The sequence below is a fragment of the Arachis hypogaea genome, chromosome 11, assembly GCF_003086295.3.
Source record: "Arachis hypogaea cultivar Tifrunner chromosome 11, arahy.Tifrunner.gnm2.J5K5, whole genome shotgun sequence".
NCBI lineage: Eukaryota > Viridiplantae > Streptophyta > Magnoliopsida > Fabales > Fabaceae > Arachis > Arachis hypogaea.
In genome coordinates, this window is record NC_092046.1 from 44,499,235 (window position 1) to 44,571,323 (window position 72,089).

Here is a 72,089-nt window from a genome sequence, read left to right on the forward strand (position 1 = left end):
AATTCCGTGCGTACGCGTGGGTGTAAAACTGCAGTTGTGCGTACGCATGAATTTTTGTGTGTACGCATAGCTGTAAAACACTCCAAACTTCATTTCTTCATGAATTCTTCACTTTTACATACTTTTTCCTCACCCCTTCAATCCATACTTGCTTTCTAAACCTGAAATCACTTCATCAAATACATTAAGGCATCAAATGGAATTAAAGTGAAATAAAATTAGCAAATTTAGGACATAAAAAACATGTTTTTACTCTTAAGCACAATTTAGGAAGAATTCACAAAACCATGCTATTTCATTAAATAAATGCAAGAGAAGTTAATAAAATCTACCCAATTAAAGCAAATAAATACCATAAAATATGAATTTATCAAGGATACCTAAGATCATTAAGTACTCAAGGAGAAACACTTGAAATTGGTATTACATTGAGTTCTTAGAGAAGGAGTCTCTAAGTGGTGATCATGAGGTGTTTATCAAGTGCTCTATCTTGTAGTGGTTTATCAAGCACCCTATGAGCTTGGTGATATATTAAAAATCTCTACATCTTGGTGGACAAAACTAGACATAAGTGCTTGGAAACTTGTTCAAACTCTTAAAAAAGTTCTAGTACAAAATCACTCGCATTAAGCTTTCATTTATTTTATACAAGTGGTATAGAAAAAATATTAAGTACATGGTTTAAACGCGTGATATTCGCTTATAAGCTCATAAAAAATAGAAGTACGGCGCTTTGTTCACAAGTACATTTTCGCAATTTAAGTTTCCATCTATATTACGCAAAATTTTTAATTTGCCATTAATACTCTATTTATCCCTTTATTGAGTATATTTATCTTGGGCTCTAGGAAGCACGGATATGACACGCGATACGGACGTGATACGGCACGGATATGCTGACACGTTTTTTTTAAAAAGAGTTTGGATACGACACGTTTAGGATACATTGTGAATTAAAATTTAAATAATATATTAAATAATAAAATATTATATTATAAATATAAGAGTAAATATAGTTGTATAAAAAGTCTTAAAATTCTATAATTATTAAAAATAATAAAAATCTTTAATCTACTCTTGTGGTCTCACTAACATAAAATTTATCAATTTCTTTTCCTCCAAGTCTATCATCCGCAAACACCACAGCTTCCATGTCTGGTTTATCTAAAGATAAATATGAAACTTCACTAAGATCTGAACTATTGTCATCAACTCTGACATCGCACATGCTAATATCTCTTTTTTTGTAGTCTTCTCTCCTTCTGGATAAAAGTCGAAGATTAGTATGAACATATACCAAATTTTCAACTCTAGAAGGATTCAATTTGTTTCTCCTCTTGGAATGAATGAATGAGTACGCTTCAATTCTTTTTAGAGCATGATGAAGAGCTAGGTTGAACAAGAAGTTTCAATGCAATCATTTGAAGAAGAGGAGCAGAAGATCCATAATTAGACTACCAAAATTGTGGGTCTAACTCTCATCTATTTGTAATTTAGTCAAAATTAGAAAATACTCCTCCAAACATAGAAAGTTTAGAGAATTCAAGAGCAACCTTCTTTCTATCTTTAATATAAGAAAAATATCTTTAGACACTTGTTTTTTTTCCATAAAAATTTCTTCATCTTGATGAGGGGCAACTCTATTTGGAGTTTTTTAAAATCATTGTGGATTATAATACCTATGCAAAATAAAATAAATATATAACAAAATAAAATAAATATATATTGTATAAAACATAATAAATATAAATTATAATAACATTTAAATAAGAGTAAAGTATCGTTTTTGTCCCCAACGTTTAGGGTAAGTTTTATTTGTGTCCCTAACGTTTAAATCGTCCTATTTATATCCTTAACGTTTATAAAAGTGATTCAATGTTATTCTACTATCAATTATACTAACAAATCAGGGCAACTCTTTTAAAAAGTTATCATTTAAAAAAATATATTTTTTAAGAACAGCACCCAAACAAGCTCTAATATACATAACTAAAGCACCAAATATTCATAGGGCTCTCGCGGTTAAAATTAATAATAATAAAATAAAATAAATAAACAAGAGAGAAACTAATAAACAAACTTGTTTTAGGCTTGCACGTCAGTGTTCTTCAACTCGCACCCACACTTCCATAGTCCACCTTTCTTCTTCTTCAACAGTAGTTTAGTATACGACCACACGTTACAAAATCTCTCTCAAGAATTCAAAGAAAGGCCGAACCACCAAAGAAAGAAACTAAGAAGTTTTAGGTTTTGAATTTTAATTTATTTTATTTTATTTTTTAATTTAGGTTTTAATTTGTTTTGATTTTAAAACATTTCAGAGTTAAAAAAGTGGAGAAATCGAGCCTCTGCGGGGTGCGATCTAGATGTGTGTCGATAAAATGTTGAACTCGTCGCAAATTTTTTCGGATTTGTGACCGCTTTACGAAAATTCTGCAGCACAAATGGACGCACCACCGACTCGCTCATCTTCCGTATTCACCATGTGTTAGCGCCGTATGCGCGTCCGACACGGATACGCCAGCAATCTTAGATTGAGTATATTTAAATTGTGTTTATCAGCTAACACTAACCCTAAATATTCTTTCATGACACAGTCATACAACAGCATCAATGCCTGTGCAACCTCCAATTCTCAGTAGGCAGCAACTCTTCATCTTCTTCTTTTATGTACTATATCAACTTCCTTTGTCTACCTCTCCTTTCCACGCAACTCACAACCTTTTTCTTTACTTTTGCTTTTTGGAGTTGCCTCTTTTTTCCTTTGTCCTCACAACATTGTAATTTTATTTATAATTTTCAAGAGTTATTGAAATTTCATTGTTACAGACAAAATATTATCAAACTTTTACTATAAGGTAAAAATAACTACAAACAAGTGCTTATTTTTAACGAAAAATATTATTTGTATACTAAAATCAATCACTATATATATTTATATATAAGTTTAAAGGTTTTCAATGGCCTAGAGAATGGAAGTTGAATCTATAACCTCTTTTTGTGCTTTTAAACTTGAATCGTAAAACTAATTCTGCAACTTTAGTTCTGCTATGTCTGTGATATGGATTATGCATAAGACAATTTAATTTTGTCTCATAATGAATAAAATGAAAATAGAGCACACAAGAGAAGAGAACACAACTTTGTATCCTAGTTTAACCACTTTGTGCAATGTGGCCTATATCTAGTTTTCACCACAACTATAGTAAAATTTTCACTATCTTTTCAAAGATTACATACACTAATTTTTTAGGATTCTTTCTAATCCTATCCGAGATAAATCAAACTTCCAACCAAGTTTGATTTAGCTAGGTTCACTCCCTAGATGCTCAACACTAAGTGCTCACCCAACTTAGTAAGGAAAACCTCTCAGATTCATGATTACAAAACAGAAATATATCAAAAGAGATTGACATAAAATAGTTTTTCTCTCCAAGCTAACTCTCTTTACCTTTTCTCTCAAATGGTTTTTTTAAATGCCTCACACATTACTTTTTACTAAGAAAAATCAAAGAAAGATAAGCTAAGAAAGTAAGATAAACGATATAACCTCATTAAGGAGAAGAAGTATTGTAGCTTGAAAGCTATGTGAAGAACCAGATTTAAGTACTCTCACTTGTTGTCTTCCATCTTGGCAGAATGTTCTCTTTAGTTTAGGTGCATTATTTCCAAAACTTCAAGCTTTGAGTGATAAGGTGCTAAGTAAACTCAGAATTTTGGGTTCTCTCTTCTTGCTTCAATTCTTGGTTGATTACTACCTTATGTATAAGGTAATGTCTCCAAAACTTGAGCTGTTAGAAAATTAAATCAAGAGGTATGCAAGTAACAAAAGTTTAGAAAAGTCAAAGGTAAAATTCAATTTGAATTTTGAGTGGTTACAAGTTCATGGTTCATCACCAAGATTCTACAAACTTCTTGTGCTATCTATCAACTTGCATGGATTAGAATTTTCATGAAGCATGGTTAAGGAATTAAAGAAGCAAAGTTTGAGTTGAATACAATAATAATCAATTAGCTAGATATTGCTAGAAGCTAACATATTGGAAACTTGAAGATCTTTGAAGAACATTCAAGAGAATAGCACAACTACAACATTCTACAACATTGAAGAAATTCAAAATCAAATTGAATTGAAATTAGAAGATTATGGAAACTACATGAATACAAGTTGAAAGAAGATTCATGAAGCCAACTCATAAAATAGTGGTCATTACAAAATTGAGTTGTGATTCATAAATTATTATTTTAGTAGGAAACTTTGCCTATATAAAGGCACATATGCCTTATGTATTTTGTGTGTTCCATAATGAAATGTGTATGTTTTGAAATGTAAAAATTCTCTCCTTTGTTTTATAAGTGTTAGTGAGTTTGAGAGATAAAAAATATGATAGTGTCATTTATATGAGTGAGTGATCCTAGGGCCAAGGGCCAATTAGTTGTGGGTATTATACTTACATTTGGTATCAGAGCTGGTTAATCCAGCGCCTGGTATTTGAGATTAGAGTTTGTGAGGTGTGGGAGAGTTCTCACATAGTTGTTTATTCATAGAGCCGGTATGGTAAACACTTTTAATATTGTGTGGTCCGGTCCCAAGTTAGATGGAAAACTTGATTATAGTTATTGGGAAACTTTGATGTCTACCCATTTGAAGGCCCAGAACCTGTGAAATTTCATTGAACCAGGTTTGCAAGAAGGAGCAGATGCTGCTCAATAGAGGAGAGATCAATTGGCGCTATCTCAAATTCATCAAGGAGTAGATTATACGGTGTTTGGCAAAATAGCAAATGCCAAAAGTGTAAAGGAAGCATGGAACACGTTGAAGCTATCATACAAAGGCATAGATAAAGCTCAGAAAGCAAAGCTACAGTCTTTAAGAAGAGAATATGAAAGGTACGAGATGTCTAGCTCAGAAATCGTTGAGCAATATTTTACTCGTGTTACAAACCTTGTCAATAAGATGAGAGTCTATGGAGAAGATATGCCCGATAGCAAAGTGGTGGAGAAAATTCTTCGCACCATGCCGATGAAGTATGACCATGTGGTGACTACGATACTAGAGTCATATGATATGGATACTATAACGATTGCAGAGTTGCAAGGAACTATGAAAAGCCACATCAGCAGAATATTGGAGAAGTCAGAAAAATCAACTGAGGAAGCTCTGAAAAGCCGAGTGAATTTCAACAACGTTGCAGAATCAAGCCGTACACAAGAAGGACGAGGTCGTGGTTTTAATTTTCAAAGTAGAGGTCGTGGCAATTACAACCAAGGAAATTATAATAATTTTACACCACCTAATCAAGGAAGAGGTGGAACGAATTTCAGGCCTGTCAACCGAGGAAGAGGTCGAGGAAATTTTCATCAAGAAAGAACTAATTTCAACTGCTTTCATTGTGGAAAGTATGGACACAAAGCAGCAGATTGCAGATTCAAAATGGTGAATAACAATCAAGCACACGTTGCAGAAAATTAGCATCAAAATACTGATGAAAAACCGGGTACTCAGACTTTATTTTTTACAAGTAATTCATGTGCTGAAGATAAAAATATATGGTACTTGGATAATACTTGCAGTAATCATATGTCTGGTAGAAAGGAGTTATTTTCTTCTCTAGATGATTCAGTTAAACTATTATTGAAGTTTGGTAATAGTACGAAGATCCCTATTGAAGGAAAATGGCACATACCAATTAGATTGAAGGATGGTTCTCTGAGTTATATTTCTGATGTTTTCTATGCTTCTGAACTTGATTACAATTTACTGAGTATGGGACAATTATCTGAGAAGGGATATAAGATGATAACTTATTGTGGATATTGCACTGTGTTTGACAACAACGGAAGATTCATAGATAAAGCAAAGATGACTTCAAACAGAATGTTTCCATTAAAAATTTAACATGTTAATCCCTCTTGCATGAGTTCTGTGGTACTTGATGATAATTGGTTGTGGCATATGCGGTTTGGGCACTTTTATTTTTCTGGCTTAAACTATCCGTCAAGAAAAAGACTTGTTTCTGGTCTACCACGGATTCATATTCCCAATTGTGTTTGTGAGATTTGTCAACTGGGAAAGAAGCACAGAGATCCATTCCCTACAGGAAAGTCTTGGAGAGCTAGAAGATTACTTGAAATTGTGCATTCAGATCTTTGTTCTGTAGAAGTTCCAAGTAATGGTGGTAGCAGGTACTTTATCACTTTTATTGATGATTTTAGTAGATATACATGGGTATACTTTCTGAAGCAGAAATCAGAAGCATGTGATGTCTTTAAGACATTCAAGGCATTTGTCGAAAAACAAAGTGGCTATAAAATCAAAATTCTCAGAACAGACAGAGGAACAAAATATCTTGCATGTTCAGAATACTTTAAGCAACACGGAATTCAACACCAACTAACAACTAGATATACTCCTCAACAAAATGGAGTTGTTGAAAGAAAGAATAGAACCATCATGGATATGGTAAGATGCATGCTCAAGTCAAAACAAATGCCTAAAGAATTTTGGGCAGAAGCAGTCGCCACAGCAGTTCATATTTTAAACAGGTGTCCAACAAAAAGTGTTCGTGATAAAACTCCAGAGGAAGCTTGGAGTGGAAAGCGGCCTTCCATCCATCATTTCAGAGTCTTTGGGTGTATTGCTTATGCCCATGTACCAGATCAATTAAGAAAAAAGTTAGATGACAAAGGTGAAAAGTGTATCTTTATCGGCTATAGCATAGACTCAAAAGCATACAAGCTATACAATCCAGAAATAAAGAAAGTGATCATCAGCAGAGACGTGACGTTTGACGAGAAAGACATGTGGGATTGGAACACAAAGACAGAAAAGCAACAGACTATAATTCCAAATACATGTGATGAAATAGAAGAAAGGCAACCTGACACAACCGAACAACCAGAATCATCTAGAAGACCTCAAAGAGAGTGGAGACTACCTGCTAGATTAGCAGATTATGAAGTTGGCAATGACAACGATCCGTCCGACGAAGAAATCATAAATTTTGCTCTATTTTCAGATTGTGAGCCGTTAAACTTTAAAGAAGCCTCTAAAGACAACAATTGGAAGAAAGCAATGGATGAGGAGATTCATGCCATTGAGAAGAATGATACGTGGGAGCTGACAGATTTACCAACAGATAAGAAGCCGATTGGAGTAAAGTGGGTTTACAAGACTAAGTACAAACCCAATGGTGAAGTTGATCGTTTCAAAGCAAGATTAGTTGCAAAGGGATACAAACAAAAACCAGGTATCGACTACTTTGAAGTATTTACTCCTGTTGCTAGATTAGACACTATTCGTATGATTATTTCACTCTCGGCTCAAAATAAGTGGAAGATACATCAAATGAATGTTAAGTCTGCATTTCTAAATGGCACTTTAGAAGAAGAAGTGTATGTTGAGCAACCTGTAGGATATGAAGTTCTTGGAAAAGAAGATAAAGTTTATAAATTGAAGAAAGCTTTGTACGGGTTAAAGCAAGCACCAAGAGCATGGTACAAGAAGATTGATTCTTATTGTCTGTTTGAGCATACTCTTTATATCAAGTTCGTTGAACTTGGAGATATCTTGATCGTGTGTCTTTATGTTGATGATTTGATCTTTACTGGGAATAATTTGAAGATAATTGCAGAATTCAGAGAGGCTATGATAAAGCACTTTGAAATGACAGATATGGGCTTGATGTCTTACTTTCTTGGCATTGAAGTAGTTCAAAAAGATGATGGAATTTTCATTTCTCAGAAGAAATATGCAAATGATATTTTAAAGAAATTTTAGATGGAGCACTCAAAACCAGTTTCTACTCCAGTCGAAGAGAAGTTCAAATTGTTGAGAGAAGATAAAGGAAGAGAAATCCCACATACTACAAAAGCTTGATTGGAAGTCTAAGGTACTTGACTGCGACTAGACCAGATATTGTATTTAGAGTTGGTTTGCTTAGCAGATTTATGAAGGAGTCTTGTACCAACCATTTGCAAGCGGCAAAGAGAATTCTTCGATATATCAAAGGTACTTTAAATGATGGAATTTATTATGAGAATACCAATGAAGTAAACCTTGTTGGCTACACTGATAGTGATTGGGCCGGAGATATAGAAACAAGAAAAAGTACTTCAGGGTTTGTATTTCATCTTGGTTCTGGTATAATTTCATGGTCATCAAAGAAACAACTAGTAGTAGCACTATCTATAGCAGAAGTAGAATATATAGCAGCAGCAAGTTGTGCAACACAAGCAGTTTGGCTAAGAAGAATTCTTGAGAAATTGAACGAGAAACAAAGTACTCCAACAACAATATTTTGTGGTAACAAGTCAGCTATTGCACTTTGCAAAAATCCAGTATTTCATGGAAGATCGAAGCATATTGATATTCGGGTTCACAAAATCAGAGAGTTGGTAAATGAGAAAGAAGTTGTGATCGAGTATTGTCCAACTGAAGAACAAGTTGCAGATATATTTACAAAACCACTGAAAACAGAGTTATTTTACAAGTTGAAAAGGATGCTTGGAATGATTAATTCTACAAGCTTGATTTAAGGGAGGCAATGTTAGAAAATTAAATCAAGAGGTATGTAAGTAACAAAAGTTTAGAAAAGTCAAAGGCAAAATTCAATTTGAATTTTGAGTGGTTACAAGTTCATGGTTCATCACCAAGATTCTACAAACTTCTTGTGCTATCTATCAACTTGCATGGATTAGAATTTTTATGAAGCATGGTTAAGGAATTAAAGAAGCAAAGTTTGAGTTGAATACAATAATCATCAATTGGCTAGATATTGCTAGAAGCTAACATATTGGAAACTTGAAGATCTTTGAAGAACATTCAAGAGAATAGCACAACTACAACATTCTACAACATTGAAGAAATTCAAAATCAAATTGAATTGAAATTAGAAGATTATGAAAACTACATGAATACAAGTTGAAAGAAGATTCATGAAGCCAACTCATAAAATAGTGGTCATTACAAAATTGAGTTGTGATTCATAAATTATTATTTTAGTAGGAAACTTTGCCTATATAAAGGCACATATGCCTTATGTATTTTGTGTGTTCCATAATGAAATGTGTATGTTTTGAAATGTAAAAATTCTCTCCTTTATTTCATGAGTGTTAGTGAGTTTGAGAGATGAAAAATATGATAGTGTCATTTATATGAGTGAGTGATCCTAGGGCCAAGGGCCAATTAGTTGTGGGTATTATACTTACATGAGCTAATGGGTAGAGTCAAATCTAAAGCATTGGACCATCTAATTTCTTCCTCTTCTCTCAAGAAATCAAAGTAGAAAATTAGAATAGAATATCAAAGTAGATTGGTGCAGAGGTACTGAGAAGATAGACAATAATAATCTATACCATTGATATAAACTTTGGTTCCAAGTTTCATTTTCAGCCCTTGATTTGAATAAGAAAATGTCACCTTAGTTTTTTTATTCTTACCTGAATTGTTGCAGAAAAAAAGTAACTTCAACAAGTCATTTGACTTGCACAAGAATGGATTTTTAGCAATATCTTTTTTTTCTGACCAAGTTTGATATTTGGTTTTGATTTGACTCTATTGATTTGACTTAACCTCCAAATTTTATTTTTTTTCCTTCTTTTTCTCTTTGATGCTTAATAAAAAATGAACCATTTATTTTTCTGATTTTTGCTTTACCCGAACTGATGAAGATCTAACTCCAGCAACGATCTTGTTTCTCCATAAGACTAAGGTTGGACTTGGTTCATGAGTAATGTTTGCAGTGTTGACCCATATACTAGCCTTATATTTATTTGGAAATTTATAGTGTACAGATCGATGAGCTTACAGAGAGCGTACAGAGATTCCATTATTCCTTCTGGTTGAGTTCCTGATCGACACGTGGTCAAGGTGAGGAGGCATGGGGATGCGGGCTGAGTCGGGTGGCGAGAAGTGGGGCTCTTCAAGCGCGATGGCTGGCTTGAAGCATCTGTAACGGAGCCACCATGAAGGCCGTGGAAACGTGACCGGTCTTTGGGCTGGACCGTGACATCCGGAGAAAATGGGCCCATTCATACTCTTTCTTGTCAGTCTTTGCTCCCTGTGGACTGGGAAATAAATTTTTGGACTGAAAATAAATGGGGTTGAAAAAAGAAAACGATGGAGTGAAATAAACGCTGGAGGGAGATGGCCCGAAAGGGTAAGTAAGTGCTGGAGGGAAATTGCAACCCCATGGTCTTAGGATAAAGTAACCAAATTTAAAAGAAAAGTATAATAGAATAAAAAATAATCCAATGGAGATAAAACATGGAAATTAATAGTGTGCCTGAATGGTGTGAGTTATGTGTATTCCAATGGATAGTGTTGATATTAATTTAATTTAATTTTTTGTCTGGTAACGTTTTTTAAAAATGAATTATTTTTCAGGTATGTGAATTAAGTAAAATGAGAACTAGAATTTGTTAGATTTCTTTAAATTAAACTATTCAAGCCAAAAAATGTTTATCAATCGATGACATATGTTTTATATTGATTAGTGCATGAAGTATATTATTATTAATATGTTTTAGCATATAATTGAATAATGTCGTGGATACAAATTAATTAATAAATTAGAGAACAAGTTGAAATAGGAAGTTAAATGTTATATAGGTAGTTAATTATGACCGAGTCAACCCGTTGAATCTGTGACCTACCGGTTGTACCCGATACGCAGTGACATGGCCGGGTTGATTGTCTGGCCATTTATGATGACTATGGGGTCTGAGGAGTTCTAGAGGTGTAAAGGATTCGGTTTGCGTCCATTTTGAACCTATGATAAACTGAATCCGGCCTGTATCGTCCTCAGCAAATGTCAACCGCTTGGTTTGCTGTTATATGGACAACTTAACCGGAAAGAACTGACAGCAGATGGGATCGGCCGGTATTCTCGGTACTTTACAGGAGTATAATCGTAATTTAATTCAGAATAAAAGGAAGTAAGTCACCGAAAAGGACCTAAACTTAGTTGAGTAAATGTTGTCCGAATTCAATACAAATTCGACTTGACCGAATGCTTAAAAATAAGAACGAGGAGAAAAAAAACTGACTAGGAAACGAAAACAACGAAGACATTTTGGAACAGACATTGGATGCGGTTCTGCTCGATTTGGTGTTGAGAAATGGGGAAATCGAACCGAACCGATTTGGTTTAGCCAGAAAAAACCAGATAAACCCTATTTTTCCTGTTTTTGACGCGGCTAGGTAAACGTCGGTACAATTTTGCAGTACATTTCGGGACCACATGCTTAGTTACACCCGTAACGGCCGGCATGAAGATAACGAACATGAAAATTACGGAGTAATGTGCGTCTTACGATAGGTTTAATTGCATATAGATTAGTATAATGGTTACGGAGAAGAAGGGGAGGCATGTAAATTTAGAGGTCATGTTGTTGTCATTAATGACCGTGTGCGGTAAAGGAGAATGTATACCCGTATTTGTCATAACCGGAGCGGACAGGGTCGTAGCACCGAAAAACCGGTTACGGGTACTATGACCCAGCTAGGGTTGTCCGTTGGACCGTTTAAGGATGGTAACAGGCATGAACCGGATTGTACCCGCGAGGTTCGGTCTAGTTAGATAAGCCGGGCCTGAACCATTTTGCACACGGTGGTCTCTATCGTGATATGTGGGATGGCATCCGTAGATGAATGTTTTTCGATGTTCAGATATTTTTTGTTACGTACAATTACTAATAGGAATTTAAACTTGACTGAAGATTTATCAATCATTATATATGCAAGTGTTAGTAATGTGGTTAAAGTTATCTGTTCTGACACTAGAATTGAAGTTTATTAATCTTATGGATTGGCATTGTTATTCAGTAATGGAGACAGAATTATGTTGGAATTTTGTTAATTTTTTTCTAGTCTAATCTCAGTATTGTGATTAAACTTATATGTTTTCAGCCTAGTATTGAATTTTATTAATATAATGGAATGGCATTCTTGCCGTGTCGCATAAAACTAATTATTGCCAATCTGGAGAGTAATTGTTTATTTCTTAGTTATCCGAACCGATAATCGAATCGATCAAAATAGGGGGTCAGCGGGCTCATAGTTCAACTGGTGGATCACTGGTTGAACCGATTGACACTGCACTATATAAATAAAAAAAGAAAAAATTTCAAAGTACCATTTTTCAGTAATAATTTTCAAATTTCTAGGTATTATGAAATAATGTAGAACACGAACAATATGTATTTTGTGAAGTTTACTCCGTCGTGAATATTGTTACTTAGTTTTTACTTTAAAATAACTGTTAGTTTAAAAGTTAAATACTTTATTAATTATTTTATATACAGCATACGATTACGTATTCTAAGTATGTATTAAGAAAATAATGTTAATGAAGGATTTTTTGAGAAAATTACACTCCCCTCCCCTGCGAGATGCTAAAATGACACTCTCCTCCCTTCTATTTTATAAATGTACATTCTCATCCCTTCTAACTTTTAAAAAACCTCCTCTCTAATTCATTCCAAACTTTTTGTGCCAACTGATGTTAACTTTATCCATTTTAAAAAAAATAATAAATAATTTGTTAAAAAAAAATCCATTAGTAAAAATTTTATTTTTTATCATTAAATTTTGCTTAGCAAAATATTCTTTAATAAATTATTCTTTTAATGATTAAATTGTATTTTTTAAAAAATTTAATAATTATGTAATTTTTTCTAGAATACTCTTCAATAATTTTTTAATTATTAAATTAGAAGTTTACCAAAATTTTCGTTAACAATTTTTTTATATTTTACTATTAATTTTTTGATATGTATATATATATTTTTAACAACGAATAAAAAAATTTAGTAAAATTATTTTTCAATATTAATATATATTAATTGTTATATATATTAACAGTGGTAAATTTTTTTATTTAATGTTAAAATAACATATATTGATATCAAAAAATTAATAGTAAAATATAAAAATAATTGTTAACAAAAATTTGTGTAAAATCACAATTCAATAATTAAAAAGTTATTGAAAACTAGATATTTTAGAGAAAAAAATTTCTTTCTTAATTTTTTAAAATTAGTTTAATAAAATTACAATTTAAGCAATAAAAAAAATAATTTATTAAAAGGGTATTTTAGTAAGCAAAATTTAATAATAAAAAATAAAATTTTTGTTAATGGATTTTTTTTCACAAAATAATTTATTTTTTCTTAAAAAATAGATAAAGTTAATATTAGTTAACACAAGAAACTTAAAATGGATTAAAACGGAAGGTTTTTTAAAAGTTAGAAAGGAGGAGAATGTACATTTATAAAATTAAATATATGTCAATATCTTTACTGAATTTCATCAAATAATTTACGAGATTTTTATTAATTTTAATTTTAGTGATAAACTTAGTCATTCTTAAGTTAATTATATTTATTTTTAACATTAACTATAAAGTCACTTAATGTTTTCATAATGATATAGTATCTATTATTATTATTGTTTTTTAATTATTACTTGTAGAACATAATATTATAATAATTATAAATTGATTAACAAATTAGTGAAAAGTAAAAATAATAGTTATTTCAACATAAAAAGTAAATAAAATATTTATATTTCATGTTATATATTATTTTTGTATTATTTGAAACTCTTAAAAAAATTAGTGAAAATATGTCTTCCAAATTTTATTCTTAAATGTTAAATTAATTTTTAACTTTATTAGTATAGGACCAAGTTAATCGGTTCAATCAGTAACCCCCGGTTGAACCAATGCTCTACTGACCTTATAACTTGACCTGTTCGATAACCGATTCGATTATGACAACCATGGTTCGTACCCATGTCTTGTGTGACATAAAAACCATTACTTCCCATCGATTTGTCTTCTTTCTCACCAACGTCTGTGCAAATTATAATAACCATGGTTGTCGTTTATCAATAGGTTTACTTCTGTTTAATTTATTTGAAATTTAATTATAATGCGATTGGTTCTGAATTTATTTATATTTATTTCTAAGAATAATCAGAAAGTCAGTTATTAGTTCTTTTCATAGGTGTACAATACATGAACATTATTCTTTAACAAGCAGTTTAATATATATTAGTATATTAGAGATACAGTGATTGCTAAATTAATTAAATCTAAAGATCATAGGCCTTTCAATATAAAAAAAAAATTAATCACAGTCTTCGATAGTTCACATGGGAATAAAGGTTAAGGTCATTGCCTTCATGAATGGGTAAAGGATGAATGTCCGTTTGGGAACAAAGCTGAAGGCCCAACAAGACCACTAACGGGACACTCTACAACAATAACCCCGTTCTGAATGGCGCTATACAGCCGGCTCAATAAGTCCTTGAATGAGCCTCCCCAGCTACTAGAAACAAACCTGCTTTCAGCCATACACGGACAACACGTGCCCACAGCAGATTCAATATACACAACAATCTGTAAATCTGTACAAATATAGATCTTTACAGTAGATCGACCCTATTTATTTTTGTCCAAGTAGCAATATTATAGGCAAACATTCATCTTATTGGGCTGCTCAAACTAATATGGGCCTCCACTATGAGCACACACACTTTATCAAAATATTTTTGAGCTTTTAACCCAGCCAAATATTTATATGTTTTTCATCATCAATAAATTAAATTGTTTCTCAAATTTAACAATGTTGTTTAATTCCTTTTTAATATTTTTTTGTATTCTAACATATCATTTATACTAATAATTTATTTTATAAAAAACAACAATTTGTACTCATGAATTTTATGAACGCTGACAAAAGTATCCGTCAAAGAAAAAAACTAACGTTATACCCATCAAATATGGGTTCCATATAACAAAAGTACCAAAATACTAAATTTTTGTTGATTTTTTAATAAAATTTTCAAATTACCCCCACCTTTTATCTTCAACATCAATTTTATCACCATCTCTTCTTTTCCAAATCTCAAACTTTTACATCCCTCCATTACCACCACCTTAACCACCTTCTCTATTTTCTGTTAGTCCACTACCGCCGCCATCTTTCCATGCCAACGATGACAAAGACGATGACAAGGCCTCTAGGCAATTCACCTATTCCCACGCAACACTATCACCTCCGACGGCATCCACCCCAAGTCCCACAGCGGCTCCAGCACCGCCTCATGCCCATGCACATATTACTTCTACCTCGGCATGGTGGCCAGTTCAGATCTACTGGATTCAAGCTCCAACAGCACAATTGGAACCTTGATGGCACACCTTACTAGAAATTGAGTGACTCTGTGAAACTAATTTTTGGCTATAGCAATAATCATCATTCATAACCCATGGAATAAAAAGAAATTATATGTGGAAGAAATAATAAGCAAGAAATCATGGAATAAATAAAAAGAAGAGTGCTTACGGATGGACTCACTAACTTGAAACCTTTTGTGAGAAGTCAAATTATTGTAGATGTTGGTGTCATTAACAGGCGGAACAACCCACCTCTTAGAGCCACCCACTTCGAACTCAAAGGAAGCCACAAACTTGGATGCATAAGTTTAACTTCAAGAACTCCAACTCATTCTTATTTTTGTTTCCCTGTGAACTCCCAAATTTCTACCCGCATAAAAAATTTGAGCCACAATCGTTATCTACTTTCTGTTTTTTGTCTTTTTCTCTTAAGATTATAGAGGAGTTAAAAATTAGGATGGTAGTAAATGGTAACGGAGGAATATAAAAATTTGAGATTTGAAGAAAAAGAGATAATAATGAAGTTGAGGTTAAAGATAAAGAATATGGCTGATTTGAAAATTTTATTAAAAAGTTAATAAAAGTTTAAGATTTGAACATTTTTGTCGTACGAAACTCATCTTTAATAAATATAACATTAGTTTTTTTTTGACGAATACTTTTGTTAATATTCATTAAATTTATAAATTCAAATAATTTTTTATATTTTAATAGTTGATTTTAGCATATAATTACTTCTACTGATTTTTAATTCAGACAAAAAGGCAACAATAGGCTAGTGGAATAATCAAGGGGGCTAGGCTACGCACAATTTGTCTTTGACGGTGTAAAGGCAAGGAATAAAAAAAAAAGCATTAGATTTGCTCTCACACCTTTTTCTTCATTCCCTCCTTCATGACCCTTCTTTCCTTCTCTTTTTTGTTTTTAATTTTCTCAACCTTAGCTTCTAAGTCTGCTCTCCTCCTTCTCCAATCTCTTCCTCAAATATTCTCTCTCCTTTCTTTGCATTCTTTCCCTTCCCTTTTCCAATGGCATGTGCAAATGCAATCCACACTAAACACCAAAAACTAGCACCAGAAAAAAACCAAGATGACCCCAACAAGTTCTATTACCATTTTCTCTACAAAGCAGCCTTAGTTGCAATCTTCTTCGTTATCCTTCCTATGTTTCCTTCACAAGCTCCTGACTTCATCAACCAATCTCTGGTAATCACCTTTGTTGCACTAAATATTCATGTTTTTCATATATGCCATACTGTTATCTATCTTATCCTTCCTGGTTTGTTTTAGATACAATTAATAAAATCTTCGTGTTCATATGTCTTATTTGGCACTCAGTATTGGTATTTGTATATGTGCAACTTAGGTAACAAGAAACTGGGAACTCCTTCACATACTGTTTGTTGGTATTGCAATCTCTTATGGCCTCTTCAGCCGTAAAAATGATGAGAAGGTGGAGAAAGAGAACAATGGAACCAAGTTCGATAACGCGCAGACGCTTGTTTCGAGGTTCCTTCAGGTGTCTTCGTTCTTCGAGGACGAAGCTGAAATAACCCCTTCTTCTTCTTCTTCTTCTTCTTCTGATGAAAGCACCACCACCACTACCAGCAGCAACAAAGTGCAAACTTGGAACAATCAACACTACAGGAAGGAGCCTGTGGTGGTTGTGGCAAATCAGCAACAACCAGCACAATATCACTCTAATTTCGAAAACAAGGGTGGTGGTGGTGGTGGTGGCAGTGGCGGCTTCGCAAGTGGTGAAGGCTCGAGAATTATTGGTGAGAAGCTATGATGAAAAAAGAATTCATTTCTGAAACTCAAAAGAGGCAAAAACAAAGACACAAACTTGTTTCCGGTTTTTTTGTCCTAGAAACAGATTAAACACAGCTTTTAACTTCTTAAATTTGTGATTATTCCTTCGCTTCGTTCGTATAGTAGAATTATTGTATTTAATAATGATATTAACTTTGTAGGGGAGAAGCCTCTGCTTTTGCCGGTTCGAAGCTTGAAGTCTCGTTTATGTGATGATCCACATGTTGATTATGCTGATGAAATTGCTAAACCTGTTAATGGAACAACAACAAGCTCTGTGTGTCTTAATAGATCAAATTCTAATAGCAACAAGACAATAGTGTCCAAAAGATTCTCACCAAGTAATTCAATGAAGACTAGAAATGGTGAACTTGAAGGTCCCGGTAGTCCAAGAATTGTGGAAAACACGAAGGACAGTAATGTTGTGCTTCCATCTCCAATTCCATGGAGATCAAGGTCAGGGAAAGAAATTGAAACCCCAACTGCTCAGTATCCTTCTTCAATGGAGGAATCTGAGTTCAACAAGGTGGAATCAAGATCAGTGATGAGGTCCCAAACTTATTCACGTTCATCAAGAACAAGTCCCGTTTCATCTGCAGAGTCAGTTGCAAAGAACTCTGAGAAGGTGATGAGGAAGGTGGTGTTCTGCAAGTCTTGTCCTCCTCCGCCGCCTCCACCGCCGCCCATGTTCCAGAAATCAGTCTCTATGAAACCATCAAGGTACGGTTCTTCATTCAGTGGAAGTGGTAGTTCCTTTGATAAGGAATTGAAGAGGAGCTTCACAAGTGAAGGGAGAAGAACTTTTATTGCTGATAATAATATTAATAATAAGAATAAAATCAAGAACATGGGTTCTTTCTCAAAGAGCAAAGAGGTCAAAGAACAATTTGACTATCAAGAACCAAGAAGAAAGAGTAACAAAACAGGTATGGGATATGAAAATAAAATGTCTTTTAGAACTGACAAATTCATGCCAGAGGCAAAAGCTCCAACAACGGAATTAGCAGAGGAAGAAGAAGAGGAGAAAGAAGAAAGCTTCCTAGACAAGGGGATGATGGAAAATGATCATTATGATGACGAGGACGATGACGATGATGAGTCCTCAGAATATGAAGATGAAGATGTTGCTAGAAAAGCAAGGATGATGCAGAAAGAGAAAGTGGAAAATCTACCACCACATGTTGAAGAAGCTTCAAAGACTGAAGAAGAGGAGGAAGAAGAAAGTGCAGCACCTTCTTCTGACGTAGATAAGAAAGCTGATGAGTTCATAGCCAAGTTTAGGGAGCAAATAAGGCTTCAGAGAATCGAGTCCATCAAGAGGAGTACAAGGACTACTAGGAAATCTTCAAGGTAAAGTTAAAAAAATATGTTGAAGATCCTTATTATATAATAGAGTTATGAGATGTTATTAAAAAGAGTGGATGTTTTGTTTCCACAGTTTTATTAAGCTTGTAATTTAATTTGGATTTGGATTTGGATTCTTCTCCTATTTACGGATTTACCAACTCCCAAAAAATTTTATAATCACGGATATACTGACATAAATTTAACCTGTTGTAGTTTCTTGGTTTACGAATTGTTTTGTGTTGACGGTTTTATTTGTCGGGCTTCACCTTTAGGTTTTGATGTACATAACATTTCAGCTACACCATATTGAATGAGTACAACCTCTTATGCTAGATACGATTATGAGAAAATGAAGTTGCACGTACAACAATTGCATAGCTTAACATTGATTGGGAAATTTTGATCTGCATGATTTGAAATTTCGATATGCATGATTTGGACTTTTTATTTGCTCCGCCGGTACGTTCGATTCTATAGGACGAGGATTAATTCATCACGAATTTGAGTTTCATTTAAAAGTTTGTTGTTGACAAAAAAGTTATTATATACATAAGACGAAATTTAAACTTTCAACACTTATTTAAGTGAACGAATGAACTAACTACTCAATCAACCTAAATTGATTTGCATAATTTGGACATTTGTAAGAAGCAAACTAGTAATTATGCTGTTTAGCATATGCAGCTAGTTTGAAAATGCATTGGTAAACAAAAGTGCTTCACACCTAGTTTTTGAAAATTTACTAATGTATGTTCCTATATATTGTATAGAATAATACAAAAAAATATACAAAGTTTTTACTAAAGAAACTTAAATGAAAAATATATAATAATTATTACTATAAATATTTTATAAAATTATAATTAAAAATAACTTTTAATGTTAAAAATATTAAAAATTGTTTTAAATTATACATTTTATGACTTAATTTTCAAACTTTCAAACTTATAGGCTTATGCTATCACAAAAGTGTTTTTTTTTTTTCACAAGGGGAGACTATGCCATTTGAGTTATAATTCATTGGCATCACAAAAGCTATTAGATTGGTTAATATTTCTTGATAACATTATTGGAATTCCATCGTTAAGTATTAGTTTGTGTGAAGAAATTAAAACCATTACAACTATTGTTATTCAATAATTTATTGCATTAGTAAACGAATTATTATCTCCTCATTAGTAAATACATTTTCCCGATTTTTTACACAATTTTATTTGGCAATAGTTATCGTTAGAAAAAAAGCAAATGACCATATTATCATACAATATGATATACAAAATATTTTTTTTTGTTTTAAAACTAATTCTAGTTATTGAAATAAAATTAAAAATAATTTTTTTATTTTTTTACTCAAATTTAAATTTGAATTCTAAATTGATTAACAACTCACCACTTTTTAATTTCAATAACAAAAATAAAATTAGTTAGGAGCAAAATATTTAGTATTGTTCAATCATTTAAATTTTAATTACTAAAAATTGGGTTAGAAATTAATTATATCTTAATAATCGATAATATATATATATATATATATATATATATATATATTTTAGTACGTAAATAATAATATTTAATGTATAATTTATTTATTTTTTTAGACAAGACTAATATATAATTTATGGAGGGTTAATTTATTGTCCAAAATTTGTTTTATAAACATTATAGTATGTGAAAATAGTGATCTTATTTTTTTTTATTTAAGAAATTATCCATAATTTTTTTATTATGTAATTAACATAATTAATAACCTTTATTATTGCTTTTATACCAAAAAAATCGGTTTATACTATTTATACATTTTTTCAATACATATTTATACTATTATACTTAGGAAAAATAGACATAAGTACACCCAAATTTTCACACGGTGGACAGATGTACTCCTCAATTTTTTAATGAGTCATTTGTACACACCAATATAAAACTCTGTTGTCAATTCTACTTTTCCGTGGCTTGAGTAATTTTTTCGGCGGTGGTGGAGGCCAGGTGGCACGATATTATGTGATGTGGTCAATTTCCAGTTTTTTTCTTCTGCAGACCTCCATTTGCTTTCTTCACTCTACTCTTGAATCCCACAATCTCTTCCAGCATCAACAACTTCATCAACCCAAATGAAATAGTCACACCTCAATTCAACCTTCTGCGTCATGAATTCGATGACAATTTCAACCATTTCACATAAGATACACAACATTTGTCATCATAAACAAAATCAGAATTCACATACCTCCCATAACGAACAACGAAAAAATAATCTTCCAAGGTTCCACTCTGTAGCAGACTCAAGCACCACTACGTCAAGTCCATGCAAACACTTGCCGTTGTTGTAGTCGAACTTCTTCTTCTTCCTATTTTTTGGCGTAGATGACGAGCCACCACAACCATTGGCACAAGCATGAGGTATATCCTTCCTTCGTCGAGAGTGTCACATTTTGATACATTAGAGTTTATAAACCCCCTATTACGACAGACAAGATGTATAGAGGAAAATGAAGAGAGTGCAGGAAAAATTTGTTTCCAACATGTGTTAAGGTTCTTAGGGTTCGAAGAAATTGAAGAAGGAAGAGGATGAACAGTGGTTCCAACCCTTTTCTTATATTTTTTTAACAAATTTAATAATGTAATAATTATATTTTTCACTGTGTCACCCCAAATTGACCACATCATATAATATCGTGCCACCTGACCTCTACCACCGCCGAAAAAATTACTCAGGCCACGGAAGGGTAGAATTGACAACAGAATTTTATATTGGTGTGTACAGATGACTCATTAAAAAATTGAAGAATACATCTGTCCACCGTGTGAAAATTTGTATGTACTTTTGTCTATTTTTTATTATACTTATTGTCCTAGATGATGACTTAAGTTGCTTATATCATATGTAATGATATGTCATCTTAACCATTTTTTAGACTTCTTTTTCATTAGTTTTCTTAGTTTTTGAATCAAATCTTTCTGTTTTTAGTGATGTTTTGATAACTAATCATATATTTAGAGTTGTAATAGAATATTGAGTTTTTAGGTAAAAATTAAGAAAAACAGGATGAAAATCAATAAGAAAGCAAAGTTTGGTGACACCAAGCTGGGCACCTAAATCCGGAGCCCGACTCTAAAACTTGAAGCCCGTGCCTTCGTGCACTGGGAGGAAGAAATATGGGTTGGCTGATGCGTAAGCATCTTTTCTTTATTTTCCGATTGTTTTAGATATGAATTTATTTAGTTTTATTGAGTTTTTAGTGTTCGAAGTCTGTTTAGAAGCTACTTTGAGTCGTTCTATTGTTTTGATTATTTCAGATGAAGTTTGGATCAATTTGACAGAGTCTGTGCAGAAAAAAAGAGAAGGATTTTGATGCTGTTAAGCTGGCACTAAATGCCACATATGGCGTTTAGCGCCCAAGCACTTTGGATTGCGTGTAGCCATTCTGCCAAGCTGACGCTAAACGCAGAACTGGAAGTTTAGCGCCAGGTGCCTCGTAACGTGTGCGAGCTCTCTGTCTTATAGGGCGCTAAATGTCGAACTTGGTGTTTAGCGCCAAGAAGTCAGAAACGAATAGGAGCTTGCTGCCACTTAGGGCGCTGATAAGCGGATATTTTATACACTTTTTGGTATCATTTTCATATAGTTTTTAGCATATTTTATTTAATTTTTATTAAGTTTTCATAGGTTTTAGTGTAAAATTCACATTTTTAGATTCTACTTTGAGTTTGTGTATCTTTATGCAATTTCAAGTATTTTCTAGCTAAAATTGAGGAGCTGGAGCAAAAGTCTAATTCAGAGACAGAGAAAGCACTGTAGATGCTGTCCGAATCTGACCTCCTTGCACTCGGAAGAGCTTTTCTGGAGCTATAGAAGTCCAATGGTATGTTCTCAACGGCTATGGAGAGCTGACTTCCAGAGCTTTCCAGCAATGTTTAATAATCCATACTTTGCTTCAGAATAGAAGGCCCAAAACTGGCGTCCAACGCCAGCCTCCTGCCCCATTCCAAGCGTCCAGCGCCCAAAGGAGGAGACTAGCACCCAAACACCCAAAGAAGACCCCCTTGCCAGCGTTCAATGCCCTAGAGGCCTCCTAGCACGTGGATCTTAATCAAACTCATCCCAAACACTCACCAAGTAGGCCCTAGAAGTAGATTTTAGCACTAAAAAGATTGTTTTACCCTTCTTAATGTAATCCTTAGTCATTAGTTTAGTATTTAAAGACTTTTACACCTCTCATTAAGAGGGGGACGAGACCTTAATGCCATATTTTGTTTATCATTATGTTCTATATCAGTATGAGTTTCTAAACCTCCTAGGTTGAGGGGAGGAGCTTTGATGAGTTCTTTGAATTAATAAAAGTATTCCTATTTCTCTTCAATCCGTGCTTGATTCAATTCTAAGATGTATATTCGTTCTTCAACTTGATGAATGGAACGATCCATGACAATCAGCTCCATTCTTCATACTAAGACTGCGTGCTTGACAACCACCCGTGTTCTTCTTGGGTTCGTGAGAATACATGACTGAAAAGCATCGAACCGCCAGCTTGATTATACATCTCTTAGACGGTTAATCCATGACTTCATTGGGGACTTCTCGAGACACCAGTTCAGCTGAAGTATGGGGAGATTAGGGTCTCTATGGTAGAGGCTAGAACCCAAAGGTGCAGTATTCTCTAATCCGGAAGATCCGACCATGTCTGTGGCATTTTAAGTAGGATCATTAAGGAGAATGGACTGCAGGAGCTTCACCCTCAATCAGAATAGATCCACACTAACCCTGGGGTTTAGATCTGGAGGAGATTGGTGACCGCGACCGTACGGCATTGATCACATACAGCCGGCCATAGAAGAAATCATTCACAATTGAAGAAGACAGTAATACCAGAGTTAATCCAGAAGGACAAAGCATCTCCAAGCCTTAACTATCTTCTTATCACTGTTTACATTCAAATTTACAAAGTATTTTATACCCTTATTCTTTATTTCCTTTTTTGCAATTAAACATGTCAACCTAGTTTAGATCTCACAAATTCAACAACTCTTCTATCCGCCTGACTAAGACCTGCAAGATAACCATAGCTTGCTTCAAACCACAATCCTCGTGGGATCAACTTTGACTCGCTCAGGTATTACTTGGACGACCCAGTGTATTTGCTGGTTCAACTGTACGAAGCGTGGGGATTCGTGCACCAAGTTTTTAGCGCCGTTGTCGGGAATTGTTCGAGTTTGGACAACTAACGGATTATCTTGTTCCTTCGATCAGGTATTGTCTTTAATTTTGTTTGAGTCTTTTATATTTATTTTCTTCTTCTTTATTTTCGAAAAAATAAAAAAAAATTATTTTTTCTTTTCTTTGTTTAATCTTTGTTTTTGGTTTGAGTCTTTTGTTTTTGTTCTTGTTGAAATTTTCGAATTCTTTGAGTTATTCTTTCTAAAAATTTTCAAAAATATTTTCTTTGTTTAAATCTTGTATCAATCTTTAAGTTTGGTGTCTTCTTGTATATTTTCTTTGAAATTTTCGAAAAGTTTGTCTTTGATTTTCAAAAATTTTAAGTTTGGTGTCTTTTGCATGTTCTTGTGTTCATTGAATTCTTTGAGTTTTGTTCTTGGTGTTCTTCTTGATCTTCAAAGTCTTCTTGTTTTTCTTTTTGTTTTGATCTTAAAATTTTTAAGTTTGGTGTCTCTTTGTGTTTTTCTTGTTAATTTTCACACACTAGGTCCCTTTAGATCTAAAAATTTTAAGTTTGGTATCTTTTTGTTGTTTTTCTCTTTCCTCATTAAATTCAAAAATAAAAAATATCTTTTCTATCTTTATTTTAATTTAAAAATTTTTATCTTATCTTATCTTAGTTTTCAATTTCAAAATTGAAATCTTTTCAAAATTAAATCTTTTCAAAAAATCTTATCTTTTTCAAAATCTTATCTTATCCTTTTATCTTTCTTTAAAATTCAAAAATCTTATATTATCTTATTTCAAATTTCAAATTTTAAAAATCAAACATTTTCAAAAATTCAAATCTTTTTCAAATCTTTATCTTATCTTGTTTTCAAATCTTTTCTTAATTAATTACTTATCTTCTCTCTCTTCTTTCTCAAAATTTTCTAACTAATTCTTCTCTCTCCTAATTTATGAAAATCCTTCCTCTATTTCTCTATCTTCTTTTTCGAATTTCATTACTTCTTTTTAATTAATTAACCTTTATTTTCGAAATAAATAAATAAATAAAACAAAAATAAAAATATTTTAATTCTTATTTATCTTTTCTATTTCCACTTCTTCTCCTCTCTACTTCTATTTATTTGAATTATTCTTCTTCTCCTTCTTCTATCTTCATTCTTCTATCTTCCTCTTCTTTCTTCACATCTCACAGGGAGTCCTCTGTTCTTGAACATAGAGCTCCCATTCTTTTCTGTCCTTGGTTTCTTCTTTTCTTTTTTATGACCAGGAACAGGGATAAAGAACCTCTCTTTAATCTTGATCCTGAACCTGAAAGGACTTTAAGGAGGAGCTTACAACAAATTAAAGTACAACACTCCAGAAGAAACCTTTCAAAAAATTTTGAAGAAGCTGAAGACATGGCCAAACCTGAAGGAGAGGCAAGAAAGGTTCTTGGTGACTTCACCATGCCTACCTCTGACTTTTATGGCAGAAGTATCTTTGTACCTGCCATTGGAGCTAACAATTTTGAGCTTAAGTCTCAGTTAGTCTCTCTTCTGCAACATAATTGCAAGTTCCATGGACTTCCACTGGAAGATCCACATCAGTTCCTAGCTGAATTCTTGTAGATCTGTGATACTATTAAGACCAATGGAGTGAATTCTGAGGTCTACAAACTTATGCTCTTTCCCTTTGTTGTAAGAGACAAAGCTAAGATATGGTTAGATTCTCAACCAAAAAAGAGCCTAGACTCTTGGGAAAAGCTGGTTAATGCTTTCTTGACTAAATTCTTTCCTCCTCAAAAGATGAGCAAAATTAAAGTGAAAGTTCAAACCTTCAGACAAAGAGAAGGTGAATCCCTCTGTGAAGCTTGAGAAAGATACAAGCAACTGATCAGGAGATGTCCTCCTGACATGCTCTCAGAATGGTCTATCATAGGCGTGTTCTATGATAGTCTGTCTGAGATGTCCAAAATCTCATTGGATAGCTCTGTATGTGGATCACTCCACTTGAAGAAAACGCCTACAGAAGCAAGAGAAATCATTGAGATGGTTGCAAACAACCAATTCATGTACACTTATGAAAGAAGCCCTGTAAATAATGGGGTACTTCAGAAGAAAGGAGTTCTTAAAGTTGATACTCTGAATGCCATATTGGCTCAGAGCAAGATCTTGACCCAGGAGGTCAATATGATCTCTCGGTATTTAACTAGAATGCAAACTGCAGCTGGCAGTACTCATGAAACTTCTTCTAAAGTAGAAGCTTATGATCCTTATCAACCTACCATGGAGGAGGTGAATTACATGGGAGAATCCTATGAAAACACCTACAATCTTTCATGGAGGAATCATCCCAACCTTTCATGAAAGGATCAACAGAAGCCTCAATAAGGCTTCAAAAATAATCAAGGTGGAAGGAACCAGAATAGGTTCAACAACAGGCCACCAATCCCATCTTCTCAAGGGAATATGGAGACTCCTAAGCAGAGCCTCTCTAACTTAGTTACTATAGTCTCCAACCTCTCTAGGACCACTCATAGATTCATAACTGAAATATGGTCCTTCATAAAAAATTTAGAGGTACAGATTGGTCAACTAAGCAAGAGAATCCCTAAGACTCCTCCTGAAACTCTTCCTGGTAACACAGAAGTAAACCCAAGAGAAGAGTGCAAGGCCATCACCACTAAGGCTGAGGCCGAATCTGGAGAGACTGGGAAGGCATTAAATGCCAATGAGGAAGATCTCACTGGGCGTTCAATGCCCATCCTGGCAGCAGAGCTGGCGTTGAACACCAGCCAGGGATACTGGCTTGATGTTCAACGCCCAAACAAGCAGGAACTTTGGCGCTGAACGCCAGTGAGGAAGCCCTCACTGGGTGTTCAACGCCCCAACAGACAAGGAAGCTGGCGTTGAACACCACGCCCTGGTAAGGGAACTAGCATTTAACGCCAGTAAGGGTATACAGCATGGGCGTTTGATGAGCAGATAATTTATACACTTTTTGGCATTATTTTTACATAGTTTTTAGTATGTTTTAGTTAATTTTTAGTATAATTTTATTAGTTTTTATGCAAAAATCACATTTATGGACTTTACTATGAGTTTGTGTGTTTTTCTATGATTTCAGGTATTTTCTGGCTGAAATTGAGGGACCTGAGCAAAAATCTGATTCAGAGGCTGAAAAAGGACTGCAGATGCTGTTGGATTCTAACCTCCCTGCACTCGAAATGGATTTTCTGGAGCTACAGAAACCCAATTAACGCACTCTTAATTGCGTTGGAAAGTAGATATCCAGGGCTTTCCAGCAATATATAATAGTCCATACTTTGCCCGAGTTTTGATGATGCAAAATGGCATTTAAACGCCAAATTCCTGCCCTATTCTGAAGTTAAATGCCAGAAACAGGTTACAAACCAGAGTTCAACGCCAGAAATAGGCTGCAACCTGGTATTTAACTCTAAGAGAAGCCTCTACACATGTAAAGCTCGATGCTCAGCCCAAGCACACACCAAGTGGGCCCCGGAAGTGGATTTCTACACTATCTACCTCAGTTTACTCATTTTCTGTAACCCTAGGTCACTAGTTCAGTATAAAAACTACTTTTATAGATTTATTTTGAACCTCATGACATTTTTTACACTTCATATTGTATTTCTGATGGCATGAGTCTCTAAACCCCATGATTGGGGGTGAGGAGCTCTGCTGTGTTTCGATGAATTAATGCAATCACTACTGTTTTTCATTCAATCATGCTTGTTTCTATTATAAGATATTCACTCGTACTTCACCCTGATGAATGTAATGATCCATGACACTCATCATCATTCTCACCTATGAACGCGTGCCTGACAACCACCCCTGTTCTATCTGCACTAGATTGAGTGTGTATCTCTTAGCCTCCTGGTTCATGATCAGAGTCTTCGTGGTATAGGCTAGAATTATTGGCGGCCATTTCTGAGATCCAGAAAGTCTAAACCTTGTATGTGGTATTCCGAGTAGGATCTAGGAAGGGATGACTGTGACGAGCTTCAAACTCGTGAGTGTTAGGCGTAGTGACAGATGCAAAAGAATCAACGGATTCTATTCCAACATGAGTGAGAACCGACAGATGATTAGCCATGCGGTGACAGCGCATTTGGACTATTTTCAATGAGAGGACGGATGGTAGCCATTGACAACGGTGATCCACCAACATACAGCTTGCCATGGAAGGAGATCTGCATGCGTGAAGAAGAAGACAATAAGAAAGCAGAGATTCAGAAGACAGAGCATCTCGAAAACCTCAATCTGTTCTCCATTACTGCATAACAAGTATTATTTATTTTATGTTAATTACTTTTCATAAACCCAACCATTTTTATTATTAATTTCCTGACTAAGAATTACAAAATAACCATAGCTTGCTTCAAGCCGACAATCTCCTGGGATCAACCCCTTACTCACGTAAGGTATTACTTAGACGACCTAGTGTACTTGCTGGTTAGTGGTACAAGTTGTGAAAAGTGTGATTTACAATTTGTGCACCAAGTTTTTGGCGCCGTTCTTGCAAATTGCTAACACAGTGCGTGATAGGGAGGTAGATCAAGATGTATATAGGCTGTTACTATTTCCATTTGCTGTAAAAGATCAAGCTAAGAAGTGGTTAAATAACCAACCCACAGCAAGCATAAGAACATGGAAACAGTTATCAGACAAATTCCTGAATCAATATTTCCCTCCAAAAGGATGACACAGCTAAGGCTGGACATCCAAGGCTTTAAACAAGAGGATGATGAATCCCTTTATAATGTCTGGGAGAGGTATAGAGGGATGCTAAGGAAATGCCCCTCTGAAATATTTTCAGAGTGGGTGCAGTTAGACATCTTCTACTACGGACTTACAGAAAAAGCTCAGATATCTCTAGACCACTCAGCTGGTGGATCTATACACATGAGAAAGACTATTGAAGAGGCTCAAGAGCTTATCGACATAGTTGCTAGAAATCAGCATCTATACATAAGTAATGAATCCTCCATGAAAGAAGAAGCTAAGGCAGTATCAACTGACTTTAGTCCTCAGGAACAAGTTGCTGAACTCAATCAGTAACTATCTTCTATAACAAGGCAGTTAGCAGAATTCAAGGAGATGCTACAAGAAACCAAAAATGCTAACAAGGATCACTACAAGAAAATGGAACATTTGTAACAAAAACTTTGTAACAAATTTAAAATTGTTACAAATAATTATTTTTTTTGTAACAAAAATTAGTGATTGTTACATAATAATAATATTTTGTAACAACAATACAATTTGTTACAAAAAGTTTTGATATTTTTTAATGATTTAATTTTTTTGTTACAAATTATATTGGCTTTTGTAACGAATCGGTATTTTGTTGCAAAATTTTATAATATTTTGTATCAAAAAATGAAATTGTTGCAAAAGTTCATAATATTTTGTAACAAAATATTCATTTGTTTGAAAAACTCTAATCATTTTGTAACAAAAAATTAATTTGTCACAAAATTCAATATTATTTGTAACAAGTTATTTGTTTGTCACAAAATATAAGAATTTTCGTAACTAAAAAAAATATTTTAAAATGTTAAAATCTTTAAAATAATTTTATTTTGTTTCAAAAATTTATTTTTTAAAATATTATTTATATTAATTAATTATTTTTTATAAAAATTAAAGATTAAATGATTAATTTTTAAAAATGGTATATATTATTTTATATTTTTTATAAAATTAATATATAATTTTTACTAATAATCAAGTCTTAAATATTGACTAGAAATTAATTTTTAAATTAAAATAAATTAATTGTTAAAAACAAATAAAAATAGTTAAAATTTAAAAAAATGTAAAAAGTAAAACTCCTAATTCTAACCCTCACTTCACTCTTCATTCTGCTGTTCATTGTCCTCGTTCACTCTCGCTACCTCCACGGCTCCACCTCTCACACTCAAGATCACCATCTCATTACAGAAGGCACAACCGTCATCGCTACCTCGCTGGGTCACCCTCCTTCTCTTATTTAAAATAAATTTATAACAAATATTATTTTTTGTTTTATTATCGCTCTAAAATTTAACATATTTTTACACTTAAATAAATTTTTGAAAAACTCTCTGAAAAATAAAATATAGAGCTTTGACTTTTTTTTCTTTCTTTACTAGTCCTAAACCCACCATAATCGAACACATCATTAAATCTGTAAGATCTCCAATTGTTAGAAAATAAATAATAAATTATTTGTCATTTATTATAGTTATTCATGATTTTATTTTTAAATAATTATTTACCAAAAAATAATTAAATCAAAGTGATCAGATTTTAAATTTAAAATTAATTAGAATTCATATAATTTTTATTTAAAATTTAAAATTTTAATAATTTAACTAAATAATATTTTTTTAAAGATAATTTTATTAAACTAAAATTGGTTTCAATTATATGCTATCCCTATTTTTATTAGAAAGGATCAAATTACCCTTATACCTATTTTTACCTAAAACCCGAACCCTAATTTCTAACATCACTCCCAGCTTACACTCTCCTCATACACACAGTGCCGCTTACACTCCCTCACAATACTCCGCTCAAGTGTACACACACACGCAGAAGTGGAGAAAGAAAAGAAAGAAGGAAAGAAAGAAAGGGAGCGCGGAGAGGAAGAGAGAACCGAGGGAGAAGTGGGTCATGCGAGGAGAGGAGAGGGAGTGCGCCGTGGTGCTCATGCCGCCGCGCTCCTTGCCGCCGCCGTCGTGTCGCGCGGAACCGACGAGGAGAGAGAGGAGACGTTGGAGGAGAGAAAAACCATTGCGTCGCCGTCGCCGAGAGGTAGAAGAGGACGTGCGAGTGAACTGCCACCGTTCTGCCTCACCGCTGTCGAGCCACCCACTTCCGACCGCAACTGGTTTTCCGTGAAGAGAAGCCTGCTGCTGCGACGTCGCTGCTACCATGGCTGTCACAGTGTAGCACCGCATCCTTGGTCACCGCCGAGCTTGCCGTCGCTGTTCCGACGTCGTCATTGGAGCTGTCGTTGCGTCACTGCGCTGCTGGAGGAGGATAAAGTCTCGTGACCGTTCCTGGCCACCGGGAAAGTCGACGTGGTTGCCACAACTACCACCGGTGCTGCCGCTACTTGGTCCAGTCATTACTCCTTGAGTACGGTAAGCGTTTTCGCATGAAAGCCTATGGTAAATTTAAGTTATCACTACTATATCCATATGTTTTTTTTCAACTGGTTGATGGATTATGTTTTTTTTGGAGTTAATTAGGGTTTGATAAAATAACCATTCCCTCTTTAAAAAAATAGAAAGAAAAATTGTGCATATATCTATATAATTGAATTTGGGCAGATACCTTAAGTTAGTGAATTTATTTGTAAGTAATTGATCCAACTCTTGTATGTCATAGGTGAAAAATACTATATGCGAAATTTTATATAATGTACTGTCAGGTTGTGGCGAAGACAAATTTGGTCCTTTGTTGTCAGCATTCTTCCGAGATTGCACTATCATGTTGTGGCTAAGATAAATTGTCCTTTATGGCTGTTGAATATGGCTCCATATGGTTTATTTAGTTTTATCACTTAATTTTAAATGTCTTAAATATAATTTTTTTTGGTCTAGTGTAACGAGTCTAATTAGTTTCATAAGTATGGTTATATTCATGGAACTTTTATAAACTCAAAATGACTTGTATTACTAGGTTTTGAATTGATGCTAGAAGTTTGAGAAATTCAAGAAACTAATTATTATGTTGCTGAACATATATAAAATAATGTTCTTTTTTCAATTCTGTATATGTTTTATTTTTCTTTCTTGTGAGTTCTGTGATGCCTCTCCGGCTCTTTTAATTAAAAAGGGATAATAATGACAATCATTTTTTTTATTTGTTTTATGTTTAATTCAAATTTTTTTCTCCTTTTTACTGCATCAGTGTATCAAGAAGTTTTAATTGGAGCATGCACAAATGTGAATATCTAATATTCTAATTCTGTCTTAATTTTTGTTGTTATTCAAGAGTTTGGTAATCTCTATTATTGGTGGAAGGCCATACTTGCTAGTCCATCATGGGTACCCGTTCTTCTTGCATCACTGGTTAGTAAGTCAAGTTTTTCCCCTTCTTTGCCTTTAATTTATATGGTTGGTTTATTGCTTGTTACATAAATAATGAACACAGATACATCATACATCACTTTATTCTATTTAAGTACTCAGTAGTATAATCATAGTCATAACTATCATTTTCAGTTTTAGTAAATAAAATTCAGTCTTTCACATTCCTTGATGTTATCTTTAAACATTTTTTGCCTTTTTGTTGGATATAGAGAAGTGAGGCTTGTGAGCAAAGAAACATTTTTTCACTGTTGGTAATATTATTAGCTCGACTGAAAACTCAATTGGAAGCTCAACAAGCCGTTGTGAACTCTTTCATAGTGCGCTTTGACAATGAAAGAAACTAGACAATTAAAGGTGCCCCTAAAATTGCTTATGGTTTTAATACATATTCATAGATGATTCATATATTATTAGTATAGTTTAATTGTATATGGATCTATTTATTACATTTTACTTGTGTCATGGTTGATAAATGACAAATGTCCTATTATTTGATTTGATAAATTTGGTTGTGTATTGGTTGAGAAATAAGTAATGCATTGGTTATTGATGGAACCGTTGACGGTGGAAAGATCCAAGTTTTAAGGGAGGTTCTGTTAAAATTTTTCTAAAGATTTTCAATAAAAGTTAGTGAAAAAAATTGTAATTGGTGTTATATCTTGTTTCTAATTTTTTGTTTCGGTTTTTTTATTTCAGGAGTGCTAAAATTGTGACAATATGCTACCTAAAGGACTCAAGAATATTTTTATTCATAGAGACACTAATATATATTAGACTTTTAACTTTTGGTTGAACTTGTGTAAGAAATATAACTTGTAGAATTAATCAATGTAGACATTAATGTTATTATGTTTAAAACAATTTTAGTTAAATGAAGTATGTTTTAATTATCTATGTTTTTACGTATTATATAAATGTTGACTTGCTCAGTAAAATAGTTAATATATCAATTAATTAAAAAATTAATTTGATAAATTATGTATGTAATTGTATTAAAAAATATTGTTACAAAATAAATATTGTGTTTTTGTAACTAAAGAAAATAAAATGTTACAAAATCAAGTTATATTTTGTAACAAAATTTTATGATAGGAAAAAATATATTGTCACAAAATATTTTGAAGATCAAATTTTGTTATCACTTTTGTAACAAATTTTTATTTTTGTATCAAAAAAATTTGTTACAAAATATTGTTTTGAATTATAACAGTTTCATTTTTTGTTATAAAAACTTTTTGTAACGGGACATACTGCAACAACCATTTTTTTCGTTACAAATTCCTTTTGTTTCAAAATTCCAGTTTTTTGTAACAATTTTTTTGTTACAAATATTGCTTTTTCTTGTAGTGAATATGGAATCACAATTGAATCAGACAAAACAACATTTATCAAAACAGATAACAAAGGAGTGCCAAGGAGTTCAATTAAGAAGTGGAAAAATATTAAATATCTCAACTCAAAGCAGCAAAAATCCAAGAAAGGAACAACTGACAGAGGATGAGCAACCTGCTACCCAAAATCCCTCTGAGGACAGTAAGAGCCCAAAGAGGAATAAGTCTAGCATTCAAATGCCAGAAACAGGTGAAAAATTGGCGTTAAACGCCCAATCCACGTCCAGTTCTGGCGTTCAAACGCCAGAAAAGGGTAGGAATCTGGCGTTAAACGCCCAATCCATGTCCAATTCTGGCGTTCAAACGCTAGTGAGGGATCAGACACCTGCAAGTGCTGATAATAACTCCCTCAAGAAGGCTTCTCAACCTGCCTTTGTAGGAAATAAACCTGCAGCAACTAAGGTTGAAGAATATAAAGCCAAAATGCCTTATCCTCAGAAACTCCGCCAAGCGGAACAGGATAAACAATTTGCCCGCTTTAGAGACTATCTCAGGACTCTTGAAATAAAGATTTCGTTTGCAGAGGCACTTGAGCAAATACCCTCTTATGCTAAGTTCATGAAAGAGATCTTAAGTCATAAGAAGGATTGGAGAGAAACAGAAAAAGGTTTTTCTCACTGAAAAATGCAGTGCAATCATCCTAACAAGCTTACCAAAAAAGCTTAAGGATCCCGGAAGCTTTATGATACCATGAACATTAGAGGGTGCTTGTACCAAGACAGCTCTATGTGATCTTGGGGCAAGTATCAATCTAATCCCTGCATCCACTATCAGAAAGCTTGGCTTGACTGAAAAGGTCAAACCAACCTGGATCTGTCTTCAACTTGCTGATGGCTCCATTAAATACCAATCAGGCATAATTGAAGACATGATTGTCAAGTTTGGGCCATTTGCCTTTCCCACTGACTTTGTAGTGCTGGAAATGGAGGAGCACAAGAGTGCAACTCTCATTCTAGGAAGACCCTTCCTAGCAACTGGACGAACTCTCATTGATGTCAAAAAAGGGGAAGTGACCCTGAGAGTCAATAAGGATGAGTTCAAGTTAAATGTTGTCAAAGCTATGCAGCATCCAAACACATCAAATGACTGCATGAGCGTTGATATTATTGACTCCTTGGTGGAAGAGATCAATATGACAGAGAGTCTCAAATAAGAGCTAGAGGACATCTTTAAAGATGTTCAGCCTGATTTGGAAGAACCAGAGGAAATAAAAGAACCTCTGAAAATTTCTCAGGAAGAGGATAAGCCTCTGACGTCAGAATTTTTGCCAGTAAAGAATGTCATAAAAACAGTCGCGTTGTAGATATAGTCTCTAAACCGACAGAAATCCCTTCGTACAAACGTTTTAGTTGTCACAAGTAACAAACCCCTTTGAAATTGATAACCGAGTATTCAAACCTCGGGTTGTCTTCTCAAGGAATTGTAGGGAAGTATGTTCTTATTATTGGTTATGAGTTTTGTAAACTGGGGTTTTGAAAGTGAAGAAGCAGTATGTTGAATGATAATAAAAATAAATAAATAACTATAAAATAAACTCTTGGCAAGGTATTAGAACTGGAGGTCCTATCCTTATCAATTGTGATGAAATTTGGATTTTAATCTCACTTTGTTAACCTCTACTATGAAGGTAGATCAAGTGGATTAATTAGCTTAACCCTCAGGTCCTAGTCAATTCCGATGGAAAGACTAGAGTTATTGGAGCAACTCCCAATTTCAATCACTGCTTTATTGACAGCTCAAACGTTACCAATTACTTAACCAAAGCCAAGAATGTAGAAAGCTAAATTAAAATCACAAATATCTGGAATACCTCAAATAAAATACATTCAAAGTAGTAAAATCTAACATGGAAAAGTTCATAAGCTAATTGGGCAACATAAGTCAAATACAAATAAAAGCATTAGAGTATCTAAAGGTAAAAGAGAAATATAAAGTAAAAGGAATATTGAACCTGAGATTGAGAGTCACTCCTAAAACTAAGAGAAATCCTAAATCCTAATCCTAAGAGAGAGGAGAGAACCTCTCTCTCTAAGAACTACATCTACTCCTAAAATTATGAATTTTAGAGCCTTCTTATGAATGGATGCAATCCCCTACTTTATAGCCTCTAATCTGTATTTTCTGGGCCGCAAACTGGGTCAAAAACAGTCCAGAATTCGCTGGTTTCGAATTTTGCCACGCTGGATTTCTGTCACTGCGATGCGGCCGCATGGATCACGCGGTCGCGTCGCCTAGCTTCAGGGGAACTATAACATATTATATATCAAATCAAAGCCCCGGACGTTAGCTTTCCAACGCAACTGGAACCGTGTCGTTTGGACCTCTGTAGCTAAAGTTATAGCCGTTTGAGTGCAGAGAGGTCAGGCTGGACAACTTAGCAATTTCTCCAACTTCTTGCATTCCTTCCACTTTTGCATGCTTTCTTCCCATCCTCCAAGCCATTCCTGCCTTATAATATCTGAAAATACTTAACACACATATCAAGGCATCTAATGGTAATAAGAGAGGATTAATAATAAGCAAATATAAGATCAAAGAAGCATGTTTTCAATCAAAGCACATAATTAGGAAGGCAAATGTAAAATCATGCAAATAGTATGAATAAGTGGGTAAAGTGTAACCACTCAACTGAGCACAAGATAAACCATGAAATAGTGGTTTATCAACGTTCCCACACTTAAACATTAGCATGTCCTCATGCTAAGCTCAAGAGAAACTATAAAGAAATGAAGAGGAATGGTAGAATGCATGAAATGCAACCTATCTATATGAATGCAACTACATGCAAAAAATGTTTCTACCTACTTGGTTAAAAGTAAACAAATCTTTCAAGAGGAAATATGAACTGGATTTCACTAATTCAAATCATGAAAATGAAGCACAAATAGACTTGTAAGAAGAAAATAGCTTATGAAAGCAGGGAACAAGGAATTGAGCATCGAACCCTTACTGGTAGTGTATACACTCTAATCACTCAGGTGTTTAAGGTTCGATCTCTCAATTCTCTACTAACCTTGCTTTCTAAGGCTTGCTCTTCATCTAACAATCAACACAAATTTAATGCACAGATACACAAATCAAGAGGTCTTTTAAGGGTTGTAATGGGGTTAAGGTCAAGGTAGGATTGTATTTGGTCAAGTGGACTAAAATCTGAATCCTTAATTAACTTAAACTTTTCACCTAACTTTAGACAATCCATGTAATCACAATACAAATTCTAACTATCCATCAACCATGTTTTCCACATATTCATGCATTCTAATTTCAAGTACAGTACATATGCGTTGCTTTTCACCACTTACTTTGGGGCATTTTGTCCCCTTTTTCTTATTTGCTCTTTTTCTTTTCTTTTTCTCTCTCTTTTTCTTCTTCTTTTCTCTCTCTCTCTCTCTCTCTCTCTATATATATATATATATATATATATATATATATATATATATATATATATATATATATATATATTTTGTTTTTCTCAATGCATATGATTAATTTATTGAATGCATGAACATGTCCTATTTCTTTCACATTTTCATAAAGATATATAACACCCAATTCTTAAACCAAACATTTTCAAACCCACTTTTCCCCCACACTTAATTCATGAGCACTCTCACTAGTCTAAGCTAACCAAGGATTCAAATTAAGGACAATATTGTTTTCCTCTTAGAGTTAATGATGTGCTAAAGTAATAGAACAAAGGGGTAAAATAGGCTCAAATTGGTTTGCAAAGGATAATGAAAGGTAAGGCTATATGGGTATGTAAGCTCAGTGAAACAAAGGCCTCAATCATATAAGTGTATGTATACATCAAACAATGGAAATATAGAATTAAGCAAGACAAACATCACAATTTTAGAGAGAAAAACACACACCAAAAATAAAATATTGGTTGATAAAATGCAACCAATTAAATAGGCTCAAAAATCTCACAGATTTTGTGTGTTCGAGCTCTAAACCATGTTCCAGTATAATATCTCTTCAAACAAGTGTAACATTAAATTTTATTCAAATTAGTGAAATTCTCAAAAAAAATTTTTGAAAAAGAAAATGTTCCACCAAGTGGTAAAATATGCAAAAATAAAACAAACATGCAAATGCAATAACTAGTCTACAAAGAAAATTTAAACATTGGTGTTTGAGACAAGAAAGTACCAACCCATGGAGATCGGTATCGACCTCCCCACACTTAAAGATTGCACCGTCCTCGGTGCATGCTAAGATGTGGAAGTGGATGGGAGTTGTGGTTTCTCAGCTGGGCTCTTTTTTGTTCCTTTCCTTGCTGGCGGTTTGGGAGTAGCTTTCTCCTTTCCTTCCTTGGTGGCCATCCTGAAGAAGGGAAGAGAAAGTAAATTAAATTCAAATAGATATATAGCAAGGAAGAGAATGGAAGAGTGGTGATGAATGCACATTAGGATGTAATTGACATTAACACATGCTCTCGAGTACATGTGAAAAGCCAGCAATGAAAAATAGCCAGTGCATCGAAAGATAAGTGGATGCAGGGTGTTTATTGGCATGCCGGAAAAGGGCATGAGTAGCATAAACCAAGCATTACTTGTAATAAATTACCATGTTTGTATTGACAATTATATTCAATTAAAATAGTAAAGGGGGTTTATGAAAAGCAAGCATTAAATAGTATAAAGTATAATAGAGAAGTGCATAATGCCATATGGGCTTTTTCACAAACACATAGCATGTATGGTAAATAAGCTATTTGAAAGTATTAAATTGAACATGCAAGCATCCTTTAAAAAGTAATATATAATTGTCAAATAATTATGCAATAATCCACAATGACCCAAATAAAATTCCAACACCAGTGAAAATAATGCAATGAATGAAATATGCAAATAAACGAAGTAAAATAAAATGAAAGATAAGAAGAATGAGAAGGGAAATAAAGAGAGGAGAAGTAAGTAAGAAATAAGGAGGGAAAAGAGAAAATAGGATTTGGGGAAGAGAAAGACAAGATATTTTGGCATATGAGGTTAAGGTGTGCGACGCTGGCGACACGGACGCGTGGGGCACGCGATCGCGTGACTTGATTTGTGCTAGTGGCGCGAGTGCAGCCTCGTGATCGCACAACTCTCTGTTCAAAACTTAGTATTGCCAAAATCCTGGGTGACGCGATCGCGTGGGTGACGCGATCGCGTGAGTGGCCATCATGGGGATATGACGCGGACGCGTGGGGCACGCGTTCGCATGGTGAGGCTTGGGCTTCCAGCATGATTCCAGCCCAACTCCAGCTCAACTTTCGGCCATGCACCCGGTTGACGTCGATTTTCAGGTCACGCGGCCGCGTGGATGACGCGGTCGCGTGGGAGGCCATTATTCCCATATGATGCGGTCGCGTCAGCGACGCGGTCGCATGGGGTGATTTGTGCCATTGGCACGCCTCCAGCGCTGCTCTTGCGAAACTCTCTGCTCATATTAATATTGTCTCCCATCTCCTTGCGACGCGGACGCGTCGCTGATGCGGTCGCGTCGCGTGCTCGCTTTTTTTTTTTTAAGTCTGAAAAGATGCAGAATGCAGTGTTAATATGAATGTGATGCAAAACTCCAAGTTCAATATAATAAAATAAAATAAAACTCGAAAACAAATAAAACTAAATAAAAATGAAAAAGAACGATCATACCATGGTGGGTTGTCTCCCACCTAGCACTTTTAGTTATAGTCCTTAAGTTGGACATTTGATGAGCTTCCTACTATGGTGGCTTGTGCTTGTACTGATCCATGAATCTCCACCAGTGTTTGTGATTCCAGTAACCTTCGGGGTCCCAAACTAGGCATGTAAAACCCTTGAGCAGCTTCAAAAAGATTCTTAGGCTCCCGGGGTGTTGGATGTCAGAACAGATTACAGGATCCCAAACCTTGCTTTTACACCCTTTTTTGTCGGGATCTGTATTTTTCTAGCCGGGTGATAAGTAATTTGAATTCTCACTGCAGCTACCAAACAGCTTCCTAGACCCATTCAATTGAGCTCTACACCAACCTTTGCATTTAAACCTAAAGCTTCTAACCATGATGAACCTTGCAGGACAATTTTTACCACTAGCCATCTTCCTCTTACTCTTAATGCCACAAAGAGCTCTAAGTTGACCATCCATCTCCAGTAGCCCATATTCAAGTGGGATTAGAAAGCTATGGGATATGAATTTTACCCACTTGAATGTTGTGAAGGATGATGGCAACTTAGGGGGAGGGGTTTCCAACAACTTTGGCAAGGTAAATTCAAGCTCCACTCCCTTGTGCTCTTTGACTACTTCCACCTCTTTGCAAGCTTCTTCAATTTCAACCTCTTCCTCTTGGTAGCTTTCTTCCAATTCAATCTCTTCTTCATTGCTCACCAAGGGCATGGGAGGTTGTACTTCTTCTTCTTTAATCTCCATCTCTTGATCAACCTCTATAAAGTCTTCAACTATGATCTGCCTTGGAGGTTGTACGCTCTCTTCAACATCAATATCAAACACCATGGAAGGAGGCTCTGTGACTGGACTTTCCAATGGAGGTACAGCATATCTTAAGTCTGTAACCACTTCTTCTTTTTTAATAATTGCTGCTTTGTCCAGTTGTTTAAGGATAAAATCGTACTCATCCTCGATGATTTTCTTTCCATGACAACTCCTTTCAACTATTCTTTCATCTTCAAGGGTCTCTCCTACCCTTACCCGTAGGGCGTCCTCTAGCTCTTTATGAAGTATGGATTCGTGAAGATGATTCCTTCTTTCCTGTTCCATATCAATAGCATAATTGGGATCATCTTGCTCTTGGATTGATGGATGTGGGTGCTCTTCCATGGATGGTGGTGATGGGATGGAGAGATTATTCTGTGGTTGACAAGGAAGTGCACTAGAGCTTGAGGGTTGATTGTTGAAGGTATTTTGTGGTCTAATTTGGGTGAAGAGAGCTTGTATAGTAGAGTTTAGATCGGCAAGTGCTTTCTCCATGGAGGTTTGGGGTGGATCTATGTATGGTTCATTTGGTTCATAAGGTGGTTGGTATGGTGGATGTGGGTTAGGGTCAAATGGAGGTGAATGGTGGTAGTTGGCTTGTGAGTGTGGTAGTTCAAAGTTGTGTTGAGGAAAGGGTTCATAAGCATATGGTGGTGGTTGTTGATAATCCATTGGAGGTGGTTGTTGCCATGAGGGTTGATCAAATCCTTGTGGCTCCTCCCATCTTTGATTGTTCCAACCTTGATGCCTGTTCTCATTGTAATTTCTTCTTCCTGTAACATTATTGTAACCAGACTCATAGCCAAAGGGGTGAGAGTTCATAGTAGCAAATAAAAAAATTAAAAACAAAAATAAAAATAAATTTAAATTAAAAGGTTATTTAAATTTTGAATTTGAAAATTAAATTTTGAAATTTAAATTTTTGAAATTTGAAATTTTGAAATTTTGAAATTTGAAATTTAATTTTTGAAATAAGATAAGATAAGATAAAAATTTTAAAATAAAAACCAATAACCTTTTTAATTTACGAAAAAGCAAAAAAGTAAAAATAAAAATAAAAACAAATAAAAAAGCAAATATTTACAATAACCAATAATAAGGCACATGTTTGCAATTCCCCGGCAACGGCGCCATTTTGACGTCAGGATTTTTGCCAGTAAAGAATGTCATAAAAACAGCCGCGTTGTAGATATAGTCTCTAAACCGACAGAAATTCCTTCGTACAAATGTTTTGGTTGTCACAAGTAACAAACCCCTTTGAAATTGATAACCGAGTATTCAAACCTCGGGTCGTCTTCTCAAGGAATTGCAGGGAAGTATGTTCTTATTATTGGTTATGAGTTTTGTAAACTGGGGTTTTGAAAGTGAGAAAGTAGTATGTTGAATGATAATAAAAATAAATAAATAACTATAAAATAAACTCTTGGCAAGGTATTAGAACTGGAGGTCCTATCCTTATCAATTGTGATGAAATTTGGATTTTAATCTCACTTTGTTAACCTCTACTATGAAGGTAGATCAAGTGGATTAATTAGCTTAATTCTCAGGTCCTAGTCAATTCCGATGGAAAGACTAGAGTTATTGGAGCAACTCCCAATTTTAATCACTGCTTTATTGACAGCTCAAACGTTACCAATTACTTAACCAAAGCCAAGAATGTAGAAAGCTAAATTAAAATCACAAATATCTGGAATACCTCAAATAAAATACATTCAAAGTAGTAAAATCTAACATGGAAAAGTTCATAAGCCAATTGGGCAACATAAGTCAAATACAAATAAAAGCATTAGAGTATCTAAAGGTAAAAGAGAAATATAAAGTAAAAGGAATATTGAACCTGGGATTGAGAGTCACTTCTAAAACTAAGAGAAATCCTAAATCCTAATCCTAAGAGAGAGGAGAGAACCTCTCTCTCTAAGAACTACATCTACTCCTAAAATTATGAATTTTAGAGCCTTCTTATGAATGGATGCAATCCCCCACTTTATAGCCTCTAATCTGTGTTTTCTGGGCCGCAAACTGGGTAAAAAATAGTCCAGAATTTGCTGGTTTCGAATTTTGCCACGTTGGATTTCCGTCACTGCGACGCGGCCGCATGGATCACGCGGTCGAGTCGCTTAGCGTCAGGGGAACTATAGCATATTATATATCAAATCGAAGCCCAGATGTTAGCTTTCCAACGCAACTGGAACCGCGTCGTTTGGACCTCTGTAGCTAAAGTTATAGCCGTTTGAGTGCAGAGAGGTCAGGCTGGACAGCTTAGCAATTTCTCCAACTTCTTGCATTCCTTCCACTTTTGCATGCTTTCTTCCCATCCTCCAAGCCATTCCTGCCTTATAATATCTGAAAACACTTAACACACATATCAAGGCATCTAATGGTAATAAGAGAGGATTAATAATAAGCAAATATAAGATCAAAGAAGCATGTTTTCAATCAAAGCACATAATTAGGAAGGCAAATGTAAAATCATGCAAATAGTATAAATAAGTGGGTAAAGTGTTGATAAAAATCACTCAACTGAGCACAAGATAAACCATGAAATAGTGGTTTATCAGCCTCCTAAACCCGAGCTCAAACCACTACCACCATCCCTAAAATATGCATTTCTAGAAGAAGGTGACACTTTTCCAGTGATCATAAGCTCTGCTTTAAATCCACAGGAAGAGAAAGCACTAATTCAGGTGCTGAGGACACACAAGACAACTCTTGGGTGGTCCATAAGTGATCTTAAGGGCATTAGCCCAGCCAGATGCATGCACAAGATCCTATTGGAGGATGATGCTAAGCCAGTGGTTCAACCACAGAGGGGGCTAAATCCAGCCATGAAAGAGGTGGTGCAGAAAAAGGTCACTAAGTTACTAGAGGCTAGGATTCTTTATCCTATTTTTGATAGCCTCTGGGTGAACCCTGTTCACGTTGTCCCCAAGAAGGGAGGCATGACAGTGGTTCATAATGAAAAGAATGAACTAGTTCCTACAAGAACAGTTACAGGGTGGCGTATGTGTATTGACTACAGAAGGCTCAATACAGCCACCAGAAAGGATCATTTTCCTTTACCATTCATAGACCAGATGCTAGAGAGACTAGCAGGTCATGAATACTACTGCTTTTTGGATGACTATTCAGGTTACAACCAAATTGCAGTAGATCCTCAGGACCAAGAGAAAACATCATTCACATGTCCATCTGGAGTATTTGCCTACAGGAGGATGCCATTTGGTCTGTGTAATGCACCTGCAACCTTTCAGAGGTGCATGCTATCTATTTTCTCTGACATGGTAGAGAAATTTCTGGAAGTCTTCATGGATGACTTCTCAGTATTTGGAGACTCATTCGGCTCCTGTCTTGACCATCTAGCACTTGTTCTGAAAAGGTGCCAAGAGACTAACCTAGTTTTAAACTAGGAGAAATGTCACTTTATGGTGACTGAAGGAATTGTCCTTGGGCACAAAATTTTGAACAAGGGAATAGAGGTGGATTAAGCTAAGGTAGAGGTAATTGAAAAATTACCACTACCTGCAAATGTTAAGGCAATCAGAAGCTTTCTGGGGCATGCAGGATTCTATAGGAGGTTTATAAAGGATTTTTCAAAAATTGCAAAACCTCTGAGCAATCTGCTAGCTGCTAACACGCTATTTGTCTTTGACACAGAGTGTCTGCAGGCGTTTGAGACTCTGAAAGCTAAGTTCGTCACAACACTTGTCATTTCTGCACCAGACTGGACATTACCATTCGAATTAATGTGTGATACCAGTGACCATGCTATTGGTGCAGTATTGGGACAGAGGCATGACAAGGTTCTACACGTCATTTACTATGCTAGCCGTGTTTTAAATGATGCGCAGAAAAATTACACAACCATAGAAAAGGAATTGCTTGCAGTGGTTTATGCCATTGACAAGTTTAGATCTTACTTAGTAGGATCAAAAGTGATTGTGTACACTGACCATGCTGCTCTAAAATATCTCCTCACAAAGCAGGATTCAAAACCCAGACTCATAAGATGGGTGTTGCTTCTGCAAGAGTTTGATATAGAAATAAGAGACAAAAAAAGGATAGAGAATCAAGTAGCTGATCACCTGTCCCGGATAGAACCAGTAGCAGGAGCGTCCCTCCCTCCTACTGAGATCTCTGAAACCTTTCCGGATGAGCAATTTTTGCTATTCAGGAAGCTCCGTGGTTTGCAGACATTGCAAACTATAAGGCTCAGTAATGTCAAGCTATTGACAGTAAAGAAGCGCTTATTGGGAGGCAACCCAATCTTATTTATCTATGTTAATTACTTTTTCATTTCATTTTCCATTATTATTTTATGTTTTCTTTAGGTTGATGATCATGTGGAGTCATAAAAACAGCTGTAGAATTAAAGCAGAATAAAAAACAACATCAAAAATAGCACACCCTGGAGGACAGACTTACTGGCGTTTTAACGCCAGAAAGAAGCAACAACCTGGTGTTTAACGCCAGAAAGAAGCAACAAGCTGGCGTTTAACGCCAGAACAGAGCACCAAGTTGGCGTTAAACGCCAGAAACAGGCTGCAACCTGGCATTTAACGCCAGAATTGCATTCTAAGGGCGTTTTGCACCCCTAAATGGAGCAGGGATGAGAAGTCCTTGACCCCTCAAGATCTGTAGACCCCACAGGATCCCCACCAACCTCAACTCATTCTCTCTCCCCCAGGATCCCCACCTACCTCACCATTCAAATTCAAACCATTCCCCTCCAAACCCACCCATTCACACACCTCCATCTCCTCCACTTCTCCTTCTACTCCCTTCTATCTTCTTTTGCTCGAGGACGAGCAAACCTTTTAAGTTTGGTGTGGAAAAAAAGCGTGACTTTTTGTTTTTTCCATAACCATTTATGGCACCAAGGCCGGAGAAACCTCTAGAAAGAGGAAAAGGAAGGCAGTTGCTTCCACCCCTGAGTCATGAGAGATGGAGAGGTTCATCTCAAGGGTCCATAGATCAGTGGTAGAGCATTTGATTGCAGATCAAAGAGCCATGAGGGAGGAGCAACAAAGGCAAGGAAGAGACATAGAGGAGCTCAAGAGCACCATTGGTTCTTCAAGAGAAAGAAGACGCCACCCTCACTAAGGTGGACCAGTTCCTTAATCTCCTTGTCTATTTATTTTTCTATTTTTGATTATATGCTTTATGTTTTATCTATGTTTGTGTCTTTATTAAATGATCATTAGTGTCTAGTGTCTATGTCTAAAAGATATGAATGTCATATGAATCCATCATCTTTTTTAAATGAAAAATGTTTTCTGAAAAAGAAAAAAAAGTACATAAATTTCAAATTTTAAAATAATTTAATTATTTTGATGTGGTGGTAATACTTTTTTGTTTTCTGAATGAATGCTTGAACAGTGCATATTTTTGAATTTGTTGTTTATGAATGTTAAAATTGTTGGCTCTTGAAATAATAATGAAAAAGGAGAAATGTTATTAATAATCTGAAAAATCATAAAAATGATTCTTGAAGCAAGAAAAAGCAGTGAATAGAAAGCTTGCAAAAAAAAAGGGCAAAAAAATCTAAGAAAAAGAAAAAGAAAGTAAAAGAAAAAAAGCAAGCAGAAAAAGCCAATAGCCCTTTAAACCAAAAGGCAAGGGTAAAATAAAAAGGATCCAAGGCTTTGAGCATCAGTGGATAGGAAGGCCCACAGGAATAAAATCCTGGCCTAAGCGGATAAATCAAGTTGTCCCTAACCATGTGCTTGTGGCGTGAAGGTGTCAAGCGAGAAGCTTGAGACTGAGCAGTTAAAGTCGTGGTTGATAAACCACTATTTTATGGTTTATCTTGTGCTTAATTGAGTGGTTTTTATCTACTCTTTACCCACTTATTCATACTATTTGCATGGTTTTACATTTGCCTTCCTAATTATGTGCTTTAATTGAAAACATGTTTCTTTGGCCTTATATTTGCTAATATTAAATCCTCTCTCATCACCATTAGATGCCTTGATATGTGTGTTATGTGATTTCAGAGATTACAGGGCAGGAATGACTCAGAGGGTAGAAAGGAAGCATGCAAAAGTGGAAGGAATACAAGAAGTTGGAGAAATTGCTAAGCTGTCCAGCCTGACCTCTTTGCACTCAAACGGCTATAACTTTAGCTATAGAGGTCCAAACGATGCGGTTCCAGTTACGTTGGAAAGCTAACATCCGGGGCTTCAATTTGATATATAATATGCCATAGTTGCTCTGACTCTAGGTGACGCGACCGCGTGCTTCATGCGGCCGCGTTGCAGTGACAGAAATCAGCGTGTTTGAATTCTTCTCCAGCGATTTCTGGGTTGTTTTCGACCCGGTTCTCGGCCCAGAAAACACAGATTAGAGGCTATAAAGTGGGGGAATGTATCCATTCATGAGGAGCTCGCCAATTTTCACTTTCCATGATTTAGATTTAGTTTGAGAGAGGTTCTCTCCTCTCTCTCTTAGGATTAGGATTTATGACTTCTCTTAGTTTTTAAGAGTAACTCTCGATCCAGGTTTAGTATTTACTTTAATTTATGTTTCTATGCTACTTTTACTTTAATGCTTTTATTCGTATCTACAGATGTTGTCCAATTGGCTTATGAATTATTCCATGTTACAGATTATTATTTGAATTAATGATTATTTGAGGTATTTCAGTTTATTATTGTTCTCTTTAATTTAAGTTATTATTGCTTCCCATCTAAGGACATTTTTATTCCAACAATTTTACTTTTTCCCCTTTTGGTCTTGGTTAAAAAATCAGTAACTCAACATTATTAAACTCAGCATAATTGATAATCGTTATCTTGCTAATTAAACTGAACTTTTTCAATAATCCCAACTTTTTCTTAGGAAATAAATAGGATTCGAAGGTCAAACTAATTAGTCCCTTGACTTTCCTTTACTTTAGTAAAGGTTAACTAAGTGGAATTAAGATTCAACTTTCACTATTGTTGAGAGGAATAACTAAGTTGGACTTCCAATTTCTCTTACCTTGACAAAAGTTGCTTTACAGTATTTATTTATTTTAATTGCCATTTACTCTACTTGTCATTCAAATCACTTGCTTCTCAGCTTCTAAACCCCGATTATAACCTTTATAGCCAATAATAAGAACATACTTCCCTGCAGTTCCTTGAGAAGACGACCTGATGTTTAAATACTCGGTTATCAATTTTAAAAGGGGTTTGTTACTTGTGACAACCAAAACGTTTGCACGAAGGGATTTTTGTTGGTTTAGAGACTATATCTACAACGCGACTGTTTTTATGAACTTCTTTACTTGCAAAAATCTCAACGTCAAAATGGCGCCGTTGCCGGGGAACTGCTAACATGTGCCTTATTATTGGTTATTGTAAATATTTTTCTTTTACTTGTTTATATATTTCTGTTTTTCCTTTTTATTTTTCATTTGCTACCATGAATTCTCACCCCTCTCGCTTTGAGTTTGGTTCTAACTTTGTTAAAGGAAATAGAAGTTACAGCAGGAATATGCATCAAGGTCAGACCAATCAAGGATGGATGGAGCCAAGAGGATCTAATCAACCCTTTAGGCAACAACACCCTCCGAGATATCCTGGACAAAGACCATTCTACCGTGCATACCCAGCTGAAAGATATGGTGGACAACCTTGTAACTACTGATGCCAGGGCATTTTGGCCAGTTTCACTGACCTTTTCTTTACTGTTTTTAGGGTAGTTTCATGCATTTTCTTAGGAAATAAGCTAGTTTTCGGTAGATATTCACTTACACCTGGATTCAAGCATACATTGTGCATTTTACATGATTTCATGAGGATTTTGCATGAGTTTAGTGACAAATTGTATGCTGCATTACCCATGACTTGGACTAGAACTTTGATGCACTCTATTGCCTGATTTCAGGAACAAAGGAAGTAAGAAATGAGAGGTAACCTGCAAAGTTAATGAGAAAAGTGACTGCCAATAACGCTCTCGAAGACATCATTACCCAAGTTAAGAGTCACGTTAACTAAGTTAACGTGAACTCTAATGTGAAGAAGGAAATTTGAGCCAACGTTAGTGACACTTAACATTATCACTAACGTTGGCCAATGCTCATAAGTGGCCACGTTAGAGTCCACGTTAACTTAGTTAACGTGGTCTTTAACGTTAAAAGGGGGAAAGGAAGCAAACGTTAGTGACATTCAACATTGTCACTAACGTTGGCCTAAGTGCACAATGCCACGTTAACTCCCACGTTAACTTGGTTAACGTGGGAGCTAAAGTGAAGAGGCAAGGGTGGTCGACAACGTTAGTGACACCCAACATTGTCACTAACGTTGGAAGCAACCACACAACCCCAAGGAGCCACGTTGACTTCCACGTTAACTTAGTTAATGTGGAGGCTAACGTGAAAGAAGAAGGTGATGGCTAACGTCAGTGACACTCAACATTGTCACTAACGTTGGAAGGAGCCACACAAGCCACTATGAGCCACGTTAACTCCCACGTTAACTTAGTTAACGTGGAAGCTAACGTGGATGAGTAAAAGATGAGCCAACGTTAGTGACACTCAACATTGTCACTAACGTTGGGGATGGCTAAGCAATGCCACGTTAAAGAGCCACGTTAACTAAGTTAACGTGGGCTCTAACGTGAGACATGGGGGCACATTGGAACGTTAGTGACAATATTGAGTGTCACTAACGTTCTCGAAGGATGGCAAGCCCACGTTAAAGGGCCACGTTAACTAAGTTAACGTGGGCTCTAACGTAGGAGCAATGGGGGCTTTTCAATGTTATTGGGAAAGTTAAGCCCCAATAACGTGTGCGAAGGACCTAGAGGCAATGTTAGTGGCAACGTTTGTGCCACTAACGTTGAAGTTAACGTGGCTTTTACTTAGGAACGTTAGTGAGAAAGTTGATTGTCACTAACGTTCTCGAACTCATATTTTCACTAGACGTTAACACCCCTAACGCCCTGAGCTAAAGTCTCTGCCCACTTCACACTTTCTCTCTGCAAGTAAAGCCAAGCCCAAATGAAAAAAAGAACTGCTTCAAACTCAAGATCCAAAGGCCCAAGACTTGAAGAGCCAACTAGAAGATGAGAAGAGTAGTATATATAGGAGTAGCTTTGAATTATTTTGGGAGTACTGGGAATTGGAAAATAGCATAAAACTACTTCCTGTATTTTACTTTCTTTGCTCTTCTAGTTTTCATCATGTATTCTCCATCTTTGTTTTCAGTTTCCAGAGCTATGAATAACTAAACCCCTTTCATTGGGTTAGGGAGCTCTGTTGTAATTTGATGGATCAATACTAGTTTTCATTATTCTTCTTCTATCTTTTCTCTTGATTTTACTTGAAAGCTTTCGATCTTCATCCAATTGGGTAGTTATCTTGGAAATGAAACTATTTATACTTGGATCTCTTCTGAACCTTGGAAGAGGAATGAAGAGATCAAGCTAGAAATGCTTTCTCATGCTGGACCAAATTGGGTTTGGATGGATATGTGACTATAATCCTCTCAATGCTTGATTTGGGAAATGCATGTGGTATAATCAGTGACCATACTTCATCTCTTCTCATGAGCAATTGACCAAGGAATTGGCTATTGATCAAGATTTGAGAGATTGAATTACAAGAAATTGTACTTCAATCACTTAAGATTGCCAAGGAGATCAATGAGTGCATTGATTGAGGAAGAGATGTAAATGAGATTGATCCGGAGAATGCAACATCTCCTAAGCCCAATGAACTCCCCATTTCTGATCTTACCCATTCTCTTTAATTTCTGTCATTTACATTTATGAGCAATTCCCCCATTCCCATTTAAGATTCTGCAATTTACTTTCTGCCATTTACTTTCCCGCCATTTAATTTTCTGTAATTCTCAAATCAACTTCTGATTTGCTCAACTAGAACATTCCTCTAATTAAAGTTGCTTGATCAATCAATCCTTGTGGGATTCGACCTCACTCTATTGTGAGTTTTTACTTGACGACAAATTCGGTACACTTGCCGAAGGAAATTTGTTATGGGACAAGTTTTCCGTGCATCAAGTTTATGGCGCCGTTGTCGGGGATTGATTGTGCATCAACAATGATTAGATTGGAGGATAACTAGATTGAGCATTTTATTTTTGTTTGATTTAAATTTCTGTTTGAGTTATTTACTTCCTGTCTTAGTTAATTTCTTCCCTTCCCCCTACTTTTTCTTTGATATTTACACTTCATCGCACTAACCCACTAACTGTTTGATATATTGCATCACTCACACTAACAGTAATTCTGACAGATATACTTTCTGCATCTATTCTATTTGCTTGTACTTGTTGGTTGTATGACAGGGAGAAGAAGCGGGGCTTCAACTTCCTTTGATTCTGAACCTGAGGGAACCTTCCTTAGACTAAGGAGGGAGGCAAGAGAAAAACGTGTAGTAGGTGGTGAAGAAGAGGAGGAACACTTTGAGGAATACTTTGAACCAAACATAGAAGAAAACATGGAAAACCATCATGAAGAAGAGGCTCACAACCATGGCGGAAGAGGTCGAGCAAATCATGCTGGGGAGGATAGAAGAGTTTTAGGCTCTTACATTAATCCAAACCCAGGAAACTGTGGAAGTAGCATTTAAAAGCCAACCATCCATGCCAACAATTTTGAACTGAAGCCACAGCTCATCACCCTTGTGCAGAACAACTGTTTGTTCGGAGGAAGTGTCCAAGAGGACCCAAATCAACATTTAACCACCTTCCTGAGAATATGTGACACAGTGAAGTCTAATGGTGTTCATCCTAACGCCTATAGACTGCTCTTATTTTCATTCTCACTCAGGGATAAGGCAGCCAAGTGGCTGGAATCTTTCCCAAGGGAAAGCTTGACAACTTGGAAAGACGTGGTGAACAAATTCTTAGCAAGATTTTACCCTCCTCAAAGAATCAACAGGCTCAGAGCTGAGGTCCAAACCTTCAGGCAACAAGATGGTGAGACTCTATATGAAGCATGGGAGAGGTTTAAAGACCTGACAAGGAGGTGTCCACCTGACATGTTCAACGAATGGGTGCAACTGTACATTTTCTATGAAGGGCTCTCTTATGAGTCAAAGAAGGCCGTAGACCATTCATCCGGAGGATCTTTGAACAAGAAGAAAACCATTGAGGAGGCTATAGATGTCATTGAAACAGTAGCAGAGAACGACTACTTCTATGCCTCCGAAAGAGGGAACATAAGAGGAGTAATGGAGCTAAACAATGTAGATGCTCTGTTGGCCCAAAACAAACTCATTACCCAACAGCTGGCTGACCTCACCAAGAAGATGGAGAGGAACCAAGTGACAGCAATCTCCACTTCATCAACAACCCAAGAAGGAGTGAATGAAGAAGCAGAGGGTATTCAGGAGCAAGCCAACTACATTAGGAATTCACCTAGGCAGAACCATGATCCTTACTCCAAGAATTACAACCCTGGATGGAGGAATCACCCAAACTTTGGGTGGGAAAATCAACAAGACCAAAGCCTTGGTCAAAGACGCCCAAATCCAAATAATTTTACATCTAGACCATATCAACAACCCAATAACAACACCTCTCCACATTCATATCAAGGCCAGAACAACCCTCCTCAACCTAACCTATCATCATTTGATGAAAGAATCTCAAGGATTGAAAATCTACTTGAAGGCATATGCAAGGATATCCAAGACAACAAGGTGTTCAAGGAGGAAGTGCGAGCCAGTTTCAAGAACCAGGGAGACACAATCAAGAGGTTGGAATCTCAAGTAGGATATCTCTCTGAGAAAATTCCCAAACCCACAGATGGATTCCCAAGTGACACAGAGAAGAATCCGAGAGGTGAAACAAAGAAAGTTAGATGGGAAGATTGCAAGATGGTCACTATAAGTAATAAGGAGACTGAGGACAAGCCAAGCAAGCTGTCAGAACAACCTGAAGATACCTCAACAGAGAAGGAGAAAAAAGAATACCAAGAACCAGAAATATCAAAACAGGAGCTGCTAAGACTCTATGCACATTTTCCCCAACTGCTCAATGGTGCTGTGGAGAAGAGAATATACTCAAGATTTCTTGACTTGTTTGCATCTTTGCATGTGAACATACCATTCATCAAGACTATCCAACAAATGCCTGCATATATCAAGTATATGAAGGAGTTGCTTCCTAGGAAAAGCTCACTCAAGGGAGGCCAGACTATAGTGATGAACAAGGGGTGCAGTGCCCTCATTCAACCACAGTTGCCTACGAAAAGAAAAGATCCAGGAAGTTTTCATGTCCCCTGTGCCATAGGAGAAACAATGTTTGATAGAGCACTCTGTGATTTGGGAGCAAGCATCAACCTAATGCCCTTAGCCCTGGTGAAGAGACTGCAGATCAATGAGATATTGCCCACAGATGTGGTCATCAGGCTGGCTGACAAAACTCAAAAACAAGCAATAGGGGTGGTGGAAAATGTGTTGTTAAAGGTTGGGAAATACTACCTCCCAACAGACTTTGTCATCTTGGACATGGAAGAGAGTCACACTCACCCAATCATATTGGGAAGACCATTCCTGGCTACAGCCAGAGCACTCATAGATGTGGAGCGAGTGGAGCTAATATTGAGGATCCATGATGAATAACTCAGCTTCAATGTCTTCAAACTCTCCCAAGAAGCTGACCAAGAAAATAAAGAACCAAGCAATGATCATAATGAGAAGCTGGAGGAACCTAAACCACCAGAGGCATGTGAAGACAACAACAAAATTCACTTAGAAGAAGAAGTCGCCAAGAGCAGGGAAGCATCAAAAGAGACAAAGAAGAAAGTACCAAGGGGGTGGAGGAACAAGAAGATCCCTACAGAAGACTTCTCTCCAGGAGATAAAGTGATCTCAGCTTACTTCCCAGATATCCCCCTAATCTCCCGACTGTACCATCTCAGTTACCTAAGGTCTTCACTATTAACAGAGTCCTCTCCTTGGAACATGTAGAGATCATTGATACAACCAATGGATATAAGTCCAAGGCAAGAGGGGAGGACTTGAAGCATTATCAACCTCCCTGATGAAAGAGAGACGTCAAGCTAGTGACGCTAAAGAAGCGCTTCATGGGAGGCAACCCATGTTTTATTAGCTTTTACTATTGAATAAGTCAATATTCATGAATTCCAACCCAAACTTGGTGAAGTCCTTATATTGCAGTATATAGTGAAGAACAAGTTTGGTGTTCAAAGCGTACCAAGAAAGCATGAATGCAACAGAAAGCATGCTAGTCTTGGAGCTTTGAACAAGACTTTTGATCACAGTGCTCCAAACTAAGTTTGGTGTCACCCCATGGTGCCACCAAAATGCATATAAGGATACACAGTTAGTTAGTTAGTTGGAGTTCATGAATAAACAATCTAATCTTTTCTTTTCTTTATTAATTATAGCCGTAAAGGCTAAATTGTCTTTTTGATATTATGTCTTACTTTTCTTATTTTATCTTTATAGGAAAAGAAAAGAAGCATTAAAAGGGATGGATTGGACAACTAAACAAAGAAGGATCGGACACCACAAAAGGAGGGGCTACACACTTGTTCTAAAAAGGGAATACATTGGAAAATGTTGCCATGCAACATTGGAAAAATAGGACCCCTAAAAGACCGAGCAATCTCCATCATAAAGTGATGATCCTTGTCTTTTGTCCATGCATAACCCCAACCGTCCATCAAGTAACCACTCCATCAATCCACACCCTCCATTCTCTCACAACGTCCCTATATATGACCCTTGTTCCGTACCCACCTTCATGGTCATCACCCACTCTTCACAACTCTTCATTTCGGTACAAGAAACTCCTTACTCATTTACAAACATTTCCCCCCTCACTCTCTTCATTGCAATAAAACCCTAAACAACCAAAAGTCTCCACAACTTTACCACCTTCACATATTAACTATCATTCATGGCATCTTCGAGTTCTAAAAGAAGGAAGGGAAAGGAACCCATGGAGCAGCACCTGTATGACGAAAAGAGATTTAGAAGCTTGCATCATGCATTGCAATACGGGTGGATGGTTGACAAGAAAATCATTTACGAGGTGGGATTTCAAGTGAAGAAAACTGAGTGTCCTGAAATCACAGAGAAGGTAGAAAAGAGAAGATGGGAGCTCCTCACTGACTCTGTCACTAAGGTGAATGCAAATCTCATCAGAGAATTTTATGCAAATGCGGTCCGATATAATAAGAAAGATGAGTCATATACAAGCTTTGTGAGAGGAAAGATGGTGGATTTTGGTCCCATGAGTGTCATGAGGGCACTGAAGCTACGGTCTATATAGTTTGAAGAAGAAAGTTATCACTCAAGATTGGACAACCCCAATTATGACCACATTTTGCGAGACATTTGTGTACCCGGAGCTGACTGGGAAAGGGGTGCGGGAAAGAAACCAAAGTTCATCAAGAGAACAGATCTTACTCCTGAAGCCAAGGGGTGGTTTGAGCTAGTGAGAAGGTCTATTCTCCCAGCTGCAAACAACTCGGAGGTGAATATCAAGAGAGCCACGATGGTGCATTGTATACTGAATGGAGGAGAAATCAAGGTTCATGAACTCATATTTGAAGGCATTAGAAAGATGGCAGAGAAAAGCGACTCAAGAGGAACGTTAGGTTACCCCAGCACTATTTATGAATATGCAAGAAAGCTGGGGTAGTTTTTGAAGATGAGGACCCCATGTGGATAAAGGAAGGCATCCCAATAACTGTACGAAGGATGAATGCTACAGCATCCTCCCTGCCTCAACGGAAGCAAAGGAAGAGGACAGCCCCTCAAGTAGTGGAAGGACAAGTCTTAGAGGGGCAAGCACAACAGACTTTGGACATGCACCAATTGCAGGAAGCCATTGATGGCTTGTTTAGACAATATTTGGAAAGCCAAGGAGCACAGAAAGAGCTTCAACTACAGATGATGGGGCAGCAAAAGGAAGCACTCTCAAGATGGATGACTCAGCAAGGTGAGTGGCAAAGGCAAATGATGGAACAGCAACTAAGTCAAGGACAACAATGGGGAGAAACATTCAACAGGATGGAACAAAGGCAAAATAAGCAACAAGAATCCATCCAGAGGCTAATCAATATCCAAGCACATCAAGGGGCACACATACATGAGATGCATCGAAGACAAATAGAACAGGCAGAACTATTGGACGAGCAAAGGGCATTCGCAGAAGGAGTTTACATGAGCGAGACAGGACATCACATAAACACTCAAGCCAGGCTCGGCTACTTAGTAGGACAGCTGCCAATATTGCATCCAGGAATAGCCCGGTATGAAGAAATGAAGGATGAATTAGCACGAGAGGAAAGACAAAGGGTGGAAGAGAGTCATGAGTCAGTGAGGAAGGCACTTGAGGATTGGAAGCAAGCAAGATTGGCACGTATGCGAGGAAATGCAAGAAGAAACAAGGAGGACAAGCAAGGAAAAGAGCATGGACGACCACAAGAGTAAAAGGTGGGGGATTTCCTTCTTTGTTCCATCTTTCTCTATGTTTTAAATAAGGAAGATCTTGTATGAAATAGAACTTGCTTCCATGTTATGTTTAAACCTTTTTCAATTCTGTCTTTTAAGTTTTTGGTATTGAAGAAAGTCTCTGTGTGCTAGTCTTTATGTTACTACACCATCTCCTTACTTAATTGTATGTTTGTCCCTTTAAATCAAATGAAAAAGAGAATGAGTGTGTTTTAAAAAGACCAAAGTGGAGTTCATAATATGGAAGTGCATTCATGAGTTTTTGGTGTGATCATAAGTTAGCTAAGTTGGTTCAACCACAAGGTGGGAGGACAACTATCTGTCATGAATACTATGCTTGAGACACACCTCATGAGACTAGCTAAATAAGAAGATCCTAATAAGAAAAAGGGAAAGAACAATCAAAGTTGAAGAAAAAGACTAAGCAATAAGGCTAGGCACCAATGGTTTTAAATCTTGAGGCATGTGTCTGTGGTGTTCCTGTATGAGGGATCTACTTGGATGAATAAGCTCTTAGGGGTGCCTTATCACTTGGTAACTTGGGTTAACTAACTCGGGATTATCAGCTGAAAGTCCACTATCAAGAGTAACCCTCACCACAGAACATTTAGTAACCCAAAGAGGTGCTGGACACCAAGGCCTCAAGAAAAGAAAATGAATAAACCATATGCCTGTGGTGTGTATGTATGGGGGAGAGACTTGAGGGAGTAAGTCCTTAGGGGTGTCTCAACACCTAGCACCTTGAACCAACTGGTTCGGGAGTGTTGGCTGAAAGCTTATCTTAAAGAGTTGCCCCCTTACAGAACACTTAGCCTGAAGAACACCAATAAGCCCTGAAATGACAATAAAAGGATCAATGAATAAAAGTCTCATGGGATGTAAGCAAAGTGAATATTATAGGGCATGATAAAGGTCTGAAAGCCAGGAATGAACCTAAGTTGCTATGCATGAAACCACCATAAAATCAGTGACATGACTTCCACAAGAATGACTCATTTCTCTTGGCATTTCATTCATCATTCTCTTGTTCCAGTACTTGCTTAGGGACAAGCAAGCTTTAAGTTTGGTGTTGTGATGCCAGGACATTTTTGGCCAGTTTCACTGACCTTTTCTTTACTATTTTTAGGGTATTTTCATGCATTTTCTTAGGAAATAAGCTAGTTTTGGATAGATATTCACTTACACCTGGATTCAAGCATACATTGTGCATTTTACATGATTTCATGAGGATTTTGCATGAGTTTAGTGACAAATTGTATGCTGCATTACCCATGACTTGGACTAGAACTTTGATGCACTCTATTGCCTGATTTCAGGACCAAAGGAAGCAAGGAATGGGAGGTAACTTGCAAAGTTAATGAGAAAAGTGACTGCCAATAATGCTCTCGAAGCCATCATTACCCACGTTAAGAGTCACGTTAACTAAGTTAACGTGATCTCTAACGTTAAGATTCTGCAATTTACTTTCTGCCATTTACTTTCCCGCCATTTAATTTTCTGTAATTCTCAAATCAACTTCTGATTCGCTCAACTAGAACATTCCTCTAATTAAAGTTGCTTGATCAATCAATCCTTGTGGGATTCGACCTCACTCTATTGTGAGTTTTTACTTGACGACAAATTCGGTACACTTGCCGAAGGAAATTTGTTATGGGACAAGTTTTCCGTGCATCAACTACCAACAAGCCCCACCCCGTGCATATAAACCATCCTTTCAACATAACCTCGAACCACCACACTCACAAGCTTCTCTTCACCATTCGCCACCATATGATCCTTCCTTACCCCAGTACCAATCCAATCACTCCCAATCACCGCCACTTTCCTATGTATCATGTCCAAATCCGGCAACCCGAGAAGCAAAAGTTTGCCTAAAGGAAACAGTAAATAAACTTCAAACAACCATTCGACAACTGGAGCAAGCAGTAATTCAATGGGTTTCTAGGCGCTCAAATATACAAGGATCAGCCACAGCCCCATGTGAACAGTCTAACGAAGAGCCTAGCATGAAGGAGATACCAGAAACTCCAGTGGACAAGACAGAGCATGAATTTGCACTAGAACAAGTAGAAGAAGCTGTCATTGTTCAAGAAGAAGAGTTGGTTGAAGATCTAGGAGACGCTGAACCTCCATGGGAATCCAGAACTGAGGAGAACTCCGTCAAGGACGCTACAGTTGATGCTAAGGAGGATATTGTACAATCTCCAAGGCAAGTTGTTTATGAAGAACTTGACGAAATAACCCAGGACACAAATTCCCTTGATGATGATAGTCACAAGTAAAATTCTCTTAGTAATGAACTGGCATCCGCAAGTAAATTCTCTGAGGTCGAAGAATCTTCCCCAAGTGAATATGAAGACGATGCGGAGGTAGATTTCTCTCAACCTCCAATCTATGACTCAAGTGATGAGGAAGACATAGAAGACTTTGACCAGGTCACAGATACAATTGTAGAACCTTGCAAGGAAGTGGAGGAATTCACAGAAGAGCACAAGGGAGTAGAACTTACAGAACCACCAGAAACACCTATCCCAAGGCCATTACCACCTAATACAAGCTTCAAGTGGGTACAATCCTTAACCTATAACTTTACTTATTCACTTGAATATAGTTTGCTTGAAACAGATGGCCAACTTAGAGCTCTTTGCGGCTTTAAGAGTAAGAGGGAAATGGCTCGTACTCAGAGCTGGTACACAAGGTTCAATAAGGTTCCACGCTTCACCTCGAAGTACATGGATTGGTATCATGCTCAATTGCATGGATCACGGAGAATGTTTGGTCACCATGGTGAGATTCTAATTTTTAAACCGCCCGGATGGAGACATATAGATCAAGACGGAGGCAGATTTAATAGCAAAGCTTGGGATCCTGGAATCTATTCTGACATTCGTCACCCCAGGAGCCTGAAAATTTGTCTGAAGCTGCTCAGAAGCTTTACATGCCTAGTATGGGACCCCGGAGGCTATTGGCATTCCAAGCACTGGTGGAGATTTTTGGACGAATTTAAACATAAGCCGCCATAGCAGGAAGCTCCTCCAATGTCCAACTTAAGGACTTTAACTAAAAGTGCTAGGTGGGAGACAACCCACCATGGTATGGTCGCTTCTTTTTTTTTCAATTTATTTCTTGTTAATTGCTTTTATTTTTATTTCCTTCTCATTTTACTTCATTGAACCTGGAATCATGCATAGCATTCATATTAATCATTGCATTCTGCATTTATCATACATAAAAAAAGGGGATTTTCGCACGCGACGCGACAGCATCGCTGACGCGTCCGCGTCGTATGTGCGTTGGGAAGAAAAGAATTGAACAGAGAGTCACGCGAAAGCATGGCTGGAGGCGCACTAATGGCACAAATTGATCCACGCGACCGCGTCATTTGGAAAAATAGCTTCCCACGCGATCGCGTCACCTACGCGACCGCGTGGCTCTGAGAAGTCGACGTAAATGGGTGCATGGCAGAAAGTTGAGCTGGAGTTGGGTTGGACTCGTGCTGGAAGCCCAAGCCCTCCCACGCAAACGCGCGCCCCACGCGTTCGCGTCGTTTTCAAAAGATGGCCACCCACGCGACCGCGTCAACCACGCAATCGCGTCACCCAGATTTTTGGCAAAAAGAGTTTCGAACAGAGAGTTGCGCGACCGCGAGGCTGCACTTGCGCCAATCGCACAAAACAGGCCACGCGATCGCGTGACCCACGCGTCCGCGTCACCTGACCTTATCGCGCACCACGCGACCGCGTCATTCACGCGTCCGCGTCACAAGCGGCGCACAGAATATCCAGATCAGTCAAATTTCTTATCTTTTCTTCTCTAATCCTTATTTTTTCTTATCTTTTCTTATTTCTTTCTTCTTCCTTTCTTATTTTCTTTCACCTCCATTTTATTTTACTTAATTTATTTACATATATTCATTCATTGCATTTTAAATTTGTGCATATTTTTATTTTCTTTTCTGAATTTTTTATTTTTCTATTGGTGTTAAAAATTTTTTATTCAACTGTTGCATCTTTTCTTGAATTTATTTTGGTAACTTGTTTTACACTGTGGGATGATATTAATTATCTGCCAATGCCAATCTTTTATGATACCTGCACTCCATTTGCATTGACATGAGCTTGTATTGATACCTCCATTACCCACACTCATCCCCTATACAAATTTTATACCACTGGCATGCCATGGCTTCTATTGTTTTCTCACGTACATGTTGAAGCTTCCATGTAAATGAGACCCTTATCATTTGGCATTAATACCCATATTTTATTTATTTTCTATCTTTTGGGTTACTTTTCTTCTTTTTCTCTTCTTTCAGGCTGGCCACCGAAGACGGCAAAAGGAAGACACTTCTAAAAGGGGAGACAAACAAGTCCATCTGCACATTCTTTGAAGAAAAGCATCAGTTGGAACAACCCGTCCACCTACATATCTCAGCATGCACCGAGGACGGTGCAATTTTTAAGTGTGGGGAGGTCGATACCGACTTCCAGGGGCTAGTTACCTTCTTTTCAACACCAATATTTTCTTTGTTAATTGCTGCATTTTCATATTTAATTGCATGATTATTTGATTTTTTTGCATATTTTACCACTTGGTTGAAGTAATATTTTCTTTTTCAAGAAACCTTTTAGAGCATTTCACTAATTTGAATAAAATTTAATGTTACACTTGTTTGAAGAGATATTATACTGGAACATGGTTTAGAGCTCGAACACACAAAACCTGTGAGATTTTTGAGCTTATTTGAATTGGTTGCATTTTACCAACCAATATTTTATTTTTGGTGTGTGTTTTTCTCTCTAAAATTGTGATCTTTGTCTTGCTTAATTCTATATTTCCATGGTTTGATGTATGCATGCACTTATATGATTGAGGCCTTTGTTTCACTAAGCTTACATACCCATATGGCCTTACCCTTTCATTATCCTTTGCAAACCAATTTGAGCCTATTTTACCCCTTTTATTCTTTATTTTAGCTCATCACTAACTCTAAGCGGAAAACAATAATGTCCTTAATTTGAATCCTTGGTTAGCTTAGACTAGTGAGAATGCTTATGATTTAAGTGTGGGGAAAGTGGGTTTGGAAACATTTGGTTTGAGAATTGAGTATGTTAGAATTTTTTGAAAATGTGAAAGAATGTTGAGAATATGTTCATGCATTCAATAAATTAATCATATGCATTAAGAAAAACAAAAGAAAAAAAAAGTTATTAAAAAAAAAGAAAAAAAAAAGAGATCAAATAAGTAAAAGGGGACAAAATACCCCAAAGTAAATGGTGAAAGCAATGCATATGTACTGTACTTGAAATTAGAATGCATGAATATGTGGAAAACATGGTTAATGGACAGTTAGATGTGGTATTATGATTACATGGATTGTCTAAAGTTAGGTGGAAAGTTTAAGTTAATTAAGGATTCAGATTTTAGTCCACTTGGCCAAATGCAATCCTACCTTGACCCTAACCCCATTACAACCCTTAAAAGACCTCTTGATATGTGTATTTGTGCATTAAATTTTTGTTGATTGTTAGATGAAGAGCAAGCCTTAGAAAGCAAGGATAGTGGAGAATTGAGAGAATCGAACCTTAAACACTTGAGTGATTAGAGTGTATACACTACCAGTGAGGGTTCGATGTTCAATTCCTTGTTCCCTGCTTTCATGAGCTATTTTCTTCTTGCAAGTCTATTTGTACTTCATTTTTATGATTTGAATTAGTGAAATCTAGTTCATATTTGTTCTTAAAAGATTTGTTTACTTTTAACCAAGTAGGTAGAAACATTTTGCATGTAGTTGCATTCATATAGATAGGTTGCATTTCATTCCTCTTCATTCTTTATAATTTCTCTTGAGCTTAGCATCAGGACATGCTAATGTTTAAGTGTGGGGAGGTTGATAAACCACTATTTTATGGTTTATCTTGTGCTTAATTGAGTGGTTTTTATCTACACTTTACCCACTTATTCATACTATTTGCATGGTTTTACATTTGCCTTCCTAATTATGTGCTTTAATTGAAAACATGTTTCTTTGGCCTTATATTTGCTAATATTAAATCCTCTCTTATCACCATTAGATGCCTTGATATGTGTGTTAAGTGATTTCAGAGATTACAGGGCAGGAATGGCTCAGAGGGTAGAAAGGAAGCATGCAAAAGTGGAAGGAATACAAGAAGTTGGAGAAATTGCTAAGCTGTCCAGCCTGACCTCTTTGCACTCAAACGGCTATAACTTTATCTACAGAGGTCCAAACGACGCGGTTCTAGTTGCGTTGGAAAGCTAACGTCCAAGGCTTCGATTTGATATATAATATGCCATAGTTGCTCTGACGCTAGGCGACGCGACCGCGTGCTTTATGTGGCCGCGTCGCAGTGACGGAAATCAGCGTATTTGAATTCTTCTCCAACAATTTCTGGGCTGTTGTCGACCCAGTTCTCGGCCCAGAAAACACATATTAGAAGCTATAAAATGGGAGAATGCATCCATTCATGAGGAGCTCGCCAATTTTCACTTTCCATGATTTAGATTTAGTTTGAGAGAGGTTCTCTCCTCTCTCTCTTAGGATTAGGATTTAGGACTTCTCTTAGTTTTTAAGAGTAACTCTCGATCCAGGTTTAGTATTTATTTGATTTATGTTTCTATGCTACTTTTACTTTAATGCTTTTATTCGTATCTACAGATGTTGCCCAATTGGCTTATGAATTATTCCATGTTACAGATTATTATTTGAATTAATGATTATTTGAGGTATTTCAATTTATTATTGTTCTCTTTAATTTAAGTTATTATTGCTTCCCATCTAAGGACATTTTTATTCCAACAATTTTACTTTTTCCCTTTTTGGTCTTGGTTAAAAAATCAGTAACTCAACATTATTAAACTCAGCATAATTGATAATCGTTATCTTGCTAATTAAACTGAACTTCAATAATCCCAACTTTTTCTTAGGAAATAAATAGGATTTGAAGGTCAAACTAATTAGTCCCTTGACTTTCCTTTACTTTAGTAAAGGTTAACTAAGTGGAATTAAGATTCAACTTTCACTATTGTTGAGAGGAATAACTAAGTTGGACTTCCAATTTCTCTTACCTTGCCAAAAGTTGCTTTACAGTATTTATTTATTTTAATTACCATTTACTCTACTTGTCATTCAAATCACTTGCTTCTCACCTTCTAAACCCCGATTACAACCTTTATAGCCAATAATAAGAACATACTTCCCTGCAGTTCCTTGAGAAGACGACCCGAGGTTTAAATACTCGATTATCAATTTTAAAAGAGGTTTGTTACTTGTGACAACCAAAATGTTTGCACGAAGGCATTTTTGTTGGTTTAGAGACTATATCTACAACGCGACTGTTTTTATGAACTTCTTTACTGGCAAAAATCTCAACGTCAGTGGTCCAAAGCAAAAAGAGTGTGCTTAAGAGCTCTGGACACCTCTAACTGGGGACTTTAGCAAAGCTGAGTCACAATCTGAAAAGGTTCACCCAGTTATGTGTCTGTGGCATTTATGTATCCGGTGGTAATACTGGAAAACAAAATACTTAGGGTCACGGCCAAGACTCATAAAGTAACTGTGTTCAAGAATCAACATACTGAACTAGGAGAATCAATAACACTATCTGAATTTTGAGTTCCTATAGATGCCAATCATTCTGAACTTTAAAGAATAAAGTGAGATGCCAAAACTGTTCAGAAGCAAAATGCTAATAGCCTCGCTCATCTAATTAAGACTGATCTTCATAGATGTTTTTAGAATTCATTGTATATTCTCTTCTTTTTATCCTACTTTTTTTTAGTTGCTTGGGGACAAGCAACAATTTAAGTTTGGTGTTGTGATGAGCGGATAATTTATACGCTTTTTGGCATTATTTTTACATAGCTTTTAGTATGTTTTAGTTAATTTTTAGGATAATTTTATTAGTTTTTATGCAAAAATCACATTTCTGGACTTTACTATGAGTTTGTGTGTTTTTCTGTGATTTCAGGCATTTTCTGGCTGAAATTGAGGGACCTGAGCAAAAATCTGATTCAGAGGCTGAAAAAAGACTGCAGATGCTGTTGGATTCTAACCTCCCTGCACTCAAAATAGATTTTCTGGAGCGACAAAAACCCAATTGGTGCGCTCTCAATTGCGTTGGAAAGTAGACATCCAGGGCTTTCCAGCAATATATAATAGTCCATACTTTGTCCGAGTTTTGATGACACAAACTGGCGTTTAAACGCCAAATTCCTGCCCTATTCTGAAGTTAAACGCCAGAAACAGGTTACAAACCAGAGTTCAACACCAGAAACAGGCTGCAACCTGGCGTTTAACTCCAAGAGAAGCCTTTACACGTGTAAAGCTCAATGCTCAGCCCAAGCACACACCAAGTGGGCCCCGAAAGTGGATTTTTGCACTATCTACCTCAGTTTACTCATTTTCTGTAACCCTAGGTCACTAGTTCAGTATAAAAATTAATTTTAGAGATTTATTTTACACCTCATGACATTTTTTATACTTCATATTGTATTTCTGACGGCATGAGTCTCTAAACCCCATGTTGGGGGTGAAGAGCTCTGCTGTGTTTCGATGAATTAATACAATCACTATTGTTTTTCATTCAATCACGCTTGTTTCTATTCTAAGATATTCACTCGCACTTCACTCTGATGAATGTGATGATCCGTGACACTCATCATCATTCTCACCTATGAACGCGTGCCTGACAACCACCTCCATTCTATCTGCACTAGCTTGAGTGTGTATCTCTTAGCCTCCTGGTTCATGATCAGAGTCTTCGTGGTATAGGCTAGAATTATTGGTGGCCATTCCTGAGATCCGGAAAGTCTAAACCTTGTCTGTGGTATTCCGAGTAGGATCTGGGAAGGGATGACTGTGACAAGCTTCAAACTCGCGAGTGTTGGGCGTAGTGACAGACGCAAAAGAATCAACGGATTCTGTTCCAACATGAGTGAGAACCGACATATGATTAGCCATGCGGTGACAGCGCATTTGGACCATTTTCACTGAGAGGACGGATGGTAGCCATTGACAACGGTGATCCACCAATATACAACTTGCCATGGAAGGAGATCTACGTGCGTGAAGAAGAAGACAGTAGGAAAGCAGAGATTCAGAAGACAGAGCATCTCCAAAACCTCAATCTGTTCTCTATTACTACATAACAAGTATTATTTATTTTATGTTAATTACTTTTCATAAACCCAACCATTTTTGTTATTAATTTCCTGACTAAGAATTACAAAATAACCATAGCTTGCTTCAAGCCGACAATCTCCGTGGGATCGACCCTTACTCACGTAAGGTATTACTTGGACGACCTAGTGCACTTGCTGGTTAGTGGTACGAGTTGTGAAAAGTGTGATTTACAATTTGTGCACCAGCGTTCAACGCCCAAAGAGCCATCAGAGCTGGCGTTAAATGCCAGTAAAGGCACACCCTCTGAGTGCTCAATACCCACTCAAGAAATCCCTATCCAAGAACTAAAGGAAGCCAAGGCTCATATAGAGACCATAGTGGTTCATTTACATGCACTTCTACAATGCATGAGTTATGATGAATACTCATCCTCTGATGAGGATGAAGACACTAGGGAAGAGCAAGTTGCTCGGTGCTTAGGAGCTCTCATGAAGCTGAATGCCAAGCTATTTGGTACAAAGCCTTTGGAGGAAGAACCTCCATTGCTTTCCAAAGAACTCCATGCTTTGGTTTAGCAGAAGCTACCTTAGAAGCTTCCAGATCCTGGATGCTTCCTGATTTCTTGCACCATAGGCACTATGACCTTTGAAAAGGCTCTGTGTGACCTAGGGTCAAGCATAAACCTCATGCCACTCTTTGTAATGGAGAAGCTGGGAATCTTTGAGGTACAAGGTGCAAACCTCTCACTAGAGATGGCAGACAAGTCAATAAAAAAGCCATATGGCTTAGTAGAGGATGTCTTAGTAAAGGTTGAGACCACTATATCCTTACAAACTTCATAGTCTTGGATATTGGAGAGGATGAGGATAATTCTATCATCCTCGGAAGATCTTTCCTAGCTACTGCAAATGCCATGATTAATGTGGCAAAGAGAGAAATGGCTTTCCAACTAGGAGAGGACTACATTTTGTTCAAGATGTCCAATCCCAATTCTCCCTCTGATAAGCAAGAGACAATGGTGCAACACCTAGTGTTCCAACCATCTCTCTCAGTTCAGAGCTGTACTAAACCCCCAAACATCAATTCTAAGTTTGGTGTTGGGTAGCCATCAACAAGCACTGAGAACAAAGGTACTAAGAAAAAAGTACCTAAAGGATGAAGGGACAAGAAAGTCCCCATTGAAGGCCTCTCACCTGGCATGAGAGTTGTCTTCACCAAGAAACCAGTCATACCACATACAGTGAGTCGTGTCCTGTCTCTAGAGCATGTGGAGCTCATTCATGAGAAGACAGGAAGAAAGTTTATTGTAAGGGACGAAATTCTGAGCCCATACTCATCTCCGTAAGGAGCTAACCGTCAAGCTAGTGACGTTAAAGAACCGCTTGTTGGGAGGCAACCCAACCTTAATTAATTATTTCTATTTTCTTTCATTTTGTTTTTCTTTAAAGTTTTTTTAGGTTTAGGATTGTGTGCAGCAGTCAGAACAGATACAGAAATGTTAAGCAGTGAAAACAGAACACTCTGGATGGAGTGTTGCGGGATCATAAATAAGAAATTACCCATTTTAATATAAAAATCTCTAAAAATAAAATTCTGAATAAATATAATAAATCATAAATAATTTATTATTCAATTTTCGAAAATCCGGGATCTTACGTATAACGACCCGCATTTTCGAAAAATCTAAATATAAATAAGTTATAATTTATTTTATTAATTAGAGTTCCTTATTTTTAGAAACTAATTTAGTAAAAATAATTAAATTGATTTTATGATTATTAAAGTTTAAATTAATTATGATTTCTATATAATTCTTTATTATAACGAGATATTTTGAGAAAGGATAAATTATTATTATTATTATTATTATTATTATTATTATTATTATTATTATTATTATTATTATTATTATTATTATTATTATTATTATTATTACCCGCTTTAAAATAAAGTTTAGTTAATATTATTATTAAGTTTAAAGTCTGCAGGTATGAGTAAATATCGGTACTCTTTGGTAAACTTAGCTTCACTAATGTTTCATCGTATATCTTTTATCATTATGTTACTAATGTCATTTATATTAGTAACTCATACATATTTATCCCTATATATATTATTACTTGTGTTTTAATATATCCTGCTTTCATAGTTATCTATTTAAGATATTTATAACTTAAATCACTGACTCAGCAGTTCCAAAACTTGACACCCAACCATTGCATTTAATGAACCATGACACCTAGCCATTAAATCACCATTAATCATCACCATTTCCTGTTCCATTCATTTTGGCCAAAGCCATTAAGGAAACAAAAGAAAAGAAAGAAAAATATGGCTTATATATATATAACACCTTGACACCTAATCATGATTTAATATCACAAATCATCTTCTCTCTTCCTCTTGACCAAATCACTTTTAAAAAGGAAAAAAAGGAAAGAAGAACCAAAAGAGAAAGAAAACGTGAAAACCATGGAACCTTGACCTTTGGCGTTCAATTTCTTATGATCCATAATTCCAATAAAAAATCTAATCTGATTAAAGTGTTCGTATCTTCTTGCTTTTGGCATTGACGTCACTTTTGTTCGGGAGAAGTCGCCAAAGGGAGTCGCTAAACCTTCCATAGCCACAGTCGTGAGGAGCGTCGCCATCGAGCTGTGGTGCACGAAAAGAGATTTCGCACAGTTTAACCAGCAAGTACACCGGGTCATTCAAGTAATACCTCAGGTGAGTGAGGGTCGATCCCACGAGGATTGTCAGACTGAGCAAACAATGGTTGTTAGGTTGGTTTAGTTAGACGAATAGAAAAAGGGTTTTTGATGGTTGAAACGCATAAAGCAGTAAACAGGCAAGTAAAAAAAAGTAATAAACAGTTTGGTGTGAAAACAAAATGAGAAAATAGTTAATGTTTCGGAGATGTTTATCTTTCCGGATTAAAGTTTCTAACCAACTATTTTAACAATGAATGATTCATTCTATAGCAAACCATAAGTGTCTAAACCATAATCTCTTAGTGATTTAGCCTCCTCTAACCTTCATTAACCCCACTCTCGTGGTCACTTAATTCTGATTAGAGGGTTAAGTTCAAAAACCAGTTTATGATCACAAAAAATCTAATTACCCAAAACTAATAGGATTTTATGTCACATATCCAAATCAGTTTGTATAATTAGCAATTCAGGAGGAATTTATTTTCAAGTTATAGTTCAAGTAAGATAACTCTCTCAAAAATCACAAGAACTCATGTAGAAAAGGGTCATACTCTTGTTCCACCTAGTTCATAAGATTAAGAACAAAAATAATCCTTAGAATTGAATCAAAACATTAATTAAAATAGAAGAATAATAATCTTAATTCATAGAAATAAACAGAACTCCTAACCTTAACCAAGAGAGGTTTAGTTGCTCATAACTTATAGAGAAAACAAAGTTCTTCCAAAAGTATGCCATCTAATGATGCTTGATGCCCTAGAAAGGGTGCATCTTATTATTTAAATACTAACCTAATTTGATACAAAAATAAAATAAAATAATAAATTCTAAACCTAAAAGATATTATTTGTAAATAAAAATTAAAAAAAATAAAATAAAACTAATAAGTGTTAAATCCACTTGAGAGGCCCAAGAGAAGGTGTTTCGGACTGCTTGCTGGCGTTTAACACTAGAGATGGGCGTTAAATGCCCTAGGGGGAGTAATGGCATGCTGGCTAAGGTCCCTTGCTAGCGCTAAACGCCAGTTGGGCGTTTAGTGCCCAGGGAGGGTGCTGATGTTTTCTTCCTTTTTATTCCAAACTCCACCAAATTGCTCCGAATTTTACCTGAAATCATAAAAATACCAAAACAACTCAAAGTGGCATCCAAAGAAGATTTTTGCACTAAAATTAAGTAAAACTAAATAAAATCTAACTAAATATAACTAGAAAATGCTAAGAAAAAGGGTATAAGATGCTCACGCATCAAGTTGCCACGAGAAGAGTCAGACGAGATAGAGAGAGGACGCGATGGAGAAGAGAGGAAGGTGGTTGCAGCCACTGGAGCCGTCAGGAGCTGTTGCCGTTGCTATTTGAGACTGACCAGAAGAGTGCAGGTGATGATGGCGTTGCTATGTGTGACAAAAAGCTGCTGCATTGCCACTGAAGCTCTCTGCCACCGTTCTGCTTGTCGGAAATCATCACCAAAGATGCGGCTGCTCCATTCCTTGGTTCTTCTCTAAGTACAGTGTAAACCCCGGTTAAATTAGTAGATAATTAGTTAATAAATTATTTTTTAATAAGGAGGATTAGAAATGTGAATATTATATCAAAATAGGGTAGAGCTCATCGAAACGAGAATTTTGACACTAATTTTGAAGAAAACGGTCCAAGAATGGACCGAAAGGACCGAACCGGTTGAACCGGACCCGAACCGGGCTGTCGGTTCAACCGGACCAGCCCATTAAAGAGCCACGGGCTCATTTTCTCTTCATTTCCCTCAGCGACGCAGCAAGCCTCCCAGGGAAGAGAAGAAGAGAAATTCGTTTACGTGAAATTCAATTTCTCGTAACTCCTCCGTTCGAGCTCCGATCGTCGCACCGTTTGCGGCCACGCGTTCACCGCGTCGAGCTCTACATTTCTACCGGAACAATTTCATAGGTAACTTGCTATTTCACTCTCAGCTTCATCTTCCCCCAATTTTCGAATTTTAAGTGGGAATATTGAATTTCTTTGATTTCTGATGTTTTAGGATCCAATTAGCTTGAGAGAAACGTTCACTCTTGCTTATGTGAAGCTTGGGTAAGGTGAGGATATGATAATTCTATTTTAATTTCATTAAATTTGAGCTTTGAGTATTAAATTGGGTATATATGTATTATGAATGTGTATTAGGTTGAAAATAAATAATTGGAGCTTGAAATTGTGAATACTGGAACTTGGAGGAAGCGGATTAGTTGAGTTTTGAGGGGCTGTTTTGGTTTTGAATAAATAGCTTTGGTCGTTACGTGGAAATCGGCTAAGGTATGGTTTAGGTTTCTTGCATTTAATATATAATGTTCTGTGAAAACTTAGGCTAGATGACCATTGGATAAGTTGGAATGCAGGTGTATGTTTAATGTTTAGTAATTTATCGATGAATATATTTGGTTGAAGTTTATTGGATAATTAGTTTTTAATTTTGGATGGTGAATGTTGTTATGTTAATTTGGAGAGAATTATGGTTGAATGTTATTGTTGATTAACTAATGATTTGGTGAATTATTGATTTGAGGTATAACTATTGTGGAGGTTGTTGTGATAATGAGGTATTTTGTGTTAAAAGCCTAGGATTTGTGAACTATGATCCTTAGTTGAATTTTGGTTGTTGGATTTGAATATTGTATGAGTTTAATTGTTGATTTGAAGTAGATTTATTGTGGTGATTGTTATGATGATGAGGAAGGGTATGTTGAATTGAAAAGAAAGCAGGTTTGGACCCGAAAAGGGTGGCAAAGTCCGAGTTTTAGAGGAGATGCTGCCGAAATTTTATAAAAAATTAGAGATTTTATTTAGATGATTATTTAAAAGAGATTTAGATTTAAGGGTTATATGGTTTGATTTTGAGTTATTAAGATAGTGAGTATGTTTTAAGTTTGAAGTTTGATTCTTAGAAAAGAATGAATTATGCTTTGAATTGAAACTATTGATGGATGGAATGGGAGGTGATATAATGAAGGATAAGGATTGAATATGTTTAATGTATGATGATGAATGAGATGCAATTGGGAATGATGTGGATGTTGATGAATTATAATTGAATTATTTATATGGCTTATGAATTTGAATAATCTGAGATACGAGATTCCCTGGATTAAGTGCCGTGGCTTGCCACCACGTGTACCAGGTTGAAAACTCGATACTCTGTTGACCCTACGACGTAAGTGTGACCGAGCACTATATAAATTCCCGGGAATGTTACCCCCATTGAGCAATATTGATTATTTGAGAAAAATCTATGCATAGACTCTTGGGGATGCACGTCGGGGGACAGTCTAAGGACAATTCAGACTTGTCGGGTTGGCTGGATAACCGACAGATGAGCCTCATCAGCCATAGGACAGGCATGCATCATATGCATATTACTTGAATTACTTGCTTGTGCTCTAATTGGGTGTGCCTATCTGTATTTGCCATGCTAAATGTGTATTTGTTACCTGCAGTAGTTGTAACTTTCTTGTGTTTGCCTTTATCTGTTTATTTGTCTGTGAAAATGCATGATGGAATTGGAGGTATGGAGGAATGGCAGTATAGGACTTAGATTTAAGGTTAAGTTAAGTTAGGATTAAATATTTCTAGGAAACCACCTTTTATGACTTCTGTTTAATACTTTAAGCTCTACAATCTGAGTGTCGGCGTTCTAGGATTGCCTCTGGCATTCCCAGGACCTTATATATTATGTGTGTGGCACCTTTACCATACTGAGAACCTCCGGTTCTCATTCCATACTATGTTGTTAATTTTCAGATGCAGGTCGAGAGGCATCTCGTTAGGCGTCTGGACTCTTGAAGCGGAGTGGTTACTGGGATATTTTGTTATGCTATGATGTATATATATGTACTTAGTTTTCTCTCCGCATGACTTATTCTTTTTGATCCTCTTAGAGGTTTATGGAGAGGCAGGATTGTGTATATGTACTTTTGGGTTTTGGATATGTATGTATATATATGTGTAAATATTCTCCGGCCAGTCTTGACTTCGCAGGCTGAGTTAGGAGCTTGATATTTTGTATCTTTGGCACTCTATTCCTACTTCTGTTATCTTATGTTTGACAGTTACAGTTTTCTTAGCATGCAAGTTAACTCGTTCCTTGAGCGTTGCGCTTTTATCTCGCGATTTTTATTTTCCCTATCCTTCAAGGCTCCTAGCATATTATAACTCTTCTGCTATTATATGTACTTATTTTATTTTAGAGGTCATAATACCATATCACCTTTGTTTTACGACTTAAGCGTAAAGCTTTGTGTGGTAGGGTGTTACATTAATGGTATCAGAGCAGTTCGTTCCTATAGAGCCTGAAAGACGGACTGATTGTGCTTCTGTGCATTCTCTGTATATGTGTTTATGTGCTATTAGGATATCTGATTGATATATATGGCATAAACGTTTGTGAGCATGCATTTGGAACTTAAAGCATTAGACCTGCGATATTGAGACTGATCAACTTAATATCACTTGTTTGGTGTGTATAGGGACCAGATGTCGACTCGCGGACGCGGTCGCGGGCGAGGTAGAGGTAGGACAGGCACCGTTACTCCTGTACCCACAGGGACTGATCCAGTAGACTTTATGGCTGCCTTGGGAAATATGGCTGCAACTATGCAGGCAACAGCTGAGGCACTGGGTAATCAGATAAATCAGGGTAATCATGGGAACAATAATGATGAGGACGGTCCTATGACACTTGCTACATTTCTGAAAGTTCGTCCTCCGACTTTTAGGGGAACCTCAAATCCAACTGATGCAGATAATTGGATTCAGGCTATGGAAAGGGCGTTACAGGCACAACAGGTTCCTGAAGAGCAATGGGTTGAATTTGGGACTTATCAGTTGCAAGGTGAAGCACAGTATTGGTGGCAGGGAACACGACGTATCCTGCAGCCTGATGGTGCTGCGATTCCTTGGGAGGTTTTCCGGACAGAGTTCTATAAGAAATACTTTCCTAATTCAGCTAGAAATGCCAAGGAACTTGAATTAATGCAGTTAAAGCAGGGACAAATGACTGTTGCTGAGTATACCAGCAAATTTGAGGAGTTATGTCGCTTTTCTCGTATCTGTCAAGGTGCGCCTGAAGATTTTGCTGAATGGAAGTGTATTAAATATGAGGGAGGTCTTCGGAGCGATATTCTGAGCTTCGTTGCCCCAATGGAGATCAGGGTATTTTCTGAATTGGTGAATAAGAGTAGGGTGGCTGAGGATTGTGTGAGGAAGGCGGCAGCAGAGAAAGGGAGTTTGAGGATGCCTTTTCAGAGGCCTTCAGGGAGGAACTTTGCTCCGAGAGGTAGGAATTTCAAACGTGGAGGTTTTGTTTCGCAGCAGACTCAGGGTCAAGGTAAT

General features: G+C 36.3%; 2 protein-coding genes and 1 non-coding gene across 3 annotated transcripts; 2 read left to right on the forward strand and 1 right to left on the reverse strand.

Moving 5' to 3' along the window:
• Positions 1-4,897: 4,897 nt before the first annotated feature.
• Positions 4,898-5,899, forward strand: LOC140176103 (uncharacterized). Its single transcript, XM_072205977.1, has 3 exons — positions 4,898-5,204; positions 5,326-5,437; positions 5,653-5,899. Exons 1-3 carry the CDS (start codon positions 4,898-4,900, stop codon positions 5,897-5,899), a joined length of 666 nt encoding a protein of 221 aa, XP_072062078.1.
• Positions 5,900-15,983: 10,084 nt separating this feature from the next.
• Positions 15,984-18,568, forward strand: LOC112720780 (uncharacterized). The gene is made up of 3 exons (XM_025771866.3): positions 15,984-16,390; positions 16,551-16,962; positions 17,158-18,568. Exons 1-3 carry the CDS (start codon positions 16,214-16,216, stop codon positions 18,348-18,350), a joined length of 1,782 nt encoding a protein of 593 aa, XP_025627651.1. The 5' UTR covers positions 15,984-16,213; the 3' UTR covers positions 18,351-18,568.
• A 31,760-nt stretch (positions 18,569-50,328) lies between these two features.
• LOC112725937 (small nucleolar RNA R71) lies at positions 50,329-50,432 on the reverse strand. Its single transcript, XR_003165015.1, has one exon. It is a non-coding gene; the product is annotated as a small nucleolar RNA R71 (small nucleolar RNA).
• Positions 50,433-72,089: the final 21,657 nt, after the last annotated feature.

Excerpts from the sequence above, each read along its gene's own strand:
- LOC140176103 (XM_072205977.1), top strand. The coding sequence starts at position 4,898 with ATGTCTAGCTCAGAAATCGTTGAGCAATATTTTACTCGTGTTACAAAC. Across the intron at positions 5,205-5,325 it reads CAACGTTGCAGAATCAAGCC|GCCTGTCAACCGAGGAAGAG; the intron begins GTACACAAGAAG and ends AACGAATTTCAG. Across the intron at positions 5,438-5,652 it reads CAGATTGCAGATTCAAAATG|TACGAAGATCCCTATTGAAG; the intron begins GTGAATAACAAT and ends GTTTGGTAATAG.
- LOC112720780 (XM_025771866.3), top strand. The coding sequence starts at position 16,214 with ATGGCATGTGCAAATGCAATCCACACTAAACACCAAAAACTAGCACCA. Across the intron at positions 16,391-16,550 it reads ACTTCATCAACCAATCTCTG|GTAACAAGAAACTGGGAACT; the intron begins GTAATCACCTTT and ends TGTGCAACTTAG. Across the intron at positions 16,963-17,157 it reads TGAAGGCTCGAGAATTATTG|GGGAGAAGCCTCTGCTTTTG; the intron begins GTGAGAAGCTAT and ends TTAACTTTGTAG.